This window comes from Melanaphis sacchari, unplaced genomic scaffold (genome assembly GCF_002803265.2).
Source record: "Melanaphis sacchari strain LSU unplaced genomic scaffold, SCAv2.0 Contig0_pilon_pilon, whole genome shotgun sequence".
Classification (NCBI taxonomy): Eukaryota; Metazoa; Arthropoda; class Insecta; order Hemiptera; family Aphididae; genus Melanaphis; species Melanaphis sacchari.
The window spans coordinates 13,252,641-13,324,729 of NW_020270366.1; the positions used below are offsets into that span (position 1 = coordinate 13,252,641).

The following is a 72,089-nucleotide window of genomic DNA, read 5'->3' on the forward strand; positions in this document are numbered from 1 at the left end:
TATAAAATAGAGTCTACTAGTACCTACATGGTTACACTATAATCTACAATTTTATAAAATATAAATTTTATGGAAGTTAAATGTAATACATTCTTTTTAATTATTAGTTTATTACCTCAAACTCTACTTACATTAAATTATCCGTTTAATTTTTGACAAACCTAATAAATGATATGTCAAGTAAAATCTATAAAACAGTTGAACATTTTTCAAAATCGTACACTTCTGATGAATTAAACGATGTTATAACCACGCGAACGTATCACGCACGTGTTGTGAACTCTCGAGGTCTTTATATAAAAAAAATTAGAAAATCTAAATTGTATTCTTATTATCAATGAACACGAACAGCTATTGAGTGCAGTTCATAGTTTAGGTATATATAGGGCTTTTGAAATACTGAAAGATTTCTATAGATGGCGCTGCCGTTATTATTTTATGATAAATACATATAATTATTAAGAAAAAAAAATGTTAAGCGAAGACTACAATTTAGTTATCTAATATAACAATCCAGAAATATGATCTAAATAGTAAAAAACTGTTTATTTCTGTGTTTTTAAATGTAATAATCATTTAAAAATGATTTTCTGGTATAAGATTATTAGTTGGTGGTAAGTCAAATGATAACTTCCTTAAAGTGATCATCGTTCTTTTTTTTTACATAATACATATTATAAAATTGTTGATGGTTAAGTTTTATTTAACATGTACCTACATACCATTAAAATCTGTTTAAAGCCTTTAAAGCAGAATTTTATCACAAAAATTATTTTGGTATTTTAATGAGAGTAAATGTATACATAACTGAATGAGCAACGTTATGCTCTAATCTATTCAAGTAAACTCATAACGTTATTGTATTGCAGTTAATTCATCAATCGTGTAGCTATGTGTCCAAATTTGGTTGAAATGCCTGTATGCCAATATTTACCTAATTGTCAATGAACCATAATCCTATTTATAAACAAATCAAATGAAAATTGTGAATACAAAAAAAATGTATTACAAATACATTTTGTGTTTAAATTGTATTATTAATTTTTAATCAATGGAAAATATTAAGAACAATGATAATTTGAACTATTTAAAATGATATGCAGTCCACAATAAGTACTGTAAAATATTAATTGTAATGCAATTTATCTTATCCGTAGAACAATGGAAATATGTACAACGAAGTATGGACTTTTTCCAAGTTTTGCCAAATAACATTCCGTTGGGTTTGTTTCCATCTCTATGTCAGTATACTGACTATTGGAGTGCTCAGATTTATTTAGTAAGGTAACTTGGACTTTTTAAAATATTAAACTTATCAATACTGTTAAAACTCCACACCGATATGTCTGTTAAACAACATAATAATTTTATTCTTCAATAAACTGAATAAAAACACACTTATATAATTTACCATAAAATCATTATTATTAGATTATTCTGCTTTAGGTTTTGCTAAATCCATAACTCTATTTTAGATTTATTATTTAGTGGTTTGTTCTGTAAGTTTAATATGGATCTAAATAACTGGGTATTTCTCATAATTTTATATTTTTAACTATACAATAATTATGACATTATAATTAATAATAAACAAAATCATTTAGTTGTAAGTATCACAGTTTTTAATTCATCATTAATAATTTACACATAATATTCATTATAATATTCAAAAATCATACGTAAAATATAATAAAGCCTAAATCTAATATATTTTCTCTTCTTAATTTTTTTATAATTAAAAACATATCACATTTTGAACGCAACACACCGTACATTTGTTAGGCGAATGACATAAATTGGTACATAGTAAACGTGTTAAAATAGTTCTACATGTACACTGTGTAAATAGCGGAAGGTCATACGACTTTTGAGACCATACATAATATAATATATAATTAGTCGAAAAAGACAGGTAACTGAACGACAAGTTTGAGAAAAGATAATAATAAAACATAATAATATGTTTAAATGATGAATGTGAACAATAATAATAAATAGAGCACGTTGAATAAAAGCATCAATAATAATAATTAAAAAAAAAAAAAAATAATAAAATAAAATAATTATATAAAAATTACATTGAGCGATTCTTTAAAAATCTTTATTATTATTTTTTGGTTGGAATGAATATGATGTGATTAACAATAAAAATTGTACGACGGATATTGAATAATTGAATATAATATTGAGTATAATATAATATTTATTTTATAAAACAAATAATTTAGGTGTCTTTTACCATATTCTAATTAAACATTATTTTATTATTATCGTTATTTTTATTATTATTATTATATTATTAATATTCAGTAAAAAATATTAAGCTTATTGTAATCGAATATATAATATACTCTCGTATATACATATAAATGTATGTATGTATTACACACGCATAACAGAATGACTCAAGTCTACGTTTGTACGTTCTATTAAAAATATATAAGTGTAAACATGTATTTATACACATTGTACATATATATATGTGTGTGTGTAGTAAACCCGACGAGTATGACGTATAATATGTAAGAAGAGGTCGTTTTTATTGAATTCGCTTTTGTTTTTCATACGTTTTATTTGATTTGAATTGACGTAGATGACCGGTAGAAGGAAATATAGTCGACGTTATCGTAACGATGACGCACTGTAATGTGTTTTTTATACTTTTTAAACTTGGAAGAAGCGAATATAAACGGTACGCGGTCCGTTGCCGCGGGGTTGTCGTCGACGGGCAATGGGTTGGACGAAACCGAGTGACCAACTCGCGTTGGCCACGTAGCTATCATTAACTGCCGTCGCGTTTTACTGGCGACCGTATGACGCTGGGCCTGGACGATGATGATGGGGTAGCAACTACTGACGATCGTTTCTGCAACGGCGGCGATGATTCCACGTCCACCGGTATTAATGATGGATCGTCGTCTTCCTTGTAGTGAGGACCTTCGGATAGTGTCTCTTCAATGATCACGTATATCTTATCTTTGTCCGACTGCGAGTGAAAAAAAACCGATTAATTGTTTTGCATTGTCTAATGATTTTATAACAATCCACCATCTATATCAGATCTGCAATGGCGCAAAACAGGAAAAACGAGAAAATATGATGTCTAGTCGAAAACATTGTTTACTGCAGTATACGCCACTTACAAGGATAAATATTTTATGCTACCTAGAAGCTAGGGTTACTTTAACTTTTAGGTTAGATTAGATTAAAAAGTAAAGAGTGTGTTGTTGTGATAAAATAATAATCCTATACATAGATACTCAAAATTTGTGAGAACAATTCTCAAAACAAAACATACTTTAAGTATAATGTATGCGGTATAAAAAATATATAAGTCAGTCTCCCGTAAATATGAATGACAAGACTTATAGATGAATCAAATAACTTGTACGAATCTCTTATCGATGAGATTGTAATACATAACTATATAACTATATGAAATGAAAAGGAATTTATGAAAATTATTTTAGTAATAATAGTTAAGTGGTATACACACAACTTGAACATTTAAAGTTAGCGTGGTATATATATTCAATTTTTTCCTGAAAAGGTTTGGCAAAAAAAAATAAATCTGTTTGTTTATCATTCTTTATTTCTTAACGAATTATCATCGTTGATCTCATGCTTGAATTAAACTCACTTCGTTGATGAAGCCGAAGTGCACTAACTCTTGGGAGAGAGACAACGCAGTGTCCGCCTCTGTTATGGAACACGTTAATTGACGATTCATTTTGTCGTCCATCCGAAGTAGAATTGTCATCTGTTTGGAATAAAAATTGTATTATTAACACGTTATACGGTTCGTTCTTCATTTTGAGATAAATTTTATAAAGTATCTTATTATACAGAATATATTAAAAAATTATATGATATATATTACAATCGATTTACATAACTAATAACACGAAACACGTAATTCGTAAATGTATAAACCGACATTGTTAAAAATGTCTAGCGACAAGGGATCTCTATATAGCCATAATTTTTTTCAGATTATACATTATAGTTAATAATATACCGACCATAAAGTCGTTTTGAGCATCGTCTCGTGGTTTGATGTTGCACATCGTGTTAACGATACGTCTGACTTCGACGTCGATCGGCCCACAACTGCTCCTATCCGATGGAATGGATTGATCCATGGAACCGGTCGGACTCTGAGGCTGGTACGTAGTAAGTCGCACAGGTCCGGCTTCCAGGGCGTAAGCAGTCAATGGGTAAATGCCAAACCTTCATTTACGATAAGAAAAAACAGAGACGAATGTTATTCGAGTAAGTATACAAAATTATTCAAACTGCACACAATTTTCACGAAAAAAGGAACAATAATAAGCTAGGTAAACATTATGTGTGTATGTGTGTGTGTGTGGGTGGAAGGGGAATCACAAGTAGGAAGTATTGTCCTATATAGTTATAATAATATGTCTGTAGGTAGGAAATATTAATAAGTGGCTTTAGTTAACAATTGAATACAATTTTAAACGATGTTCATAATTTACACACATATAATATATGTCAAGTGTTAAATCGGCTTCATCTTTATGCCGTCTTTAAAATGACAATTGTGTTATTTAATATACGAGATGAAAAATTTATTTTTGAAATATAACTCCTAATGACTTAAATTAAGTTTAATATAAAAATAGGAACAGTCACTTGATTTAAATTAATAATATCGATCACCTACTGTGAATGAGTGATAAATTATGTTGGTTAACTGCTTACCTAGTTGAAATATTTTATTACCTACTAAATATAGTAAATAATATTTTCAACGTTATAATTTAATGCAAATATAAGTTGTCAAAACTAAGAATTATGCACAGAAAAATCAGTGAAATGTGCCAAGTTAAATTACGTTTTTAACGTTATCGACTTTTTGTTATATTCTACGAAGTGGATTTTATATATTAGTCAATAATTCTATCATATAAATCAGAATAGTGTAAAAAAAAATACGCAAAAATGGCAAATTCTTTAAATTTTTAGTCTTAAATTAATAATAATGATTAATGGATTCAGTTATATATATATATATATATATCAACATAGAATTTAGATAATAACGGTAGGTATACCACATACCTGACGTCTTCAACGAATTTTTCGAGCTTGTTGCTCTCTGGGACATCGGACATTTTGAATTGGACCGATCGAGTATCGTCGTCGACATGCACAATTTCAGCAATTACTTTTTCTTGAGAGTATAACTCATCAGACAGTCTGTCGGCAAAATGTTCTTGAAAACAGAATAAATAAATAAGATTAACATGAGTTTTAAGAAAGGAATGCGCTTATTTATGACAAATAATAATAGAAAAAAAAATCTTAATTTGGTCATAAGATTATTATGTATACTATTATATAAATATTAAATATTTTTTTGCTGATATAAATTATTGTACTTGGAACGCATAAACTCATAAAATATATTATAAAGAGAGTAGTAAATTAACATTTTTCGAGGTATATTTCTCCACAATCTAAAATCTCAGTATCTAAATTTAAATACTTATAGGTTATAATTAATTTAGTATTCTCTGGGAATTTAATTGTCAAATACGAAAGTTTTAATTTCTAAAACTATTCAAATTCAAAATATTTTATTTTTAATTCAAATATGTGGTAAAATATTTTTATTTTTTTTTTCAATAATCATGCTATAGAAACATGACATTTAAAATATTAACAATAACAATTAGTTAAATATTTGTTTTTTTTTTTCAAAATGTTATTTTTAACAAACTTAAAATTATATAAAAACAATAAAATTAATAGTTTTTGAAATATTGAGTGTTTATTGATATAATTCTTCATTTTATATATTATATATTTACATTAACAGTAACTAGAAGCCAGAAGGTTATTAGGAAAACTATTAAACAATATTTTCTATCCAAATTTAACTAACGCAACCTTTTATTTCTAAGTCTTTTGCTCAAACCTCAAATATGTCACAGGCTCTAGAAACCACAAAGTACTTACCAGTCTTGACCAAAGCGTGTGCCGCGAGTAATTTCAACGCGTGCACCTCAAACAGTATGGGGTGGAAGAGTAACGTTCGTGCCGACGGACGTTTCTCAAAATCGGCCGTCAGACACTGGTAGATCAGGTCCTTTTGTAGTGGATCGTCTAGCGACTCAATCGTGTGATTAATGTGGTCCTGCGTGACGAGCGTGCCACTGTCGCCATTACCCTGTATCTCTAGTGTGGCCATTTCCAATGCGCACATGCCAAACGCGTAAATGTCAATGGCGGGTGTCACAAAATCTGAAATCGAACGGTGGTTTTCTTTTAATAAAAAAATAACCCCATACAAGTAAAGAGAGACGTAGTGGTGAACGAAACTCATAGGTTAGGCACACGTTCAATAGAACGTATTTATTGTATTTAACATACATTGTATTGGGGTGAATTTTTCACATTTTATCGGTCGATATAGTACTTTCTTTTTAAGTATTCCTATACTCTTATTATAATACTATTTAAATATATTTTTACAAAAAAAAAAACAAATTCTGCAAATTTTAGAAAAAAAATATTTTGATATAAATCTCTAAAAATAAACATGTTTTTATTTATAAGTTATAACTTATAACCATTTGTAAATAACAGTAATATTATAAATATAATCAATGCATGTAATAATTTAATTTTAATTGAAACTTTTAGAGCATATCATCATGTTTTTATGGGAATTGATAAAATTGCTAATAAGTACGTTTTAAATGTCTTAATTGCTACAGCTATATGTACAAAGTACAACATTATATTATATTATATAAATACATAAAAAATAAATCATCGCGTAATATCAGAGTACCTCTCTATATAAATATGATATCGAAATAAATTAACTTACTTCCGCATTCTGGCGCAATAAAATGCATGTTTTTCATGTTTTCCCGGCAAGTCTTGATGTGCACGTGAATGGTGTCCGGAGCAACTATAGTTTTTATTTTTTTTTTTTTAAGAAAAGAATTACTATTAGTATCGTCGTAATCACAGTCGTGCGTCAGCTCGATCCGATCGCATGTACATTTGACCCGATCCTGCCCAGTCCTGGACAACCCACGCGGTCCTTAACGCCGAAACAATGTATACACCGCGAACGCGTTTACAATCCTACACAGAAACATGGGGTGGCCCTAGAATCGTCATTGCCTAGGACTGTCGGCCGGCGACAAAGTACATTGCGAAACGTTTCGGAGCTTAAGCACTGAAAACAAGATTTTTCCGTATTGTTTTTAAACCATGCTTAGTATCATAACAATTATCATCACCTTCCATAATAATTGCATACTGCCTTATATATATTATTATAGGTATGTTATAATTTCTAATGTTTTTTTTTTATATATATATATAAATTTTTTGGTAATGTTCCCTTACATGGCATGTTTCGCTCGTGCGGTACTTTACCTGATCCTATTTTCACGAGTCCATTGTGTTGGATAAATATCGTGTCACAGGTCAGATTCCCATGGATGATGGGCGGTGAACATGAATGCAAGTAACTGAAAAACAAACGACAACTTTTGTTTTTGTTTTTTTTTGTTTTTTTTTTGCTTTTGGGCAGCGGTGGTCTTTTTCACAGACACACACACTACACGGCTGGATAGCACAATTTTTTGACCCGTATTTTTGGACGTTCATTATTCTACACAGAAAAAAAAACACCAGCTATTGGCGATTGTCCGGTCGGACCGGCGAAGCTCGGGACGACTATATAAATTATTCGTTTTCATAATATTAAATAAAATATTATAATCATAAATAGCTGCTAGTGCACAATACAATATATGTATATATATATATATATATATATTTGTTTTAATATACACAATATACATACATAGTATATACGTATGTACACGTAACATAATAAAATGTACAATAAAAAATAATAAAATTTTTTTTCATATATATTATAGGTAATATTTTATAATTGAGCGCCAAAACTGCAACAAACGAACGAGGCGAGATTTTTGTCAAAGTAGCCCGAATTATTGTCGCCTACACTTGCGACGAGAGAAGCAAAACCACAACGACTATAACATTCTCCGACAACACGCACGGCCCGCGATGATATATTACGACTGTACAAATAATATAGCTAGTAGGCTATATTAATTAATTAGGCTTATTAATAGTAGTAGTAGTAGTAGTAGTAGTAGTAGTAGTAGTAGTAGTAATAGTATTATTTATACAGGTCGTGTGGTGTTGGCGACATCGGTGGCAGTATCGATTTGGCGAATCATTTTTCTTTATTGATTATAATTTCAGTTTGTTTTTGTCTTATCATTTTTCGATATAAATCCTTCTGAAAAAATACAATTATACACTCACACACACACACAAATAATAATTGGGCGTGCGCGTATGACAGGAGATTATTGCCATCAGTTGCGATCTCGCTGTCCCAATGGCGGTCTTCCACATCTTCTCCTGAGTAGAGTGAGTACAAGTTCTGCAATCAACGGCGGCTACGGCGACAACGACTTTTCCAGTTGTACCAGTCTGATATGTTATTATTACATTATTTCACGTTTATCGAGTATTTACTATACCGTTTTATTATTATATTTTATACAATATACTCACATATCTATTATTGTTATATACATAAAATACCTAGCTATACACACACATATATATAATATTGTTTTGTTGTTTGTATAGACAAAATATATTATTAGATATAAGTACACGTAATATTTTATGTTGTTACACGCTATTCTATAAAACGTAATATATACGCTTTGCGCTGATAACGGAAAAGTGCAACGGTAACGTGAAGATTAAAAAAAAAGTAGAATGATCCTAATACCAACAGGATCGGAGTGACCAGTGCTAGCACATACCTTAGGGCCGATAGGATTTGCGTGCACCATCGTTTCCACGCTGTCAGTGAAATCTTCTTCACGTTGCGTTTGGTACGTTTTAGGAACTGTTTCAACGAGCCAGAAGACATGTATTCTGTAATGAATATGACCTGCGAAAACACACAATAGACGCATACATCGAGGTTAACGGACGTCATTTATAATCAATATTGGATAATATATTATACACGAGGTGATTTTTTTGTAGGCACCAGTTTTTTCCATGATAAAGTAACATGGTATGATGGTATTTATGTGATATACAGTCGTGACGTAGGCATCATGTTGTTTTGTGGAGTGATCATAGCTTTATACAATATTATACATATTGTATTGACCAGTCAGATGATGCGCAATTCATGTGCAGTCCATCAAATACGGCAAAAAATGTCATCTAACCATGTTACTTTTATGACAGTTTTTTCTTTCATTTTTTAAATAAAATGCCTATGCCCTATAGTGTATCAAATTTCTGATAAATAGCGTACAAATAATGAAATATCGAACCAACAATCAATTATTTATATTATTTACATAAATATTTAACGTATCAGCAATTTATACGATGATCTGTCTTCCAGTATTTGTTTCTATCCTTGAAATTATAAGGAATAACTTTAAGGATTAACATCAGAAGAAAAAAAAATTTCATATTATGGAAATAACATTTACCGACAAATTATACGTCAACAAAATTACCCTGTGAGCATATACGTGAAATTATTAAGTATAATACGTTAGAAGTTCTAATCATTATTATCATTATTATAATGTAATATAATATACAATAGAAATTACTTGATGCAACTTCAAAGAAATCACATAGCTTGATAGCATTGACTGATAGTAGGTTGTATAGGTACAAAACGATAGACAAAAAACATAGGAATTTTAGCTAGGTTAGATTATCACTTAAGATTTTGTACGTATAACAGTTAATACGATAAGATTAATACGAGACGTGTTAACCGATAATGTACTTAACTATTTTTTACTGTATATCATATAGTTTTTTTAAGCTGGTGGGAGGGGCAGGGGTTTTTTCGATTATATAGTAATTACGCGTGGTTTGTCGTTGTGCGTGTCCGTCCAATACCGATGGAAGTTCACGATGTTGGGATGCTGGAGTTGAGTGAGGCTTTCAAACACTTGCCGGATCTTGTCTTCTTGGGCCTTGTAGTTTTTGCGCTCCGAGAACTGCACCTCGTTCCACACCACCTCCACCCCCTCTTCAGTGTCCATGGCCAAGTACGCGCAATCGATTCCAGGAACATCTCGTTGCTCCACCTACGAGAAAACAAAACAGAAAGTATCCGTGTTAATTATTATACACTGTCATGATTTTACCAATAAAGACACGTATCTATTAAAATATATGTTTTATATTTATTAAACACTTCCTATGTAATTATATCGTTCATTAAACAATAATCAATGACATTATTATAAATCGGTATCAAACATAACAAAAATCAGTAATTATTGAAATGTAAATATATACTTGTATCGTATCTATCAAGTGCGAATTTATGGTATGTGGTCTACGATAAAATGCATCCTGGTACGAGTTAAGAGCCAAGTGTGAAAAAGGAAATCGATGTTGATAAAATTATTAACTGCAGTGCTGCAATGCTGTGGAGTATTATACCACCTAGACCTAATATATATCTTATGCATGACGCAATAACCCTCGATTCATCCTTGTAATGACTTTCAACGATCTGCATAAACCGCAAAATCTAACGGCAATAATACAGCAACGGTATATTGACGTTCCGCCAATTGTTACACGGCGTGTTCTGACACAATTAATGATGTAAATGGAAAATCGGAATTAACGCGTTTAAAAAACGTCCGTCGTTATTACACACGCACACATATATATTGTATTATGTTTATCCGTGCTCTATCCCAAGAGATATTTTTCTGTTATTATAGAAGGGTGACAAACTCCGTATTTGTGTCTTACGTGAACGTTTATATTTGATGTTATTGATAGATGTTTTTGAAATACTTAGCCGATTGTAGTGTCTTGTATAAAAGAACTTTAAAACAAAACAAACGCCGTAGAGCAACACGACGAGAGAAAAAAAATACACGTATCTATGTTGTGTGGTTTTACATTTGTAACTGCAAAAACGTAGAATTAGTTTTTGGGAACGATCAATACACTACAATAATATGTATTATATATTACAAGATGGAGTCGTAAAACTACATCGAAAACTCGCAGCAGCATAACTGGAGCACCAAAAATTACAAAATTAGATTCTGTGAAACTATAGTATATTTATGTTTTTACAATTTATAAATAATATGACACACTACCGATAAATTACAAAGAGTATTTACAGTACACTTAAGATAATTTATGCATCTTAAAAACCAATTCGCTTAAAATTTAAATTTCATAAAAAAGGATAATCAAAAGGACGAATTCGATAAATAATTGTCTATATCAGTGATTCCTAATCTTTTTTGTTCGGCGTGCCACTTGAGTAAACAATCATTTTCGAGTGGGCCACCAAATACAAAAGTTCGAATAGTCCCAATCTTAATCTAATAAAATAATTTTATTGAACATAATCGAACCAGATTTTTCATTATTAGTAAAGCAAACTCAAGTTAATATTTTACATAAACATTTTTTTTAAATTTTATTATTATCATTACTTTTATAAAATAAATAAATATAATTTTATATTTTTTAGATTATTTTGTTTTATACAAAAATTTGTAGCGGGTTGAGCACGGCACCACTGATCTATGTTATAAACTTTATAATATAAAGTATCCAAGTACACGCTAAGTAGGTATATTTATTCTTTAGAAAGACGCTACATCTATACATTTTATAAACTTATTAAAAATAAAATGCATGGCAAATTTTCGTTCAGCAAAACCAATTATGTGTGTTAGATTAAACATTTTAAGAGTACCAATATTAATTAGAGTGAATTGAATTTACTTATTATTAAATTTAAAGGTAAATACATGATATATATTTGCACGGTGATTTATTTTTAAGATAATTATCTAACTATAACAAATATTTTAATTTAAAAATGTTAATAATTCACTATATAATATAATATGTATATACTACATAGTAAAAAATAACACTAATATTAAGGTTAATAACACTATTGGTTTTTGCTATTAAATTAAAAATACAATGTCCATTAAGAAAATTATTTGGATAAAAACCTAAATTGTTTTCATAAATACTAAAATAAAATTGTAATGAAATTATTCTAAAAGTAGTGTTCTTATACTGTATTATTAATTATTTTATTCATAATATTATTATATACGACCGCAATTACGAAATTGTTCTCTAAAACGTAGGAGCCACGACACGTGCAGCGTCTTGCACAATGACAATATTTACATGTATGTTATACTATTATACAACAGAGAAAAAACTCGCTCACTGCTATTGAGTTTAACATAAGCCGATATATTGTAATGTGATGAGTGATGACTAACGACTGCAACAGTAAACACCTTTGGGATACGGATAGAATAAATTCATTAGTCATAAATTTAATTAAATAACCTCTACGAGCACGTTATGTTTAAAGTGTAAATTATCGAATTGTCAGTAGAAAAACTAAAAACTAACGAGGAAACTGCGTTTTACGATGTTATGGCATAATAATAGTGAAAACGACGATATAAATAAAAACAACAAATGCAATAATCGATTAGTTATTTTTTCAAATGTCTGCACGAAAAAAATAAAATAAAATGAAAACCGAATAATAACGATGACGAAAATAAATTACAATGTTCCGAGATACTAATGTATGAAACACATGATATTATTAGTAGAGCACAATTTAGTATTTACATATCATCGTTATATATCCCCTGTATAGGTATATCCGTATTCTATATGAATAAACGATCGATACCAAAACAAACAATATGGCGAAGGCAATGTTGGTAACATATATAGAGTAATATACTAAGAGTGTTGTCGTATAATCGTAAAATAATTTCTAATGTTCTTTATAATTAATACATTTTTATAAAGGTTTTTTATAATTTAACACAATTAAGCAGTATTTTTACAACAATCACTAGTTCAGCCTCGATTATAAATATATATAATAATACTGTAATGGACGTTTGAGAATAACATACATTAGACTAGGACTAATAATAAAAGACTACACTGTAATAGGTACAAATACTAAGTGGAGATTAAGCCTTAGTCCTCGATTATATATAGGTACGTAGTTTTATAGGTGAATGGGCAGAGTCTAAACTTATACAATTAAGCGAGTCCCATGAAATATGTATATACTATTGTATTGTTAATATAGGAGTATAAGGCTTCTAATACAAAGGACAAACATTTTATTAATCTAATAGTCTAAATAGATAATATCTTAAAAAATAGTTTAAATTTAAATTTATATTTACGCTAGGTACTAATGTTATGTTACATTATTGACATTTGCTTGATTAGGTGACATATTCGAAAAATATGGTTAAATGGCAGTAGGTAGTGGCGTAGAGTTTTATCGTGTAGTTAAATTATCATTGCAATAAGAATAATATAATATAGTGTAGTTTGGACTCGTTTTAATAATAACATATATAATACCTATATAAACCGAAATGTATAACGGATACGAAAATCATACTCGTACATTTAAATCCTAGTTACCATTACGCGTCCTTATTATTATATAGCCGGAAATAAGATGTCGAGGAAGATTTGCGTCATATAACGGAAACGCGACGCCAATAATCACTATCAATGAGTGTTATTAATTATTTTTTGACACGTTTCATAGCTATAAGTTTCTCGGCGTCATATCACATATCTAAATTTGACTTGGGACAAGTTTAGACAAGTTTTCTATAAAATGCATACTTAACGGTAATAAAAACTACTGAGTACATATAAATCAAACTGTTTATAGCTATATCGAATATAAAAAAAAAGGAATCAATATTCGAGTACATTAATTGGTTTTGAAATGTAAAAAAATATGTATACGATGAATAAAGATAAAAATTGTTTTAACTGGTTTCGAGATTAGAGACACATTGATACTTTCCTTCAATTCCTCAAAGAAATAGAATTATTCCAAAAATTCTAACATATCTTTTGATCATACGCATATAAAATAAAATTGACACTATAATATTATATTTTAATCTAACATCAAATAAAATTAATTTGAATATTTTACAATGCCTTTATTGCTTTTATAATTTATCCGACTTCAGTTGTAGTTGTGCAGGTATAATAACTGTAAGGAAAGAATAAATAAGTTAAGATTCTTGCTGTTGATCAAACCAATTATGTTAAATTTTCGCAATGTTTCGCAAACGTCCACTTTCGACAAAACAACAACTTCTGACGATAATCGTATTTTAAAAAACACAGTCATTAAAAACGAACATAGGTATGATAACATTGTTGTCGACACTACGTCATTTTGAACAATAATATTATTATATTTTAACGCAGAAAATTGTAAACAAAAATATGCATATAATACGACTGGTATCGACAGCAACTAAATATGAGTGAATTTATAATTGTATATAACTGTAAAAAGGATCAAGAACTGGCAATGCGATATTCTGCAATCTATAATAATCTCCTACGCCGCATCTGTAGTACGTATGTTTAATCTTCACTAAATTATCAAAATTCTGTTGAAATAGGCGAATAAAAGGAACATTTCTAATATTTAGTAAATACTATTTACCCAAATTATTTTTATGGAATAGACGCGACAAATTAATTAAATACCTAATATGCATGAATAGTATTCTATTATAACTATATATGAAAAATATATTGATAATTTATTTTTAATGGATATGAGATATCATCAATATTTTTCTATCGTTAAAATTACACAATTAAATCAATGTTAAAAACTATATAATTTCTTTTGTGTGTTTTTTTTCGATAATATTTTGTTTACGCCAATCCCGAAATCTGACCTTACGTACGTTGTGTTGTTTTGTTGTTTTTACTTTGATCTCCTCTACCCTTTATAACATTTATAAATATGTATATTTTGTACATACACGGTCCACCGGAGTCAGCCTCATCACGACGATAATAATATACGAAGACGCCGTTTAATTCGAAAATAGACGTGCACGCAATTTATTTTTTGCATAAAGCGCAATCGGCCAAAAATTTTTTTCCTCTTGTATAAAATCATATGGCTTATTATATATATACATATTGTATCTAACAGCACGCGATATAACGATCGCGTCGTGATGGTGGCCTTAAGGCACATCCATTGCTTTACGTCGTAGTCGTTACTATTATAATCCTATGGTATATAAAATAAAATACAAACGAACTGCACGCGGATTTCAATGACGAGGACACAACAAGTAGCAAAGGTATTTTTTGACAGAAAAATTTTTTTGTTCGTTTAATCGAGCGCACGAGTTTATCTTAAATACACGTGACGACGACACACCTCATCATATTATATTATATATAGTACAAGCAAATCGAAATACTTGCCAAATAGCTGTACTAATAAACGACGTTCGCAACTACTGAACTCAGAATCACTTTTGACTCGAGAAAACGGTAAAAATATAATATATACTGTAGATATATTGTAGAGATTAATCGCCGTCGTGTGACGAATGAATCTTAAAAAGAAAAACGATTTTTCACAGGTCGTTTAATGTGTTTACTCTTGGTAGGTACTCGAATTGGATTTTTCAAAAATTAACACACGTACGAGTATACGCGTTTATCCTCAACCCTGAAATCTTGAGGCTAGAAGCCCACGGACGATTAATAACATTTGCCAAAAATAATTTCGGACAACGGATGTACTTAAATAACGCAGTTATCTGAATGAATAATAAAATGTAAAAAAAAGGAAACGCGTGATTGACGAAACTTGACGATGGTTAAGTTAGGAGAACTTTATTCTCGGTAAAACATTTTCATTTATAATAATATCATTATTACGCGCCATACATCCCATCGTTAAAATAATAAATAATATATTTAACACAATACAATTTTCTAGCCTACGTATTTCAAATGTCGAGTTCTCGTCAGGAAAATTAAAATTATTGCTCCCGGTATTAGCAACACAGAGACACACCGTTGCAGAGTTTTACTGCTGAGGAGCTATTTCGAAGAAGCTATAACATGTCTCTGTAGTATATCGTTTTGAACATATATTCACACATTATATAATAAACCGTTGTTTTTCGCAGAACAAAAATAAATTAAATTTCGGTGTAAATATAGCGTTCTTGGATATTATAATCATAAATGCGAGTCTTCTCATTCGTATCTTCATAACAGCAGAAGTGGCGATATATTATAACACGACGTGCACACGAATAATTTATTTAAAAAATATTTTAATAAACGGACAGATTATAATGCGTTTGATCTCTACAACCTTCCCGCATATGTGTATATAGCCTACACCCGTTGTAACCATAAAAACTGATATTCGTTTGTTCGGTGCGGAATATTGTATCGATAAACGCGTTAAAATACAAAAATATAAAATGTTTGTCATTATTACGTGTATATTTTATTTTAACAGTATGGACTTAAAATTATATGACATCGAGTTTGACTCAAAAATTGAACCATTCAAGTAGAAACACAGGAAAATCTCAGAATATTTTCCTGGTCGATAAACCGTCACCTTTACGTATCGCGCTTAACATATTCCAACGTCTCGCGTTACAAATTAAGCGAGTACATTTTAATAATATTTCGTTTTATCGTATACAGTAAAGCGCCACCACTCGAAATGTACGTATTTATGTTGTACCAGGTCATTTACAGCAATATAGAAAAACCTCGTATGTACGCCGTACGGGTTGTTTTCTATAAAATAATAGTGAAACTGAGAACACGCTACTCTCGCATAAATTACACGCCACAATAGTATATTCCAATGCCTGTGAACTATAGTATACTAAATATTAACGGATCCATATTTGATAATTAATTTAAAATAATAAACGCGCCGAAGGCTTTCCGCAGAGGCGTTGAAAAGTTCAAGCGTGGGATGCAAAAAAGGAGCAAAAGAAACATGACACTGTTGGTGAAAAAAAAAACAACTGGTAAAGAGTACGTAAAATGACTAATATTTTCCATTCTCGGTCGTTTCTTTTTCATTTCTGCCTCACAATATTACACACACACACCCGCGCGCGTAAATACCAGCAATACAACACCTCGTTGTATAATATCATATATTCAGCTAAAGTCGTAAATAATGCAGGAGCAGGGTGGGTACACCTTATAAATAGTATGTACCTAATACACTGCAACAGTTTTGTCAATACACTATGCCGCCGCGTCACCACCACAATAACAAATAGCAACATTAGTATATATTATTGTGTTATGTACGACTGCGATAAAATCTTGGTAGTTATGTTTACCCACCAAAAGGGGGCGAAAAACTCTTCATTATTATGTCGAGTCAGGTCTATACTCTATAATATGACGCTTTATAATCAAAATGTAGTAAAAAAAACTTCCTAATCGATAAGGTAGAAGAGCTATTATTATTATTTATTATACATATTATTGTCATCAGCTCAATTTCATTTACAACAAACACGTGTTTCATTATCATATATTGTAAACCGTAGAATATAATAGAATTAAATTAATATAACATTTTTATTTTTTATAATGATTTTAATTAAATTTTAGTTTATGAATGTTTATGAATATTTTTATGTATTTAATAGTATATAATATATTATTATACATAGTATAAATATAATATATATTTAAAAAAAGCATCTACGACTTTTAAATTGTTTTATTTTTATTTTTTAATGCAATATTGCTATCGATTTGCCGTATTTGTCAGTGCGATAACTTTTCTGCCCTATAAAATATTATAATACCTAACTAAACCATATGCGATACACATCAAAATAAATTATCATTAAATATTATTAAACGTGTACAATGTTCAAAAGCTCATAACTTTCAATGACATATTGAGAATCTTGTAGATAAATCACAGACCATTTAAATAATAACATAAAATATTATACAATGAAAATAATACAGTTTCTCCCTTTTTCCGACGTTTGACAGAGTATCACAAATAGAAAAAAATAAAAGATAATCGATATACGGTGCATGTATAAATACACTAGACAATAATTTAAAAAAAAATTATACAACGCAACAACGTTTAACGGAACAGATTGCTTGTGTAAGGATCGTGTGCTCAATTGACGGTTATTAACAATTTATGATCTCGTTTGTTATATTTATAAATTATAATTATTTAAGAGCGGGACACAGGACGATGGCAGAAACCAATATGTAAAGATTTAGAAAAATATTAATATATAATATACATAACAGATTAATCTACAGCTATCAACTACAACTTAGACGTTTTCTTGCCAATCAAATAATAATATAATATTAATAGATATAATATGCGTTTTACAATGATTTCATTTTTTCTTTAGATACCTACTACAACATAATATATTCAAAAATCGAAGAAATTATATAGCCATAATTCTACGTTGTTTATTATTTTTGGTATTCTATTATACATAATATATTATGTAAAATGAATAAAAATCTGTCATTATTTGAGAACGGAGAAAACGTAGTAAAATCCTACTTGTAGTATAGCATTAAATTTTGCCTACGTTTCCGTTGATTCATCGTTTTAAGGGAGACAGTCAAGTCGATGATGACAACGTCTATTTGAACGAAAATGATTCACATTTCACGTGGTACACGGCATCGTACGTAAGTTTAGTGCGGGCACGACAGATGCAAATGAAGTCATAGTATCGTTAGTCAGAGGAAGACGATTTATAAATGAAACAAGGGGAAGAACGTTATCTCAAATTACACAAAACGCCACACTGAGTAAAGCGTATATTTTTATAATAAAATACACGCTAGCTGACAAAATAATTTATATAAAAATTTATAATATATTAAATTGAAATACTATGTGTATTGTACACATTTATACCTATATTTATCGTCACGAATAACAGACTAGGTTGCAGGTTGTGGTCGTGACACGCACTTATTGGCGCCAACAGTTATTATTAGGGCTCGGAAGTTGTAGGGATTGCATATTGTTCTGTATGCTCTCAATTTATAGCAAATCAAGTTAGGAATCTCAACTGTACAATGGAGAGTTAAATAAGTGCATATTTCAATTCATATTGATAATAAAACTCAAAATAACAAAGGTATTTATCGTAATTGCAAAAATACTGAAAAAATATATTTAATTATATTTTTAGCTCAATAAAATATCGAAACGTCAACTATTTATACATTTTTTTTTTCAATTATAAATAGTTTTTATTTATATAATTATTTTATTAATTTATTACTAATATCTGATGTAATTTTTTTTTTTTTTGGAATTCAGAATAATTTTTTAGCATATTTAATATCATTTTAATACATATTTTGTAATTTTTTTGTACATATTTTGCCTTTTTTAGATCCTACAACTTCCGAGCCCTAGTTATTATAATATTATTATCAATAATTTATAACATATGCCATACAAAATGTCTAAATATAGATACCTCGCATTTATATCATTGATTATGCTTATCGAAGAATCGACAGTTAACAAACGTCATAACAACGTTTAAGAACACATGTTTTACGACTTTTAAATCGTCTACGTATAAATATTAAATACATTTAATTGGATTTTCCATTATGAATCAATGAGATAAATACAGTTGAATCAATTATAGCCCGATGGATTTTGATCGACTATAAACATACATATTACAAATACGTGCTTGTGGTACATTAACTAGTAAAATGTACTCTAGTCTCAAAATCTTATGAATTTACAAATAAAAGTGAATAAAAAAATCGTATGTCTCATCTTAACTTCAGAAAGTCAAAAAATATATTTATGTATGTATATACGTATCTAACATAAGTTATATAATTTTATATATATTTAGGCAGTTTATAATATAATATAGTAGGTATATATAATAATAATGGTTAAACAATGTAGTCAGATTATAAAAAAAAAAAATGTTTAATATTTGACAATTGTAAACTAAAATCATAAGTATCGTTAACATACAAATTCACCAATTGATCAAATAATATTAAAATTAATTAATATTCATATATTTAATATACAGAGTGATTTACCAAACAAGCTAGCTCCTTTTTCTTAGACAGTGCAGTTATTCAAATAATTTTGAATTTTTAAATAGGTAAACTAAAAACTATATTTTTATTTAAAGACTTTTCTTTTCTAATTTAAATTATTATAATTATTTTTAATATTTAGCAAATAATTTTTCTGAAAATGTTGACGTATAAATATCAAAATCCGAATAATTACTTATTGAGTTCTTTAATTTTATAAAACCATTTTTATCTATAAATATAAAATTCTTAGTATAAACATTATAATAATCAAGAATAAATACTCGTACAAATTTTGAATTAGGTACATCAAAGTTATTAAAAAAATAGCAATAAAATTATTCACAGTAAGATGCGGGGTTTTAATTTGTAAAAACACAAAAACTGACTGATATTTTAATTACTTTTTTTTTTTTTTTGGAAAAATGAATTAAGAAAATTACCCATTTAAAATGATTAAAAATAAAATAAGAATTTTAGGTAAAACAGTCACTCTATAATCTACACATATAAAGGGCGATTAAAAAATTAGGTTGCAACCATTTTATTATATAAATATTCAAAATGATACATACATCCTATATTTTTTTTTTTTATAATATCTTGAGGAGGATTGGGAATCAGCTTTAAAAATTCAAATGGCAATTTATACACCAAAAACATAGTGATTAAATAACATTAATTAATACAAAACTCTAAACTTTAGAAGGACTGAAAGTTTAAAAAAATTATATTTTGATCACGCGCCACCAAGTATTTAATGACGTCATCTACTACACGTGTGATAAAAATGCAAATTTTTTAAATATTTGTGCAATTTAAGTTAATATTTCTCTCTAAAATATTGATAAAAATATAAAATTTACAAATAATTTTAAATATTTTTAAATGGAAAAGCTGTAACATAAATTTTGAATCACTGTGTATTGTACATAAATATGACTCAACTAACGTTTTTAAAAATAAATAATAATTACGTACATATAATATATACATACATGACTCACATCACCATCTATAATAGTAACAATAATACTAGGCGTATATTATAGTTTTGATATTACTACAACGGAAATAATAAGTACTGCGACACTAACAATACAAGTTACTGTATTTAACTTCTCAACATACAACATATATCTAATGCGCGTGAGTCCGCGTAACGTAGTAGTACACTAACTCACGCACACCATCAGCAATATACTATTTTAATTAATAAATAAAAAGAAAAAGAAGGAGGGAAGTAAGGTACCGGCTTAGCCATATGTTGAATATTGAAATCATTACATATGAATAACAATTCACGGTGTGTCAGTTTATATTAGTAAGTATATTTATACAGAAATAATTGAAGTAGTTTATTTTACTATTAGTAATACGGTAGCTTTAATTGTTGTCGAAAATATTGTATTTAAAAATGTCATTATGTGTTTAAAATATTATAGTTAAGTTAAACGTTTCAAGCACATACGAATAATATTATTGATTTATATCAAAATGAGTGAAATTGTTATTTTTCCTGTTTATCTTTAATATATGAATAATTTTTATTTTTTAGTTTATTTTAAAAAGTACAAAGCATGTTTTATTTTTAAATCCCAAAAGTGCCAGTTATAAGATTTAATTTTCTACCAGAAACTTTTTTTAATGTTAGGAATTAAAGTATTTGTTTTGTCCCTAAAGGGGAATAACAAAGACAAATATAAAACCATATTCAAAAAAAAAGGAAATGAAAAAAAGTGAAAAAAACACACATTATTGTATGGTTAATATGTTCGTCGCTTCACAAATAATCTAAAATCATCAATTAAGTAATAGGAAGCCTACGATTATTTTATTGTTGATTAAAAAAATAAATATTTTATTCAATTTTATGCGACCCTCAACGATATTTGGTATATAAACGATGTATAAAAAGCGTGAGCCATATCTATAACAAACGTCTTCCGCACTTCTATCGACCGAACGTTGGGTCACCAACACCACTACAACCACATATTTACGCAACACGTCACATGATGACGATTTTTATTTTAGCGTTCACTTTTAAACGCATGGACAATAACAAAATCAATTCATAATATGATTGATATTCTTCGGTGGATCGTAAAGTCATGTGGAAAGTCACATTCCTTTGGTCATATTATATTTATTTTTTCATTGTAAAATATGAAACGTTGAATAAAATCTAAAATAAGAGTTTTATTAATTATCGTGTTTTGAACTTTGCACAATATAATATATAGTATAAACTAGAAAATATGACTTGAAATCATTATGAGTGGCTTCAAATACGAACGGTTTCTCACACTTTCGTAGAATCGACACAATATTGCGCAATATTGTTTAGAAAACGATCATTAATAAAATATTTCAAGAGAGTATTTTTTATAACACCTATAATGATGATTATACTTCATAATTAATCGCGTATTAAAACTATATATTGTTAAGTATTTACGAGCGTTAAGGGAAAACACTAATAGAAACATAATATACTACAATTTTTTGCGTTGAGGTATCTGTAACCGAGTAGACTTTACTAGTAATAGTTACTGTTGAGCGTAGTGAAATGATATTCGATCATAAAATATATTTATTTATTTTAATTATGAAAGCATTTGCATCTTTCAAATGAACGTGGATAATACATAATTTTAATTTGAGTCATATAACGTATATCATACTCATTTAATAAAAATACAGTTTTCAGATGTGGCGAAGATCTAATGATAATATTTTATCGTAATTAATTACCACAAAAGGACAATGACAAATGATAATGAACACTTGTCCGTGGTTAAGTAAAACAAATGTGAAAACAAAATAATTAAAAAATAATCTCAAATTCAAATTGAATTATAATAAATAAATGATTCCACATAATTTCTATGACAAATCGAAAATTCTAAATTACTATAAAATAAAATATACTGGGCAATAATACATTACCACTGAGGTCGAAAAAGAACGTGGGATACAATGGCAATTAAACAACCACACATTTGTATTGCATTCGATGATGAACCGATCCAAAGTAATACACGATAAACGACTATGAAACCATAAACCATTAACGATAAATAAGTACGCCGCGAACAATTCCATTGAAAAATATTGTATACGCAGGGGTCATAACACTAGTGTCTCAAATCTAAAAATCATTGCAAGGAAGGTAATTTTACTCTATTGGAATTAACATGCGTATTTGGTGTAGTATCAGATCATTAAAAGTGTATATTATTGTTTTTATTTGTCTTCGAAAAAACAAAAAAATGTTTCAGCAAAAATAAAAAAATATATAAAATATTATTTACACGTACGAATATATACAATATACATATTTTCATTTTTATTTTTTGAATTGTGATAAATTATGTACAATAACAAACGTGACGTAGGTTCATGCGTTCGGCATAGGTATGTATTTGTTTCTCGGCGTTTTTCACTACACACCTATTTTATTTATTATTGCCGTCTATTGTTTTTGTTTTTTTAAATTAGTGAAACCATTCAAAAACCTTAAAACAAACAGCAGCTTTATTACTATTAACGATAATATTATCACATGATCATAGAAGCTGTCATAAAAACGCTATACAAATCATAAATTATGTATGGTCTGAGTATGTAGGTATTATTTTCATTTTTAAAATGATTATTGTGAGTATTAAAGAAAGTATACGAAATATTTAATCAAATGTTTACGCCAGCATGATATATAATCATTTAATAAAAATACGATTTAAAAAAATCATTCTAAATTCATGGGAACAAGGACAAACGTAACAAACAATTCATATCGAATATAGAAAATTAAAATTCTAGAGCCTTATCAATATTACCTGTAAATAAATCCAATACATTAAATATGTTTGATTGGATACATTTTTAGATTAATATTAATATTTGTAATTAATGTTTCTATGTTATATCTTCATTGTAATCCTGTTTTCCTATAATCTTGTAATTTTAACAAAAAGTTAAAAATAAATTGTGTGCTTTTATAGTATAAAATAATGCTTAATACACTATTGAAAGTTTATACTCTTGAAGTAAGCTTCAAGATTTAAAACATAACTGATTTTTTGTTCTAAATAAAGTTAAAATAGTTTTTATTAATGATAAACCGGTTGTATGTAAATTATATGGTAAACAGTCTCATAAGTTATAGAACAGTATTGCGGTCAGTATACATAATATTTTGATAACGATATGAAATTGTTAGACTTGATACTCACAACTATTATGTTTTATAGAACTGAGATCAACTACTGTTTTTTAGGGTAACATTGAATTGAGTCTTGCAAATACTTTTGGGTTATCGGAGTTGAGTTCCTTTTTTTAATTGTAACAATAGGTATAAAGAGTCAATTAAGTAAAAATATAAAAAATAAAAATAAATAAAGGTACTTTTTACATGGAGAATAATTTTTTATCGACAGTTATAGAAAAATACTAAAAAAAATTGAAAATTTGTTATATATACCTATACAAATTTCAAAAAAATTAACATTTGTTGAACATTCTATCATAATATAGGTATTGAAAATAATTATTTGGAAATTTCAAGTACATACTTATATTAATATTTTTGGAAATATAACAAAATATTAAAAATTCCTGACTGGTTATGTAGGTAGTTATGACATTTTATCTTTACAGACTCAATTCAAAGATATTAAGATAGTAAGCTGAACTCAATTCAATATTACCGGCTTTTTATACTATTTTTTCCTAGTAGGGAAGAGAATAATGTGATATGTAGGTATTTTGTGAATAAAAAAAACTAACACATCAAATAACCGAGAAAAAAGAAAATAATAGTGCGGTAACAATGTGTAAGTAAAAATATAGTAATAATAAAACATTACATAACACAGTATTATTGAACGATTCGTAAGTCATTATACAATGTTTTTTCTATTTTAAAAACAGAACATTTTAAAGTAAATAATATAAAAGTGTTTTAAATACAATTTTGAATTATATACACCTAAAAAATAAAAGCTAGTAGCTGATTAATGAAAGTTTAATTACAGAATGTATATTAAACAACTGAACTATAATATAATTAACACCGATGAAAAGGACAATTTAATCTTTGAGTGAAACAAAAAAAAATTATTTATTTAATATTTTATGTAATTTCAATGAATAGGTACATAACGCAGTTCATACTCAGTAACTACTAATAGAGGCATTATTTTTTAAGTGATACGCAATAATTCTCGGCATTTAAATTTATCGGCCAGGCTCTAATCTAACCTAGCTGCTTAGGCTAAATCGATGTGTGTTTAAAATTTTGTATCAATTAAATCAACGTAATTTTGCCGATATATTCAGCTTCACCTGAAAATAATTATAGTAGCAATATTAAAATAATAACCTGAAGTGCTATCAAAGATCAAATATTATATTTAATAATATTATTATATCATAAATTATGAAACTTTTAACCCCAGCAATGAATCTAAAAATGAAATTTTTACCAGTCATATTATCATCAATTTTTTGCGTACGAGACGGGAAAAATAAACACTGATTTCTCGATTAAATTCAGAATCCTAGGTAATAATCCAACTCAAATGCGAAGACTGGATCTTAAGTGAAAATCGTATGATTGACATGACGTATAGTAGTCCATAATATATTACACGACGTCTAATAAATGCCGAAGAGAAAATTTTAAATTTAATGTCCTTTTAAACTTTCTCCCGAGAAGTGACGGAGACACGGGTCAATGTCATAAAATCGAAAGAGTACAATTCGCGGAAAATAATACGCATAACGTCATTTTTTACACTACACCTCTCTAAACACCGTGGTACGCCAACGCCTCTTCAGACACGACTCCGACCTAGGACAAGCCTTGATCGCGTTCAACAACAATTTTTATGATATACATGTTGTATATTAACCTATACGTACCTACTACCTACCTACCGACAGTGCAAAATAAGGGGTGAGACATTAGACGGGTGTTATCGACCAGGCGGCGATGGCGACGGCGACGGCTGCAGACCGGCCGCGGCAGCCAGACGTCAGGCGCCCCCAACCACAACATTATGCGTGTGATTTTGTCTGGCACTCCCAATTCCCCCCCTCCGTCTGTCTGCCTCACCCCTCCATTCAATCCGCCCAAAGCACACGCAGACGAAGGGGTTATATCTTAGTAGTGGGAGCAGTGGTGGCGACGAGAGTAACGGTTTTGGCTAGCGAATACACACGCACACAAATAATATATATATATATATGTGTGTGTGTGTATAATACACACCGATGTATGTGCCGCAGACGACGCGTAACAATTGGCACGAGGAGGATAGGTGGCAACAACGGTGATGATGACGACAATGATGCATAGAGAAATAACTGATCGTCGTGTATTATAAAATTATATACGTGTTTGTGTAACGTTAAATTCCAGAAATATTTTTTAGTATTGCACCCCGACGAAAATTTACCAAAAAATAAAAAAAAATATTCAGTGTAACTGCGTTCGGTCAATAGGATTTGCTACTCTTCTGTTTTGTTTCACTGGACAACATTATATACTTGACGAATGCAAATATATCACGAATATACTGCACCAATTGTAGACATGTTACATACACATATTTTTATAAAATAGAAACTCTTCTCAATACGATACAAGATTATTGGGTATCCATCGCTCAATGATAAACGTTTCAAATTGATCTAAGAAGTACTATCATAAATTGTATTATTAACAGCTGTAAAAATAACTACTAGCGTCATATGTCAACATTTAAAATTACATTTATTCTATTTAATACCTACCTATATGACAATATACCCTTAGATTATTTATACCAACCAAATACATATCGTAGGTTTACTGTTTATTTATGGTTGATTATACTATATCAACGTTTAGATTATTACAGATTATTTTTTGCTAGTCGTTTTATTAGTCATCTTATCTGACGTCGATGAGTAATCAATGTAATATCTTTAATCGCAGTTCTCAAATACAAATTTGGATTATATCTATTTATAGGTATAAAAATGTAGATGTGATCATGCAGGACTTAATTTCAGGTAGAGATTTTTATTTCAGTGATGAAAAATCTAAATCAAGAAACGGTGTTTATTCGTGATAAAAAAATAAAAATGAAGCTTCTTCGAACAAATCTAAAAGTTTTATAGCTTATATCCCATAATGTACGTTTATATGTAATATATTAGTAACATTTAATAGGTGCTTCTGAATAATAATAATAATAATAATATTAATATGATATACAATGCTCTATAAAATACAATTAATATTACAATAATATCGTATATCCACGATTATAATATAAATTTTATGACAACAAAAGAATTTTATATAATGATACTTCTTTAGTGTATACGTATTTTATCAAAATCGTGGCCAATGATCGTATTACAATAACTATGCTACGACACGAATTCTTTCAATATTTTTTCACATTTTCTACCTCTTATATAAATTATAATATTATAATGAACACATTTATGGTTTGATATTATAACTATTGAATTGATAGATGTAACAACTATGTTATCATTTAATGATGGTTAAGTATGTTAAGACACAAGTAAATTGTTATAATATTCTTTATCATACTGAACTATTAAGTATGTTGATGATTAAGTCTGCTATACTTTGTTTACTTAATTTAAAAAATACTATGTACCTACAGTATACACAATATACACATACATTAAAATAATATTTAAAATTCATCATGTTTTTTTTTTTAACTAAAGGGAATTTATTAGGCGTGGGTTATGTAATCAAAATGTTGACACATAAAAAAAAGTGTATTGAGGTACCCACTATTTAACATATTATGTATACATTATTTTAAATTAAACAACAAATCGTACAAATTTTTAATAAGCAGTGACAAATATTTCAATTTGTTAATTGTAAAAGTGTATTTTATTTTGATGACTTAGCTTTAAGTATTTTAAAATAAAAAATTAAAAAAATGTCAGTACTTAATAAAGATTATTTATTCATAATATTACATGATATCATTTTTTAGTAAAGAAGATTTTATTATTTTTATAATACTTATTGAATTGCATATTTAAAGTGTTTAAATTTATTTTATTAAATGTATAATTGTGTTTAAATTTTAATTCTCAATTTGAGTTTGAATGTATCAATTATTAATTCTAAAATGTACACTTAACACTCTTGCCATAGTGCCATGATTATAATTCTAATAATATCAGTAATAAATAAAGTATTTAAAAAACCTTTTGTTACTATGCAAAAATATTTTGGGACCTAAATGATTGGATACAAAACGTTCCATGAAATTAAAATTACGGTTAATTGACACCAATCAATATATTACTCGTTATGTTGTTTCATGTTTCAACTAAAAAACACAAAACCATTTCATTATTATTTATAAGATTATCGTAGTATCATTAGTTGCATATAATTAATTAATAAACACAAAATATGATGAGCTGGTCAAAATATTTTTTAAGGTAGTCCATCTTGCCCCAATTAAACCTAGTACTTGTTGATCGAGTCTCAACTCTAACAACCGACTATAAATACCGCTATATAGAAGTCGTTCAGATGAACCGGTTTCATTCTTAGTTAGCGATTAGAAATTATTGAGAATTTCCCTAGAATCAAGCAAAGTACCCATTAAGTATTTAAAATATATACAATATTCGAGTCTTAATTTTTATTCGCGAAAATAGTTATCTGTCGGAATATTGGATAATTATAAGTTATAACGAAAAAAAAATATACTATTATAGTCATCGACAGGTGCGATATTGGAATATGTTAATGTCGAATTTGGATAATAGTGATATTAAGTACATACAACAAGCCGAAGAACTGAAGAGCTTCAAATTAAGTTTACAAAAAATTATCACGCATATAGCAACTTTACATAGACATTGACGGAATAGAAAAATAAAAAAGCATGCATAAACAGTGAAACGACATGCAATTATTAATGCATTTCGATTTTTTTTTCTACTTGTTGTCTTGTACACAATATCGATATTCAGAAATTAAAACAACTATTATTATAATAGAATAAAATACTCATATTGTTGATTGGAAATAAAACTACCAGATTTTATTTAAAAATCTTGTTTATGTAAATTATAAAATACAAATTAAATTAATATATATTGAAAAAGCACAATTGCACGTGGAAAACATAATTATTAATTAGGATTAATAAGCTGAGGAGCTGAGAAAAACTAAGCTATCTAAACTATACAATGCATGCCTAAATTAAACAAAATACATCGTAAATAATTATCTAGAATTACTTAAAGCTACATCATACTATAATTTTATAATAAATTTGGAGGTAGATAGATACTATGAAGTATACTTATAGGTACCAACAAAAATCTTTCATCAGCAGTCCATTTACAATCCAGTCGACGCATTAATTGTTAATCTCAATACAAATTATATAACTATAATTATAATCAAAACCAAACGCGTTGATACCAAAGTAAAAATTTAACGACAAAAACAAATGTTTTAATAAATGTAAAAATTAAAAACTGTATACTTAATTGTGTTATTTCAATGCCTACTATAATGTAATACATTAGCATTATTTTTATATTTATTCTATTCTTATAATGTCGAAGGTCCATTACAATAAATCAAATTATACTATCATTATATTATTCATAAAAAGTATAGTTTGAAAATAAAAATGTTTATAATATTGATAGTTCACAAAATACATAAAGTCAATTTGGGATATTATACTAATTGTCTTTTTGTTCTGAAAATATTTATGATTATATGACACTTGTTACTTATAAATTATTTAGGTAATATGAACACGGTGTTCAGAACACCTATAATAGAACATTTTCTTTGTTTAAAATTAATAATGAATGAATTAATTAAAATGTACATAATATTATAGCAAATTGATATAAATAAACCCCGAGCCTTAATTATAACCGGGTCAGATTAAATTTACTGCATAAACCTAATCTGACAGTGATATGAGCTTTTCAAATAATTTTAATTACATTTTATGTAACTATATGCAGGTATCTTCCAATCCGTTATCACAAATGGCCTAAGTGCAACTACTATTTTTCTATTTATTAATATTTTGATAACTTCATTTCATATATATAATTTTCTGGGTTTTTTATTGCACCAAATCTATATCTTTCATTTCTAGCTAATGTTGTTTTATTATTATGCCAAAGCCAAAAAATAGTAAGCTGTATTATACAAGCATAAGATATTGATTCTTATCATACAATACACTTAACAATAATTAACGTATAGAAAAAATACTTCCAATTTACTTGGAATTATATTGAAAATTTTCATTTAGTTCAATTCAAGTAATTGTGAAAAATAGCTTTAAGTTAAAAAAAAAAAAACAATACAGATGAACAAGCCATTTTTTTATTTTAATTTTTAAGTAAAATTAAAATATTTAATAAATATATAGATAAAAAATAGAAACATAACTAGGTATCAACGATTTGAAAGAATTATTACACTAATTTATATTAGCTATAGCCTATAGATAATGCTAGATAATGTTGTTTCCTTGGAAATATTATTTTAAAAATTGTGAAAGATTTCATACTTAAAAAAAAATAGTTTTTTAAAAAAAAACCCGAAGGTATATTATTTTTATTTAGGTAATAAATAAAAAAAAATTGAAATAATGAAGAATGTATAACAAGAGCATGCGTTAACCTATATCGAAATAGGTTACAATTACAGATGTATAGTTAAATTATTCTAATATTAAAATCTCAGTGGTAATTTTTAACTATATTAATTATACATTTATACGATATGATGTTATCCAGATACATTACAATAACCAATCATGGTACCTATAATAAAATGTAATTTACTAGAATCAATTTCCAAATTTATAACTAATAAGGCATTGCTGGGAAGAACTTTTTAATAATAATATACGAAATACTTACTATAAATTAGAATTCCTTTACCTATATGAAAAATGTATTTTAACCTTTCACAAGCATTTTTATAATTATTACTTTTGTTAGTTTAAAACTATTCGATTGTTAACAGAAACTTGTATGGTAATTTTGTAATTTATAAATATATTACTTTTTATTAGTATCACGTTTAACCTTAATTCACACACACACACACACACACACACACAAACATTATAGCGGGCTTAATGACTCCAACATAATACATTAAAAGACAAAGATAAATTCCACTTTTTAATATCTGTCTATTATAAATAAACACGTTTATTTAATAGTCAACATGACATAAAAAAAACTATTAAGTAAAAAAAAAGTGCAATGTATACTATAATAATAATGTATTTCTACTCTACTTGGTATTGATCTAGAGAAATTACGATATTAAAATAACAAAATAATAAGGCAATTCAAAAAATGGTAATAGGTACTTATGTCTATACTCTATTATACTATTGTAATAGGTATTACACTATTACGAGACAACAGTGACATTGAAATAAGATTAAATTCCATACATTTCAAATGAAAATATTTAATTGACAAGTGATTTTGATTAAAACGAAATTGATCTTCACATTAAATACAGAGTTGTATTACTTGTACCGAACTAAAGAAATAAATCTCATTTCGAGAGGTACAATTTTGGGGAACCAACGCTGTACTTAGGTAGGTATACGTTTTTATCTTTGTTTTTACATTAATTTTATAGTATTTTACATTGCACTTAGAATAAAATTACCATCAAATATTATTTTTAAACTTAATCAACAATTTTTAATTTGATAAGAACATTTAGAATGTGTACATACGTATTACACGCATACAAGTAAATCATAAACTGCGTTTTTAATAAAAATATAATTTGAATAGTTACTTGATTTAATATATAATTGCAACCAAGAAAATATATGTTTATTAAATACTTTTATCATTTAAAGACGAAAGCATTTTAGAGTAAAAATCAATTGTTAAAATTTAAATGCAATTGGTTATCAGTTATCACTTATCAGAATTATTATACTGTAAAGTGTATTTCTCCTAGAAAAAGAGATTGAGGGAAATTGAGTTCAGATTAATAAATAATAAATTTATATAAAATATAATTAATTATAAACCTTTATTTTTGATGTCCAATTGAAGGGTATTTTATGGTATATAATAAATAAAATATACATGTACTATAATAATATTACGTACATATTGTTTTTCGTCGAAATGTGTATAATAGAAAGTTCAATATTGGGAAAATGTATATCTTTATAAGCATATTAATTTATTTAATAATACTTTGATTGATAATGATTTATAAACATTTAAAGAACCATTTAAAATAATAAAATAAAAATGATGTATCATTGTTAAAGAAGGCGAAAGACTAACGCGCAGCTGTTTCTATTATAAACGTCTGTGCCTGTCAATATAACTATTTAAAACTTTTAAATATTAGTCTGGTTTTGTTTAATCATCACTAAGCATTTGTTTTGTTTTTTTTTCGAATATTCTTCATTTAATTCTGATATTGTGTTTAATATGTGTTATATATTTTTAACATAATTCTAAAAACATATAAAATATTAAACATTATTCATAAAAACGTGTTCAGACGAGAGAAATTTTACGACCTTAAATTATCTTTGATATTTCCTAATGGTTTTCCTGACGACCTCGTGACATAATATTATCTACAATTTCTGAATTAATAAATTATTAAAAATGTTTTAAAAATTAAGGTTGTCTGTTTTAAATATTAATATAACGTACTAAATTATAGAAACCTATAATTATGAAAATTATTACTTTCATGACAAAAATTGAATACTAACGAAATATTTAAATATAATAAATGTGTTTAAAATATTTTAAATTATTACTTGTTACGTCAATCATTAAGTTAGATATTTACTCTCAGTTCCATCACATGTGCCGTGTGAATAAATCACTAATCAATTTTCAATGTCTACCAGTTACAGTTCTGATGAACAACGAGTATGCATTGAAAACAAAATTGAACAATAGAATAAACCGTTATTATAGACATGATGCGTTTTAGGCGTAGTTGCAACAACCCTATATTACAGCATATAACAAAAGCAATTTATTTAAATAAAAAATATAAATCACGTAAGCATTTCACAATAAAAAAATTGATCCAAACAAAAATGTATCACTAGCTCATTTTTAAACACCTAAAGTACAATAGGTACACATAAGTATATTATAGTGAAGAAGTAGTTAATGTTTGTTTAATAGATAATGGTTAATTACCATGCTTAGGTATAAAATTACTTTTTAGTTTTTTCTTAAAAAAAATATAATCTCGATTTAAATATATTAATTTTAATACCTGTCAATATAAAATGATTAAACAAAAAATTGAACAATATAGTTGTATTACTCATGAGTCATTCGTTTAAAATAGTAAATAAATTGAAAATATTTAAAAATATTAGTATTTTACAATCATTTAACCAAGAAGATCTTAAACACTCACCCAATTTTATTTTATTCAATCAACCACTTAGTATGAGTAAATAATACGTAGTTTATGTAATTTTTAAAATTATTATTGTATACCACCCGTATAATATCATAAAATTACATTATTGATTATTGGAATTTTTAAATAACGACTTCAATTTTTTAGAGGAGTTAAGAGTAGCGTATTCATCCGGTTCACTTGAATACTCATAACACGATTGTCATCAAAATTTAAAGAACTCGATAGGGGTGGCGTCCATTGACCCCGCCGTCGCGTCGCCAGCCATTTCCCAATGATCGGAAACAGCTGGCACCACATAAACAGACATAACATAACTCGTGCGCGCGCGCGCACACACAATTACACGCGCGCGCGCGTATCCGATTTACACTCACGATTTATGTAAAAATGAAAATATTTTAATTTTTTGATTTAGGTTGTATGAGATATAATAATATATAATATGTTTATACAAATTAATAACTTAAAGTCGATTTAAGTAAGACTGCACTATTTAACGATAACCATTGCACGTTTCATAATGAAAGATGAAATCATATAAAAATGTAAAATATTAGACTAAAGAAAGAATTTATTTTATGCAAAGCATTACTATACACTAAAAACTTCTAACAGCTAAATTATAATGATTAATTAAATCTATATTAATTCTAGAGTATACATATGTAATTAGAATACGATAAAGATGATAATTTTGTGTTCATTAGAAATGAAAATTTTACATAATGATTAGCTATGTTAAAATAGTTAGTTGGCATAGCATTTATGATGGCAAATTTCCAAAATTTAATCAACAGGTTTCTTAGCATATCCTTAAAGGTATAATTCCATATCTTTTTTTTCTATAAATCTTATTTAGGTCATTTCATACAATTTTATCGGTAGTTATAGTTATATAATATTAAAACTGCATCCGAATCTAAAAATATTAATTGTTTAAATCAGCTGTCTTTAAATTTGCAATTGAACATCAATTGAACTTTAAAAGTTTTTTATAAATTTAAAAACCACAGTTGGAAATGGACAAAACTCAGATAAATTTAATGGTGAATATTTACACACAAATATATTTTTATATTGGTCGACATTTAAGTTAAGAAACATAATATAAACTGCAGTAAATGTTGTATGTAATTTTAAATGTTTTAATCAATTTGTAGACGGTTAATAGTTATAAATTCATTGAGCATAAATGCGATATCAAAATTTATAGTGTTAAATAAATTTATAATTACATTAAGTACGCATTAAAAAAATAAAAATATATTAGTTAAAAAGCATACCTACTATATACGTGATATATTCTTTCTTATAATACTCTAAAAAAATATATAACTATAAATTTAAAGGGCTGTAAATGTACAAAGTTTCTTTAAAGTTTTATAGTTGAGTTATATCCAAAAACAAAACTTTTTGGTTCACATAAAAAAGTTAAAACTAATTGTAATAATTTCGATAATTAACATTATAATAATGATGTAAAATATCCATAAATATATCACGTGTAGTTATCTATAGATAACATTGTTTGAAACTGTATTCAGTGATTAGAATTTACAACTTAACAAAACACTAAAGTTTAAAAACTTGAATTGCCAGTACCTACTACCTAATTGTTGTACAACAGATGCATTTATAATTTCAAATTTTAGTCTTAATTTATCATATGTGGTAATCTCATGAAAAAATTGTTTTTTTACACGCAAAGTATATTTTTTTGCAAATACGTATGTATTTAAATATTTTTTCATTAAATACACTTACGATCGCTTCATTAAATTATATATAATAATATAATATATACTTTATTATATTACAAACACCCGTGCCTATGCAAACAATGAAACAAACCTAATTGGTTTGTAAATTTTGTAATATAATTGTTATGTTATATTAAAATACTTTTATTGACTATATCATATAATCATAATTATCATCGTGTCTTGTATCTTTTACAAGATATAAATCTCGTAACTTGCAAAATATAACGGTAATAGCTATATTTTCGAACATTCGTTTTCTACAATGATGTCGATAATAACCAATAATTAAATGGATAATATTATAATGATTATAATGTTAATAAGCTTTACATGGCTTACAGTTTGTGATGGTTTACTATCATTATTGTTGTATTAAGCCATATTATAACCGTATTGGACATGAGTACTTGGCTTTATGTTCTACATTATATACCAATAGGCAGTCTCGCACCTCTCACGCTGCTATAGTCACAATATGTAGGTTCACGCGTTATTTTAACATGCAATGGACCCAAAATATCAAATATATACAACGTAGTTTTTTTTTTCATCCAATTTTACGATAAAGTAAGGAAAATAAAAATTTTTAACGAACTAAAACACCAATGAAAACGCAAAACAATTCCCAGTTACTATAGATGACCCAAAGCACAGACGTTATTACTTCGGTGTATTTTTATACACAGACATTCATACATAACTGTTACGTATAATTTAGAGAATAAAATTAGAAAACAGTAGCCGGACCGAAACATTTCAGACGGTAAACTGAGTATAGATTCAAATGTGTTCAAATACAAAGAATTTATTAGTGCAAACAAAGAATCGTTTATTTAATAAATACGGTTGCAGCTATCAATAATTGTACCATAAAAGACTAAGTTTAAAACAATAATATAAATTCCAAATTAGTTAGCGATTTTAATGATTATATACATATTAATACACTTTAAATGATGAATGATGATAATATGATATATTTGATATTATATAAATTACTTGTAGGTACTATTATGATAAATTATAATAAAACATAATTTTGCTGATTCTTAAAATACGTTTCAACAGTAATACTATTTATAGTTAACTAGTACACGAAGTTTGTTACGTACCATTAAAAGTCATAAGTAATAACTAATAACTATGTTCATTCATTAAATAATTTTTTATATTGTAATATAATATAATACGTTTATAGTATAAAATTTATCATAAATAATAATATACAATGTATTTACAAATAAAAAAAAAAAATTTAAAAATACTATAATAAATAGTAATTGTATTAATTATATTATATAGGTACGTGGTAACTGTTTAATGGTAACTAATCATTTAAATTAACACGTCAAACACATCTATCTTTACATCAAATTTTCCACAAATTTTATCCATCGCTTAACAAAATTATACTTATAATTGTTTAATGATTTTTTGATAGTTATAACTTATAACTTAATTTTTAATTTTAAAAGAAAATTATACCTGATAAATAATAATATGAGATTTAAAATAACTCACAGTTAAATTATAACGAAAAATACAAAAATATTTGATTTAAACTCCAAATTGAGACATGTTAGTTTAGATTTTATTGGGATATTACAATACCTATTACGTTTTTGTGAGATTCATCAAGTGTTAAAAGTTAAAAGTAATTACTAAATTAATTAGAATAAAGGGAAAATGTTATACATAAATATTTAAAAAAAATAATGAATATACATATTATTATTATAATTTATAACAATAAACTTGAGACAAGCTAAATAATACAAAATAATATAATAATATGAAGTATGTTATATCACAACATAATATTATATAGTATGAAGAATTAAATGAAACAAAATTTTTTCGTGTAATAGGCATTTATTTATCATATCATTGACCTTTTGACTTTAATATAAGTATATAAGTAATAACTCATAACACAATGGTAATATAAACACGATAAAATTTGTACAGATAGCAATATATAATATGAATGTTATCTATACCTAAGGAAAAGGCTAAGCCAACTAGACAATTAGTCTTAAAATTGTAAAAAATAAATTACTTATTATGACTAAATTAATTTATGAAACAACAAAATTATTATGGCATATTATAGGCATGACCAAACTGTACACAGGCCGTATAAATTATCTGGTTTTAAGGATATAAAATGAATGTGGTATTATGTTGGACGTATATGGACATACATTCATACGATATGGCAATTGTCACGTTTATAATTTTTATAAAATATATTGGCAAAGCTCAAATGACCACATACATAATCTTTTTTTTTTTAATTATTAAACTGTAGATGATTTTTTTTTTTTTTTTTTGTCAATTCTTAAAAATTGTTTCTATAACTATATAATACGGATTTTAAGAATAATTTTACTTTGTTCATCTGACCAAGCTAAATTCCAACTTAAAATCAGGCTTATTAAATTTAAAATAATATATCATTCATTTAAAAACATATACAAATAAAAAGCTAACGGTAAATCGACCAGTTACAGATTATATTGGATGATAATATGTATCTCTAATATTTAAAATTTTTAAACGTTATTAAGTACCATAAATATTTCAGTACATTGGCAAGGATACAATAAAATACTATTTGTATTGATTTATTTTGGTGGTTAAAGGAATTTTTCAAATCCATAAAAACATAATATTTATAAATAGGTACATGGAAGCCAAAATCTTTAAAATATAAAGAATCATCAAACGTTTAAGATTAAGAAAAACAAAATATATTTCACTCTAATACTACTATATTTACAAGTTACTAGTTACTCCAATGTTATTTTTTAGTATTAGAATCAAATGAATGAATAGTTATATAAATATATTCGAAGAAAAATACGTAATACTAGAAATTATGATTAAAAGCAAAATATTGATAGGTGTGACGCTAAGAATTATTTATTATATTATACTTAAACGATATTATCTGAATCTTTTGATAATTTAAAAACAATAATTTGATTTTAATTTTATTATTTTTTAGATGTATTTTTATTTACACTATAATTTTATTATTTAGTTAAATAAATTCGAAACAAATATTCACAACACATACTTGCCGGTTTTTTTTATAAAAATACAAAACTGGTTAACATTGGATGAGTCACGTAGACGTCGAGAATGTATCTAAGGATAATCCACATAACTTACTGCCTACTTACAACGATTATCCTTAGGCCCACACGTTTATTGTACAACAACAAGTTGTATAATTCTTTTGTCTAAAAATAGACACTACATAAAGTTTTAAAGTACACATTATTTTCTAAAAAATAAAAATGTTTACGTCTATCAATATGCCAATTCACATCCTTGCAGAAGACAACGGAAATTTTATTGTATGCAATAAACTCAATCTTAATATCGCTGTTCGAAATAAATAACATTCTAGTTTAACATTATGTTAAACATTAAATAATTTTCTCATTGATATTGGACACATTAATTGTTAGCTAAAAATAATTAATGGACAATAGTAATAAATAATTAGAAGAATGTTAAAAAATATATATTTAATTTATGTATAAACATAGATAATAGATAATTATATAAAAAGAATAACGACAAAATTCTTCCGATTAAATTTATATAATTTAATAATTTATAACTCATAAAAAATAAATTGTTGTATTAAAAGTAATTAATGCTTTCGTGTTTTATGTTTCCACATAAAACTTTAAAAAAAAAGCATACAAGATGTCCCAGATAAAATTATTATATTTAAACAGAGAGTATAATTCTAATATTAGAGCTAATAACACAAAATTGTTAAAATTTACTTTTGTAAAACGGACTCAACACATGCGGGCATTGTATCTTATAAGAAGACGATCAATTTGAATATTACCATAATAAATAATTAAACCAGTAATTATTTACTATAGTAAATATTAGGTTAGTTAAACTAAAAATCATATCTAGTAATGTGTATTTTTGATTTAATTTGTAATCATAAAACAATTGATAATTTTCTAGTTTAATCTATATTGCATTAATTTAATAACTGCAGATCAGTTTAAAGTTTAAACAACAAATAATATAAATGGCGTTGAATCAAATAAATGTATAATTTACTTATTTAAGTTGGTTTCAAGTCACATTTAACCGTATTAGTTTTAGTGTTTATGAATGAAATTATACAAAATAATACCTTTTGTTCAAGGTCAAATCTCAATGCGTATATCCGTTAACTCGATTGGGTGCGTCAAATCACTATACAATATACTACATTATAATAACAAAATTTAACATCTGCATTTGATCCGTATGCATAATATCAGATCATCATATTATAGTGTGAAAAATTGTTTGGCCTATAGGACCAAGAGAATTCAACTGAATAAAATTTATATTTTATAGCATAAATGACACAAAGTACAAAATATGTCATAATTTCCAATATAAAATACTTCATGCTCAGTAAAGTTATTTTTGAGTAGATTATATGTTTGGTTTTCATAATATAAATTATGATGTATAAACCAGAGATCTCTACCTTTTTTACGGTGTGTATAATCTGAAATATTTCAAAATCGGAGTCCAAAATTGTTTATTTAGAAAAGAATGTAATAATATTGAAAATATAGATATTTAAATAAATATTAATTATAATTTTACAAAAATAAAAATAATTTAAATTCAATTATTTTCTTTGTATTATCAACTCGGATATATAATAATATTATATTATATTATATAACTAAGATATTGAAGTTCAATATTTAAACATTAAAACATAAATTAAATTGATGGGCGAGATCAAAAACATAGAAACAGCCACAATCTTAAAAATTAATAAGATTAACAATTCACTGACTTTTCAGAGTTTTTCTGGCCATTATTTTTTAAATTTCATACATATTTAAAAAAAAAATATAAATATCTCTACAAGTACAGATACATTTTAAAATAAATTTTCAACCTGACTAAACGGCTGTCAAATTTATTAATAAAATATTAAACAAATAGGTAATTATCATTTAAATTTCAACAGATACTCAATAAGAATAAATAAATTACATTTTTTCTATTAAATCATATTTACGATAAATACATAATAGTTAACAATAATATGTTAATTTTTGAAGTACACTGATTCTAAAAACTATAAATTAGTAATTAGTAACCATTTTTTTTTTTTTAGTTTCAAAAAAAAAAACTTTTTTAAGTCAGATCAAATTTATACGAATTCCTAGACAATTATAATATTCACTGCATTATCTAGGTTTTCCATAATTTTTAGATGTTGTGGCAATTATAAATTATAAAGCAGCTGAATAACTCTAATTAACAACTACATAAGCTGAACAAAGTATACTAGCTCTCAGTCCAGTGAACAAATACGCCGATTCTGAACGCACCCCAAACGACCACCTACCATCAAGATGGATTTTACTATGAATACAGAATGTCACGTAGGGATGATGAGCAAAAGAGTCGATTTTCATCGGTCCGCAGCGTATACTCTCGCTAGACAGTTTAAACAACAATAAATTTATTCATAAGTTATATCAGTTACATATCGATTTATATTATTATGATATTCTTAAAATACCAAGATATATTTACTTCTATTTTAAATTGAAATTGAATGTATACATAAGAATTTTTAACTGAACCGTGTAAACGCATACTCAATTATAAAAGTAGCATAATTAACTAACATATTATAATAAATGTAGTTTAGTGTATATGCACACAACGCCTATAAGGTATTTTCAACCCTATTCAATATTTTAGTGTCATCAAACATAAAAACGTTAAATTATAACGATGGATTTAATGTTTGATAGAGTAACTATCTACTTAATGTTGTTTAATTAAATGCTAAATGCAATGTTTTTTATAGAAATTTAATTTATTTATTAAACAAAAATACTATCAGTATTAACATAATAGTCCTTTGTTCTAGGTTGATTGGTTTCCTCGGCGTCCTTGAACACCGGCATTAACTTTAAAAATTCACCAGACCTACTTTTTCGATGTCAGTTTTGTGATAATTATGAAATAATAGGTATACATATACAAACAGGATTTCACATTATAAAATTATTATTTTTATTTATCCATAAGAAACATATTAATTAACCATAATAATACAAAATACTTTTTTTAATCGTTTATAAATAAGTACAAATTATAATAAAAGTTACCCATCAACTTTAAGGTAATAAAGAAAGTATGCATGAATTCACAATTCATCAAATCTCTAGTACGCACTATGTGAATACTATATTATTGTAAATATGTATAATGTATATAATATAATAATCAACAAGTAATAACTAACAACTACCTAGTAAAATATGACTAAAAATTACTTAATTATATTAAATCGGATGGTCAAATTTAGTTCAGGATATAAAGTTCTATCAAAACCAGTGTATAAGACTAAGACACTACGACTATGTCTATTAAAATAAAAAAGTTTACTTATAAAGTTATGAATAATAAATTTCAAGTTAAAATAAAAAAATAACAATAAAGGCGTGTCCTTGATATAATCGCATTAGAACTTCATTAATTAAAGTAAGAACAAATGGGCGAAAATGCGCTAACTATAAATTAAATTGATACGAGGGTTCATATATCATATTCTTATCTATATATCTCAAGCCTATTTTATAAACACATAAATACTTAAATATTTTATTAGTTTAATTCTAGTTTGCGGTATTATATTTGTAATAAGCAAATTTGAAAATTTGAAAATGGTAAAATTTATAGATTAATTAAATCGCATACGTGCTAAAAGAAAAAAAACTAAGGTAAAGAAAAAATATAATATAAGAAATGTAGACAGTAATGTGATACTAAGAATAACAAGAAGCTTTGGAAATACGTACTACCACCAGAAGGATATCAATATGGTTTAAGTAATCAATTTTTCCACTACACAATCCGGAGGTTATAAGTTATAACTCATAACTGGTGGTGCCTACGTACATTGCAGTCTTCGTTAATATAACGTAACCATATTATACATTTAATATGATAAACAAGGTTATGATTGTTATACCAAAGCAGTTTTATCACATTCTGACGAAATTTGATGAGCCCATACTCCAGGAAGCCAATGTCAAAATAATTTGTGATTCAAATTACGTCCCATGATTAGGCTAAGGGCATTTCAATTCATCCGTTTATGGTATTAATGAGTTTAACAGCTCTACTATGTCAATTGCTTAAATTTTAGAAGGTCAATCCAAAATATTTTATTTAAAACTTTTGGGTTGTCAAGAGTCGATTTTACTTCATTAAATTTCAATTTTTTTTTTTTTTTTTACTGAAATTCAATGATATTAAGCATGGATAATTTTACTTAGTACACACGAGCATTCTCGTTGACCGCTCAAAATATAATGCGTTCAAATTTTATTGTTAGTTGGCTATTTTAACATAAAAACATCTTACAAAAAAATATTTTAATAGATCTAATTATACATTTATTATAAATAAATTATACATTTTTGATTAGTATCTACCTCTGTTATAGTGCTAAAATTACTTATTGAGAAGTATTTAGATGTTTAGTCCTATACTTAGTATTTTTTTAAAGTAATTCATTAAAATAAAATTACTAATTTCATAGTAAAAATATTATTAGCTGATATATCTGATCAAAACACTAAAAAACTTTAAGTAAATCAATGTGGTAAAAGCATGGAAACTATGATGGATTTTGCAATATAAAAAATATATCAAACGACACACAATTATATAAGTATTATTATATAAACTAGTACCAACACCAACACGATAGTAATAAAATACTAGATTAACTAAATATTTGATAATATTAAGTTACGAATTAAGTTCATTAGTCTAATAACGTGATAACCATTGTTTTTTTTATGACTCAGCATCCACTTTGAAAAGGTGGTAACTTTATAAGTAGATATATTAATCTTTCAATATTGATAATGATTAGTGGTAAAGTAACTCAAAATGATAGAATTTTAATTTTTTTTTTTTTGGTAATAGTTGCAAGATTATAGTGACTGAACACCGTTTGTTATTTTTAAAAGTGTTTACTAAAAAGTTTTTAAAGTGAAAAAAATCGGACTCGATATTTATTAAGCTGAATCATGAAAGAAAATTACAATTTATAAACTGTTTTCGGCATTTAATTAACTATAGTTGTAAACCTGTTATGATATTTAAACACGCTTCAAAAAAATATTCATAATAATTTCTCATTTTGTAGAATTTGAATAAGTAAAATTAATTAAATTTTACAATTCCGGTACCAAAAAGCAAATGGTACCACATATAAAACCAAGGTCAAATATATAAAATATGTAATCCAATGAGGTATTATTAATAATAGACATGTTATGTAAAGCGATGTCCACCAATTTCGTGAAAATTAAAACTTCTAACAAACATACAATTAGTAATTACACCGTTCGTAATAATATAACGTTATTAATATAATTGATATTAAAATATTTGATGTTTAATTTTGGAAAGTATATTGTACAAAATAGAAAACAGTTTTAAAATAAAATAAAATTATTCATCACTTGTAAATGTACTGAGGATATTTATACATTATTTTATTTATTATACTAATTACTGATTTACGAAATATAAATTCCATGTTAGTTAAAATGCTGGTAAAAACATTTTAATTATCTATGTAATGTCTTACAAATAATAACTTACAAATATGTGTTTAAACTTTAAAGTAGATATAGGAGTAATTAATACATGTACTTAACTATTTAGAAGTATATTTTTCATAAATATATCTTATTTTGTATTCATATTAAATACAGTGTATTATATTTTGTAATAATTACGAGTATTACTGTACATTTTTATAATAAGTTTACTTAATAGTTTAATATTTTAATGAACTATAGTTATAAAAATACAATAATTCAAGAACCTGATTATTTATTAATCAAATAATTGATTAATTTATTTCCACTTCATAAGATTCAACTTAAATAAATATATTTAATAATACTCATTTAACCTTAATATTAACGGGTCATTTATTGGAAAAAAAAAATATATTGATTAAAGATTTAAAATATGTAATGTATCATTTTAATATATATTATTTACATATTTTTTTACAGTATTTATCGAAAATTTTTGTGTACTTTAGAATTAAACTGACGTCCGTTAAAGAAAACAAAATTAATATTATTAAGATAAAATTCCGGATAAATATGTGAACCATTGCCAATTTTAATTTAGTTTGAATTATATTAACTAGCCACTGGTATATTAAAACAAAATAAACCTTTTTCGAAATAAATATAAGCATGACAATTGTAGCTTCTGATTTCTACTAATCTAAAATTATAATAGTATTATGTTTTTCATACATATAATAAAATTTCAAATATATATATATATATATATATCGATAGATAAATTATAATACATTTTAACTTTCAAGTAAATTTTACTGCATATATATGTAAAAGAGGGTAAAAACATTAAGTTATAACGAAAAGAAGTTTGTTGGGGTAAATTTAGTTAATTCCTATTCAATACGATTTAAACAGCTATGTACTCCCCAATTTATAACAGGACGTAAAAAAGAAATACTTAGGCATATTTGATATTTATTTGTTTTGAACTATATACCTTAATAGCTTGATCGGTCAACAGTATCGTCTAGTTAATCTTGAATTCCTGAATTCCAAATGCCGGACATTAAAAATAGTTGTTTTCGTCTAAATTAATGGATTGTAATAGGGAATGTAATGCCCGAACGCCAACTAGAGTAATGATAGGGAAGGGATAGAGGGTTGGCCATCAACCAAAAATATTTTATAAAATATAAGCTACAAATGAATTTTTTGTTAGTATATTCACAAGTTCTATAACATTTTTAGTAATATATAGAAATATTAGTATTTAGTATAAGTTAACCAGTTCTTGTAATAAACTTAATTTTTAAATGTGATATCGTAGGTAGACAAAATATTTTATAAACACAGAATTTAAATTTTAAAAGAAAGAGAACCAATACGTTACATTTTTAACCATCAATATTTGTAAAAGTGAGTTGTTAACACGCACAGTGTATATATACTGACAAACACAATATAATTGGCCCTATCCAGAGTCTATCATCTATCAACAACAACGGTTTAATGATTATTGTACCTACCTATAATAATATGCGCAAGTACACAAAGAAAATTACTTTTAGAAGATCCGTCAAGATATTAGAGAAATTACATTTAATTTTTAAATACTTACCTACACAGAAATTTGTGCAAGGAAAAATACATTAAATAAAAAACCAGTAAAATGCATCAATAAGGAGTGCTTTACGACACGGGTAACGCGCGATCTATGTGTATAATTTAAAGTAATACAGTATGTATTGCATATAATAATTCTATTCCTATAATTTTAACATAGAATCTAAATATTTCGAGAATTTACTTACCTAAAATACAAATTGAATCTAATTGATATTTATTGAGGTAATTGTTTTTCTTTTGGATAAAAACAATTTTAACATAGTAGTATCTATAAGTAATGAGTTATATAATTTCTGAGAATACTTGAAAGCTGCGATGTATTGATTTTATACAAGTATCTTATTTAACTGAATATGTATAATGTATAAGAACTTAAAAAAATTTAGGAAGGAATTGATACAAATTTTGTATTGTTCTTAATGTTATAAGTAAATGTGCTATGTGCTATTACTTCAGTGTATTCTTCAACATTTCTATTTAAGACAACGACTGATACTTTAAATGTTATGTTTTTGGATATTTTTTTATCTAAATAGTAAAAAAAAGCATCTATGTACCTTACTTAACTTTACATAGATCACTTACTATAAGGAAAAGAAATTAAGAAATAAAATAATATTAATGCATGGAAATCGATTTCAAATTTTTGATTAATACTAATAATATACATTTTTAATATTTTGTATACCTCAGTCTTGTAAGTTGTAAGCTCGGCTGTAAGTCAAGGACATAATACCTAATATATTACTGATAACTAATAATGTACCGATAATTACCTACCTAAATTAGTTTAATCTTAGGACAAAGTTCACTTTGCAAACAATCAGATTTCAGACTCTAAAATTAAACATTAATATCAATAAATGAATTAATTCCTTGAGGTAGACCTTATAACAGATAATTATTATACCTAAAATAATATACATAAATTATAATTTATATTTAAAATGAACAAATAGGAAATTATTTGAAATCACACATGCATAAAATTAATGCATATCAATATCAAATGTATTAAGCTGTAGCAACCGAAATGCATTTAAAATAAATTTGAACGATATTATTTATGTTCAACCTATTTTAATCTCTTACAACGGGTAAGTCGAGAGGTAAGTGAATAAGGTCTCTAAAAGTTCATTCTTTGGACCTACTTACAAAAGTTGATCTGAATATGTCATGGTTAAAGTTTAATGACAAATATGTATGATTTCATAATATGTTGATTCTAATTACAAATTAAGTACCTATGATAAATTCAACATTTACCCGTTTTTTCGTTACATCAACACATAAATTTAAACAGAGAATGACTTTTAATTAATTAATATTTTTTTTTTATAGTTGAAGTTATTATACTAAACTAGGTACATACAGCACATCTTAAAACAAATGTTCATTTTCAAAAATTCATGTTGACTCATTATGTTCAAATAACTAATTAATTAGATAAAATACTTTTCAAAACATCTTTATACGTGTCTTATTACCGTATATGAGTTTGACTAAGGTAAGTATCAAAAATATCGTAAAATAAAAAAATAATATTCTAGCGATTATACATGAATAATAATTAATATCATCCTCACAGGATGCAGTATGAACACATTTTAAATTTCTAAAATACAAATTTATAACTATTTTAGTATTAGAGATACCTAAACTATCGTTTTTATATTGAGATAGTATTAGATAAGTGATTTAAGTTTATTAGGTTTAGGTATTTATCACACGTGTTTAAAATTAACACACAATAAATTAGACAATCGTGTACATAATGAGTTTTAGTTTTTACATAAATCGTTATCTAAATAATAGGCAAATAGTATTTTTTTCATATTATAGTAAACTCGAATTATTGATTTTAGGTACCTACATAGCTACAGTTTAAATAATCTACTGTTCCCCATGGTTCTAACATGCACGATATTGTACCTCTTGGTCGTAACATCGATTCAAATATTCCTTAATTAACTGTTAATTGTTAAAATTGATAGTTGATACAGTATTTAGTCAGCAGTCACAATAACAAAACGATAGTTTGTCGGACTGGGAATCAAAAAATATTATGAACTGTCGTACCGATCACACAGAGCAAGCTAACCAACGATTTGGAATCGACCGAGACAATAGTTGACAATCATTACTGTTGGGTCAATGGTCAATAAAATAAATTATAATATACATATTATATTATTAATAATTATTGTAAAGGTACGGTTTATTATTATATTTAAACGAAAATAATAACACAATGTGCCGGCAATTATAAAATAGTGAGTAATGAGTAATGACAATATAATTTAGTCGTGTGCGGACGTTGCCGTCTACTAGTGGCAGTCAATGGTGGTGGTAGTGGCGGCAGTGGCAGTTGGATACGGTTTGATTTAGAACGCATGCTTAAAAAAAACCGGCTTATCACGCAATCGCTTATCAGCGATTTACAACAGCGATCGACGGCGATGACTACCTACTGCTACCTATTATAGCGGCTCATTACAAATAGTGATTGTCGACGACAGTCAAGACCGTTTGGACGATGGTCATTTTAATAATCATAATAATAATAAAAAGCATCATCTAGACATCATTACGTCAACAACTCCTTTGTCACCACTAGTATAACAACTAAACGATACCGATCGCCAACAACTTTAAATTAATCGAAAACCGTTTAGAAAAATTTAAAACACTCACCACTTCACGTCTTTTCAGCCACCGTCCACAGGGGCTCTCCTCCAGGATTTCGCTTTCCTCTTCCGAATCGTCACCGCTCTCCAGCGAAGTCTTCTTGACCGCGACGGCTGTTGCTGCTGCTACCGCGGCAGCCGTCGGGTCCGGTCCACGGCCACTGGCCGGCATCGCTCAGCAAGCTTAATCTGCCGCCGCGACCGTGACTGTTGTTCTCACTCCACGCACAACCGTAACAGTTACAGCGGTCACACCCGGACGAATATAGGAGTTCGGCGGCGGCATTACCGTCGTTGTTCGGCTGACGCGCGATCGATACGTGGCCAAGTGCAGTGGACGTTCGATGGATGGGCAGCAGAACCACAACTGTATTAATTTGGCAGACTCTTACCGTATCCTAGAAGATTGTTGGGTGGATAGAGATTTTCCGAGGGATTTACCACTACTGTGGGCCACACCAATCGACCGACTGCATCGTATTTTCACTACAGAGGCGCGATTGAACCCGCTACAATGCGGCAAATCAAAACGGGGGAAGGGAGGGAAACGAAAAAAGTGAATTTTGTCGGCGCGCACTGGATAAACGCACTAGCGCATACACTCCTCGAGCGATATAAAATAATAATAGTAATAATAATAACTATAATATTATAGATAGTATACGATTTTAACGCAGTACGCGCGCGCGCAAAACGAACAAACCACCAGCAGGCGCGCACACACAGTTGGACAACAGCTTGCAGTAAAATATATGTATATCCATCAGATTTAAAACTTTAGAGCAGACGGGGGCGCGCGCGCACAAAACGCAAATGCGGTGCGGCGTGCGAATAAACTGTGACAACGGGCCGGACGCAAATGATCTACTGACGGAAGTACACGACACGTCAGGACGGCTAGCGGAAAAACGCGATAGCGAGACGACCGAGACTGACGAATACGATGCATCTGCGCCGCTGCTGAACATCGGTGTCGGCGGTGACGGCGGCAACGGCCGAACGATAGACGACCGAACACGAACCAGCCCTCGTTCCCTCCACTCACCGCACGATACGTACAACGTAATCATGCCGTCGCCGTGTGGGCGTTCTCTGTGCAGATAACGATTATCGTCATAACCGTGTAGTCGCCACGCCGAGGAGCGCCTTATCACAAAATAATTTAAATTTCGTGTTCCATAATCAGCTGTTAAGTTATCACCACCACCGACCGTTCCGCTGAGCTACCGCCTACGACCACGGTAGCTATTCTCTGGTTGTGCCTGTACTACCGCGGTTTCATTGCGAATTACATCAAAGACATTTACGTATAGACAATTCAAGTCACCGCACAGAGATGGCGCTAAACATTCCTCCTGGACTGGTATAATATTGTATTTTTATAATACTACTGCGGATTATGTATCATAATATTTCGATTTTAACTCTTAAGAGTTTAGATTATGTGCAAGGTATATCATATTATCATAGAAACCCAAAGATTTATTATTAATCATTACTCGGATCTTAGATTGTACGTTCTCAATAAAATGTATTTGATATAACACCCTAACATAATTTTTTGCAGCTCATCAGCTGTAACCACTTCTTGGGTAAGTCTACATTTACTTTGAAATTATAATCTAAAAAAAATAAACTATTTAATTAACAAATAACGTCAAATAATTATATACATAAATATAATGCATAGGTATATAATTTTATAGATTTCTACAGAAGAAAAGAGCAGTAATAATGTATAGGCAATATTTTTATCAAAATATTTAAACAACAAAATAATATATCACATAAAATAAGTATTTGTATTTATGTTTCCAATTGGTTTTCAACAAAATATAATTTATTTGTTGACAATTATAATTTGAAAAAACAGTCGTGGGAACTTGAATTTTTCATTAAGACTATTCTTCTTATTAGCATTTTAAAATAAATAGTGTTAGGTACATAATTTTCAAAATATTTTGAATTTTCTATGATATTATATATTATACATTTATATTTATATTTTATTTTTTTACTTAAAAATTTAAAATAAAGTAGTAGGTATAAGGTTAGGTAATGAAATTTATTGCAGTGATTAATTTATAAAATATTTGTCCTTTATATTTAAGAGTTAAAAATATAATTAAGTGAGTCTAAATTATTCTTATCTATAATCTATTGTAATTTGATATATAATATAACTAGCTGTTCCTATGTAATGTTGCCCAAAACAAATTAAATGCTTACGGATTTACTTCTTCTTAAACTCCAATAAACTCAAACTGCATAGACTCGTATTTATATTTAAGATGTATTGATTAAATACAAAATACAGATAAAATTTAATTTAATTCTCATGACTATTTTATTTTTTGTAACTAATGACTACAATATATAAATAAATAAAATAATAGATTTTCGTGAGTCGACTATATTATTCATCATATTTATGAATATTGATAAGTAAAAAGTAATACAATATAGATAATATTAATTTAATTTATAAATATATTATATGAATTTATTAACAATAATTTTTTTTAAATCAGTCGAAAACTGTGAATTTTCATAGGGGTTGTCCGTTTAAGGCCTTTGATTTAACATAGTAGATTTACCCTATCTTAAAATCAGTTAAATTTAAAATACACTTAATTTTAATATATTCATTTAGATTGTTTTAAGAAAATTTAAAATACAGATCAAGTTACATCTAAATATCCAATCATAATAATGATTTTATTTCGCTAATCATTTGCAATTCTGTACAAACCAAAATATTTTATTTCTGTTACCGAAACATTATATCTGTTTGAGTTAATCTTTAAAATGCTAATTTTTTTTTTAATCCCTTTTTACTGCATATCTGGAGCATTAGAGAAACCATTTTTCTATTTAAAGTTAATATGTTTTATCTTTTTTGAGAAGTAATAATCAGTTAAATATTTGACTTTTATTTAGGAGCATACATTTATTAAAATATTTAACAAAATATAATTGTATACATTTGTATTCACCCGTTCGTTATTTATAACCCTTTGTCTTGACTATTTTTTTATAATTTAGTTATGATCTTCTATGATGAAGATTGGTTATATAAGTAAATTGTAATTTGTAACTAATGAAATGATTTTTAAAACTATCATAAATGCGCACCCGTATAATTTGCTCAGATTGTGACATGATGGTTTAATAAACATAATATACAATATATACCTAAAAAAATGTATATAATAACGACATATATATTAGTCATATTATATTATATTATGATAATATTACGTTATATTATAAACTATAATAGTATTTTATAAAAAAAGTATAAAAATATAATATTAAATCTACTTACCAAAATATTACTAATAACTCAGCTGACTTACCTTTGACATCATACATTTATTGTTTATGTTGTAAGTTTTTGAGTTGTGATTGTATTACTTGAAAAAAAAGCGAATCATTAATTTATACAAATTTTATATTTGTGTACACGACAATAACAATAATGCATCGCAAGTAAGGACAACAAATAAAAGTTACTGAATAAATAAATAGCTTAATGCCTTTAATTTCGTCTTTTAATTACCAGAGGAGTTTTTTAAAAACTAAAATAGGAAAATTAAATTACTTTAACCAATTACGAGTATAATAACTATTATTTGATCATATTATTTTAGACTTAAAGTTTTTATTTACTTACTTGAAGTTTTGATTAGCTTTCGAAAAAATATATACCTCTATAAATACTTGTTAAGTTTTAAACTAGAACTATTTATTTTATAGTTATGAAAACGGAACTGCAACTCTTTTAAGTTGTTTTTATTGATGAAAAATTAAGATCACGTAGCAAAAGTAAGTATTCTCTTAGTGGAAAAATATCATAACTTTTTTTTTTTTTTAACAGGAAACGTTATTCAGAATAATACGTGGTTTTTATTTATTCCCTTACAATTGCCATTTAACAAATGCTATTTTTCACTAACAAAACGTACCTGTATAGTGTATAAAAAGAGTACACATAATTTGACGTTTTTCTTTCACATGCATTAAAATAATAAAATATAAATGTTTTATATTATATTTAAAGTATGAATACTAAAAATATTGACAACATTTTTTATAACAATTCTTTTTGGCAAAAAGATAAAACGTCTAGGACAAGTGCTTTCTTAATAATATAATCATATAATTTTATATGATTTCATATAAGTACCTTTATAGTAAAATTTATTGAATTTTTTTTTTATATAATGCAAAATAATTTTAAATTTTAATATTTATATAGTTATAAAATAATAAAGGTTAATCTAGTTTTTTATAACTATATAAATAGAATTATAAATAGAATATAATGTAGAAAATTACACATGAACTTATATATATGTAGTTATAATTTGTATGTTATACAGATAACAAAAAATATGAAGTCAAAACAATAATTCTAACAATACGCAATCCAGCAATATTTCAGTTTGATCTGAACTTTTTTTCTTTTATTAAATTGTGTTCTTATAGGTATTGAAAACTACATTCACATTTAAAAATCAAAGTATTTTTACTTTTTCTGAAAAAAAAAAACCAAGTCATTATAAAATCAATAAATTTAGTGCTCCGCTCAAAATCTAAAAAGTAGGTTCTTATTTAAAAAGAAAAAGCTAATATTATCTTAAAACCACTATTTGAATTAATTAAATTTTTAATAAATGCATTATTAATTGATAATGAAAAAGTTAAACATAATTGAGGATTCGTCTTATATGTATAGTATAGTTTAAATCAAATTTTTATGGTAGTACATTCTTCATTTATAGTAGCTATACAAAATCTGTCAAAAGTTACTGAATACCTATATATCGAACTAAACTGTTATCAAAACCGATATTTACATCACTATGTAGGGGATTACAATAAATTGATTCAATTAAGATGTCATTTGTATTTACTTTAATAAAATTGTTACTATCAGTATGCTTAATGGGTTCAACATTCCGTTAAAATATTTATTTTGATAGTCATTTAAAATCACTTTTACATTTATGCTAGTGAAGTTAGAACAAATAATACTTTGTTTTAATATGTCATGATAAATTAAATTATAGTACTTTAACAACTACCATTTTTAAAAACAACTTCACTTCAATGTAAAAATAATAACTTTAACCTTTAAACTATTTATAGTTATTACTTTTTATTTTATTAAAAATTTTTATTTTCTTATTTGTTGATTATAAAAACTAAGATTAACTATTTAAATTTTAAATAGAATCTCTAATTCAATGGATTCTGCGCAGAAAACAAAACAATTAATACTCCAAAGACAATGATGTGTATCATTAGTTTTATAGTATAATAATATGTTATAATATATTATAAACAATAAAATTGTTCTGATTATAACGTTATATACTAAGAAAATTTACTTTATCTTCTGAATAATACTAACATAATAATTGATTAAAGATTAAATCAATCAGTATAATAATAATTTTTTTTAAGGACGAAGGTTATTATTTATTATGTTATTTTAAATTTAGGTAAATATTGTGGTATAACATAATTTTAACCTAAAATTTTTTTACAAAGTATTATAAGTACATAATTTTTGTCTAATAGTTGGGATTTAATATTATATTTAAATTATATAACCTATTATTTTATTTTTTTATTAGTGTTCAAAATATTATAGTCAGTATCTATTATCTAAAATTTAATATTTTATTGTATATTGGTTGTGTTATGACAAAGTTTTCGATTTATGTAAATTCACTGTTAATTTAATGTCCCTAAAATAATGTAATAATACTATTATGATTTATAATAATATTATTAATATTATACGAATTTAAAAATTGTTTACTCATATTAACAAGCATGTAGGAGATGTATGAAACCTGTACTATATTTGTTCAGGCGCACATAGACATTGCAACTTGTTAAGATTTATAATTATAATTTATAATAGTAATAATAAAAACAACATAATCTTGTTCATTCAAATATTTGCAACGCAAAAGTTCTAGAATTCACACATAAAACCGTTTGCTACTATATCTATATTATTTTTATTAAAAAACACTTTTTTTAAATTTTAAATAGTGTTTTATGAATATTTACGAGTACAACCTATGTTATATTGCTATAGGTACAACAAGTAAATTAGAGGGAGAATTAACAGTGATAGGGCGGTGAAGGAGGAAACTCTCAGTAGAACAGCCTGTATAAGAGTTTAGAAAAAGAAAAAAGAAAAACGGTTATAGAATTTTAAGGAGATCTCTTGACCAACTCCGGTTGAGTTGTTTGGTTAGATTACCTGGAAATTGATTTTGAGTGCGGCTGGAAAATTAGTTAGTTTTAGTGACCTTATATTCTCAAGTGAAGTCGTTGGTAGAAAGTAACTGTAGTCGGGTGGAGGTCTTTATTTAGAGCAACATAATATATAATGATCCACAAGGCTTTAGTGATTAGGTGGAGACAAATGAATTGAAACACTTGAATTGTTCTAAGATTTGTGGATTTGACAGTGCCTCAGAAAGCAATGCCATATTATTAGATTGGTTGGAAGAGACTTTTGTATAAAATAGACGGGAAGAAATGTTAATGTTTGATTTGAAGAGTGGTCTGATTAGATGTAGATGGAAATTATGTTGCTCACAATATTATATTTTATGTAATGTATTTAAATTAATGGTTGACTTATAATAGTGATAATATTGATTATATATATTTAATCAATTGTAACAACAAATAGCTAATAAAAAAAAATAATAACATAATTAATACAGTGATTAACTCAATAGCGAAGTATAGGTACACTTGACAGTAGAGCAGATCGCGTTCCACGTTTTTATTTCAAAGTAACGATTCAAACACACGACGCACATGATTGACAAATTTGTAATTTAACAACTTGTTAGTTAGTTTTTTTATAACAGATATTTTGTTTTAAATTTATCACTATTTGGCTTAAATATTGATAATAGACAAGATAGATTACTCATCACTCGTGATAATAAGTTAATATAATATCCGCAGTACATTGAAAAGAGCACTTTTAGAATAATATTAGTAATATATGAATATACCCGGTATCCGTCACGTCGTCAGTCGGCACGATTAGAAATTACTGAATAATTATAAATATAACTAACCGCAAAACATTGTATTTATTTTTATTTAATGTACTTATATAAAAACTAAAAATAACATCTTAAACTATAAAAGAAATATAATAATTTAATTTTTTTTTGTGAAATTGGAGGGAGCATTGTTCTTATAGCTCCCTCTTTTGTATCCACGCCTGGGTATTATTATTTTGCTAAAATTTCAATTGTATTTATGTATCTAAAAATTATTGATTTTTGTTAGATACGAGTTGCCTAATAAACTGTTTAATGATGATGTAATATAAACAATTTTAGTTCAAAGTAAATAAATACTTAATTTAATATAGTATGACTTTTTAATCAACCATTGCTCATACGACCACGGAGGGAGTACAGGATATGATATGTGTAAAAAAAACTTACCAGGATTTGAGATGCAATTTTAGTGCACTTGTGTAAATATTTATATTTTTTATATAATCTATGTAACTAGATTTAATTTTTTCTGGTTCTTAAATACTAAATAATATTAAAATAATTATTTTAGTTTTAATAGTTGGCTCTGGAATGTTGTCGATTGCGTTAGATAATTCTTAAACTTGAATACTGACGAAATTAAAATTAATTAATGAACTTTGGGTCTGAATTCTGAATTCAAAACTAACGTAAACTGTAATTATAATATTTAAGGTTTGAAAAATAATTAATTAATTATATATATATATATATATATATATATTTATTTATATATTTTTTTAATTTAAATAAACCTGCAGAAACAGTGGCCATTGGACATATGTGATGTTGACAATATTAAATTTAATACACATATATAATTACTATATAACGTAAAAGTATATAACAATGCACAAATGATAATAATAAAACTACTTAAATATTAGGTAATGTGTTAGAGGAGAGTTATATCTTCTTGAGTAGGTTGGAGGCAATAATAAATTTTATTAAGACGAAAATATAGTTATTAACTATACTAAAAAATATGAAAAAAACGATTTAATGGTTTGTATTAGAGAAATGAATGAAAATACACGTGTGTAAATATCATAGTACTATAATGTTTCATAAATACATTATTATTATTTTGAATATTTACTAAGGATAATGTTATAACATTATTATGCTGCAACGACAGCATACTATAACAATATAATATTGTACTGTATATTATTATTATTAATATGTTTTTATGGCTTTAATGAATTTTGAAATGTAGATTTGTAGACATCGGTCCAACACGTTCAACATATTTTTCGGTAATTTGTATAACTTAATTTTCACTAAGGGGCCAATTTGAATCATTTCATTGCTAAGTCCAAGCTGGTAGTGCAAGACAGTGCAACTGTTTGTAATAATAACACAATGTTGTAACTTGTAAGTTGTTAAACAATGGCCAACACATTAAAAAGAACATATTTTATTACAAGAAAATATCTCAACAATCAGTTACATAAATATTATAACTGGTACAAATAGTATGTGTTGACAAGACTCATCTAAACTCTAGACGTGAGCAAAATCTTAAATAATAATAATCGTGTACGCATTATATTTATATTGGTACGCGTGCTACACTGTTGTTGCTTGGATCTTTTCAATGGATTTTGAAACATTAATATGAAGGACATTGCTTAAACATTTGCTGGAGTACGAAATTAGTATAATATTTTAATAACAATAAAAAATAATGATATGCATACATATATTATATTATGTATAATGTATGTGTAAAAAGTGAGTTCGATAAAATTGGACTTTATTGCAAGGTCTCATTTTTAAATGTGGTATTAGAGAAGACAGGATATTATAGAGTTTAAATTGTTCATGATATTTTTTCGTAGAAATGTGGATTAAGTTGTTACCTAAATTCTTGAATACGAAAATTTTTATAATATTTAGTTATTATTATTCAAAGTCCTACAAATTGTAATAATTTATAGTCACAGCCTTGAGGTGTTGCTTCAATGTTTTAATGATATTATAACATATAAGAAATTAATAAAACTATTTAATACGTTATAATTTATATAATACGAGTAGGAGGTGTCTAGTGATATATATTTTAAGTGTAGGTGAAATAACAATGTCCTTATTTGTTTTTGATCACGAAAAATGAACGTATTATGGTTTATTTTTATTATTATTATTTTTTTTTTATACCTATTGCTTTATAAATTATAAGTATAAAAAAATTTGGCCCACACACATGTAGAAATTAATTTACTATATCAGTGGCAAAAAATAAGTAAATAATAGTGAATAGATCATTTAATTATAATTATTTCATTGTACAGTTAGATAATATTTTTATCATATAATGATCAACACCCAATAACTTACGTATAATAATAATTTTTTTAAATACGGTAGAATGATTTGTTGTAAGTAGTTATTACATATATTATAAAATTTAATTTAGATAGTATTATTAATTGTTTAAAAAAGTTGACTAGAATTCAGTAAATTATTGTTAGATCGAATAACTAAATGTATATATGTTAATGTATAAAGTTTATGTGAGATAACAAAAAATAATAAATAAATCAGCAGATCAGGAAGCGTTTGAAAGTAATTTTAAGAAGATAGTTATTTTAATACTCGCCATCTGAATTTGATAACTATAATTTTAATAATTTTAATAAATAGCTTTATTTTATTATTTAAAAGATAGGTGTGTGTGTGTAAGTTTATTCCACTAATGTATATTATTTTATGTTTGGTATAATTATATGAGTAGATGTATCTAAATTAATTTACCTCGTTCTCATTAAAATGTATCATTAATATGTAAACGTAGAGTATTTGAGGAGATGTCTTTACTTTACGGGGTTTAGTTTGATCCTAAGCTTAATTTCGATGTATGTTTATACTACACAATTTATTTTATATATTTACTTGATAAACTAATTACGTATTGAGAAACACTTCTCTACTGTGTTCATTTTATATAACTGAAATTATTTGACCATTGTTTATGTTACTTAGCTTATATGATTTTTATCATAAATCACCTTGAATTCTGAATTTGTGACTGACATGCGTTATTTTCAGATAATAATTGTCAACTGAATGTAATTCAAGTTATTAGATACTAATACTAAAGGCACCCGAAAATTGGTTACAATTAATTTTTTTTCAAAAAGGTAAATTATTATTGGTCCACTATTAAATTTTAAAATTCAGAAAAATAAAATTTAATATAATAAGTCATGATAAATTGCTACAATATCTCACATTAGACACACACTCACATTGCAGTGCACATGAAACTTTACTTGAAGTGACCGCGTACCTTAACAAAAAGTAGCCCGATATTAAACGATATAGAATTTGTAAGGGTTGCCATCAAATTAAATGGATAAAAATAGCCAAAAGTGTAATTTCTAAAGATTATAAAATATCTTTATCATTTAGTTAATTGCAACTATGGTGATCTACATTTAATATATGTGGTTCGATAATATACGAATATAGTGAACATTATATAATTAACTATTAACATTATATTTTTTAATGTCGGAGAGAGGAAAAACAATTATTAACTTTTAATAACAAGAGTCTTTTGCTCACAAGAATCAATGTAGCAAAACTTGTTGGCGATGTGCCTAGAAAACATGTCTAAAAAAAATTTATACAATTTCAACTATGTATTTTACAAGCCGTTATGTACATCAAAACTATTGATTTCTGTTATAAAGTTGTCACTATTTTTTAATTAACAGATGAATCAAACTTAAAACATAATCATGATGAAGAAACAAAACAAATTGTGCGTCAAGTTACAAAGATTACCACGAAAAAAAAAGATTATCACAAATTGTTATATTATAAATTAAGAACTCCACATTAGTAGATACTGGTTTACTTTTATTAAATGATAAAAACCAATAAAATTACTCGATAATGTATATTGATCTCGCTGAAAAATTATAACTAAATTGCCAAAAAATATTAATGAAGTATATGGTTGTTTAAAAACAATTGATTTAATTATTAATACAAAAAATAGGAAAATTTTTTATTAATAAATAATAGAATTGACCATATTATTATTTTTTTCACTATTACAAATTTAAATTTCCCATGTTCGTTAGAATCTATTTATATTGATGGAACTTTTGAATACTGTGCAAAGCATTTTTACCAATTATTTACTATTCATGGTTATAAAGATAATTCATATGTTTCTTTAGTATTTTGTATACTTAAATACAAACAAAAACATTCTCATACAAAAAAATTAAAGCCAACTATTATTATTCTTTATTGTTCTGATCATAGTTTACTCTATAGGTCAACATAAGTCATTGTAGATTTTGAACAAGGAATTAAACATACATGAGCTGATATGAAAAATTGTAGGATTATGTTGATTTCACCTTGCGCAATCGTTGTGGCAAAAAATTCAGGCATCAGGCTTAGACTTAAGTAAAGAATATATAATAGATGAAACTTTTGAAATAGATAAATGGCTAGGAAATATATTTGGAATGCCGTTTTTAAATTCAAAATAAATGGGTAATTGCTTTGTAATGGATTTTATAAGTGAGATACTACAACAGAATAATAATTCAATAACATTTTCTAATTATATTTTTAAAACTTATATTTGCAACAATGCTATTTTTCCTTCTTTTATGGTTCTTAATCTATAAATCGATCTACAAATGTCGTCATGTCTTTTGATTCGCATTTCAAAAATAATTTCTAATGTCATACCCAAATATTCATAATTTTTTAAATATTTTGTTGAGGGTTCAATCGGAAGCTTATAATAAAATTATTAAAAGCGTAAGAATATTAAAGATTAATAATTATTATTTGACTAATTTTATAGATCTTGTTCTATATTAAATCTGTGAAATTTGTATGACATTATTTAAAATAATAATTTAATTTTTATGTATTAGAAAAAAAATAATAAGTAAATAACTTAATGTATTTTTTTATTAGTGTGTTTTACCTTATACATTTATAGTTCAATTTTCAGGTACACTTAAAAAATATAAATTTAATTTGTAGCCCAGTCTCTGGGAAGTAAAAGATAAACAAATATTTTATACGAAGTATAAATATACCTTTATACTATAGATAAAATATGGCCCAATTAAAGACTCTAATTATATGACAAATATTTGTAAATTAATATTATTAACTTTTAAAAAATCCTGCACTTGTCATTTGTAACTTGTGGCATTGTTTCCAGAAAATCGAATACAACTAACTTTGGTCCCATTCCCATAATAATTAGCTATGCTGTGTTTTTTTTTTTTTTTTTAATATAATTTGGAAATATCTTGTGATACAAGTTCATACCTAACCGCATATAACAGTATAAAGAATTTTACAATTAGATGTTCTGATAAATTATTTTTCAAATTTAATAATATGCATGTGTAATAGTATAGTTCTTACATTTAACAAAGTCGTTACTAAAAATAGTATTCAAACATGATTAATTTGCGTAAACATAACCACAGATGGAGTAAATGAAAGTATTAAAACTACCGGATATATTTAAAATAGATAATAAAATATTTAATAATTCTTCTATTATCTATGATGTTTACCTTTGCTAAATATTTTATTTAATTAAACTTGACCACTAATCACATATTTTTAATGTATTTTATATATACTGTTATACTAACAATGGTGATTATTTTATATTGAAAATCATGCGTAAATAAATCATTGTTACCTTCTAACCAATTATTTAGTAGAAATAACTTTTAATACTATTATATCGATACTAAATTATTAAATTAAACTTCTATTATAAAATGATAAATTAAGTATTTTTTATATGGATTTACGATTGTAAATGAAACGTATAAGACTAAATGGATAGTAAAAATAAATTAGTCAATAAAAATTATAATTAGCAAACATAAACGATAATAAAATTACAGAAACTACAGAGATTAGAATATATTGTTCACAAATTTTAGACAAAGTATACTGTGTCTACTAGACACTGTCTAGAAATAATTTGAAAATTTTGAGAAAATTTATTGGAAATAACGGAGTTGTTAATCAACGATAATTTTTAGATTTCTCAAAATGTTTTCGCATTACCTCAATACCTGGATTTTCTTCTTTGCTTTTAACATAACACTACTCTAATAAATAAAATATTATATACACAATATCATAAGTTCTGTTCAATTTGTGTCAGTGCCATTTGGTTAAGTGTCGTGCTACTTACAACAAAATTCGAAATGGGCAAATAGGTAGTGACTTAAACCGTTTGTGCTATCTTTCTCTCCAATATTTCGCAGTGTCCGGATTTGTGTATAATACATAATACTTAACGCTCGATTTTGTGTATCGCTTTTGTTTGTTCGCAAAAAAACCAAAAAATTAGTTAGGTATATATGTAACCTACCAGGCATTGCACTATTGCACACAGATTTGTAATTTATTGAGTTATCCCTACTAGTAAGTGCGCGTGCGTTATAGTGTGGGTACATGACGTGTCAAGGCAATAATTTTTGATAGCAGTGTCGTATTATAAGTACGCTGGAGTCCTTAAGACGAATACAATGTATAATGTGTATAATAGATACACAATGTTATAGGTATAATATTATATTATATTACTTATATTATGTATAATACATGTGATAATCTAAGAGGCGTCATGCGTATTTTGACGTCAATGAAATTCGAATCGCGTATACATATTTTATACTCGATGAAAGTTAACTAATGACATAATGTATTAAATAGCTATTAAATTGGAAAACATTATTTATCAAAACTGTTCATTAGCGATTGCGAAGAATATACTATGACAAAGTTATTATGGTCATTACTTATTATAATTATTTATATAAACTCATGGGACTGAATTTTAAGAATTTAAAATCATCTATGTTCGTATAAAAACGTTGTGCGTACTTTATTCGACACAAATGTATGATTCTATTAATCGGACTAAATGTAGTTAAAATTAAATTCGATAAAAGTACGCCTGGAAAGTGCCAGGCCGTTCTATGGATTAGATACTGTGCGATAGGTTTCTTAGTGTGCATTACGCACATTCGTAACATAAATTCGGTAATCAAGTTGAGGGAATTATTTAATAAAGGAAATTTGTTGTTATCCTCTTTAAAGATTTTGAGTTATTATAGTTGAAGTTAAAATTTGAGGTTTTTTATTGAACACTTTTCAAAAAAAAAAAAAAATAAATTAAATTTTAATGTGGTACTTTTTAAGACTGTAGAAAATGAAACACAGATAAAAACTTATTATTGGTTTATGGGTGTTTTTAAGGGCCAACAATTTAGCACTTGCCAATGGATTAATATTATGTAGTTGTCTATAGGTATATATAAATAATGGTGGCTATATAGCTATAGAAAACATACAGCAACATTCGTTCGGCAATTGAAACACGAAATTTAATCATTTGTAAAAATCTAAAAGGTATTGAATAATAATTTATTGTGTTATAATGTGAACTTCATTGTGTATACCATATATATGTATATCTTACACAAAGACCAAAATACAGTGGGAATCACAATATGAAAAATATTTATGTTTAATTCATAAAAAGTATGTCGATTGTGTAAAAACGATTATAATATAAATAGTAATTTTTTCTTTGTAGCTTTTGAACACACAATAATATTCTCAACATTGAACATATGCATGCATACTCATCGTATGCTGTAGTGAAATAAATTGTTATTAATTATATTTTTAAATTATGGTAAAAAAAAGATTTTTAACCTTTGTATAATATAATTGCATATTGTTATAAATAACAAGTATTTGTCAATCGAGAAAAATATTTTCCTTCGTTGTAAATCGTGACAATTATAGGCAAAGGATTCAAACGTTTCATTTTTGTTTTTTCAGACCAATAGGTAGGTACGCGTTTCGATAAGTTCTTATTAAATAATATACAACTACTAATATTGTTTTATATATTATACGATATAATAATAATGTACAATTATATAAACACAATACGTCTTGTTGCAATCACGTGACCACATATGGTCTCGTGTACAATTCATATAACGCGTGAATGTATATTATTACATTATAATGTAGGTATTAGGTACTTTATATGTTTAATGCGTACAAAATTACGCACGCAAGCACATTACAAAAATTAATGAATACAAATGATGTAGAGATGCACATTAATTCCGGTATTATAGTAACTTACCTATAATAAACTATGCTTAACTGCTTGTGGTTTATTTTATATCAATTTATAGAAATATATATATATATATATATATATATATACATGATATTTATAGACGCGTATTGACTATAAATTATAGAACGATTAAAAACACACATTTATACGTATTTGTACAAAGGGTTTTAGAATTCATACAGTACCCCTTAAAAAAGATAAAGAAAAATGCTATGTCAATTAGGATTTAATTTTTTTATAGGTTTTAGGGTTGCTGTGAATACTTTGAAAATTGTTATCAAAATACAATTTATATTTATTTATTATAATTTCCAAATTAATGGCTGATTTTTATTGAACATTTGGATGCTGTAAGTTTATGACATATTATGTTTTAAATACTATATTTTATTTTTGATAGAATTTATTTTTCAGTTCTCTATCACCATCTGGAACACATCAGAACACATACATATATTATATATATTTAATAGCATTTGTATATATATATATATATAAAAAAAAAAAAAACAATAAAAATGGTGTTGCTCAATTGCAATTATAGGGTTGGTCATCTTTTATAATATTGTTATATACTGACAAATGTTATTTGATTGCATATTATTTAATATGATAATTTAATTTAGCAAATTAAGTTTTTATCCTAATTGTCTTCATTTGGAAAATATAGTATTTATTTTATACATACTTGTGCTATTTCCTATTATAATACTATCTTTCTATTAATATTTAATTACTACATGATTGGTATTCTATCAATAATATAAAAATATCTAAAAATATGCAGTTCTAATAGTCACTTAATAATTTATGACTCGTACAAAACATACCTAATTACAATAAAAACTTGTATAAAATGACTTTAATAAATTAAATCCAATAATTCCTATTCCCTATCTGTATTCATATATTTTACCTAATAGTAGCTCAAATACGTAGCTTATCTATTCCTATGGTTCTATAGGTAATTAATATTTATTATTTTATCATTATAGTTTGACTCAAATAGTCAAACAATTTATAATTATAATTGTATTTTCAAGTGCGTAAATAGTATATGTATAATATACATTTACATTGTTATATTAACAATATTTTGTTTTGCTCATGTTCGCAGTGTATAGAAATTATTCAAATTCATAGGCAGCAGCTCTTTTTAGGCAGAATAAGAATACTGTAAGATGGCTTTAATTGCAAGTATCTATTAATAAAACTAATTAAATATATTTTATTTTAAATATAATATTGTAATAATAGGCAATTACAGGGCATTTTAATTATTATCGAGATGGTTGGTTATGATCCGTAATTAATCTATTTATAATTATTTGTGATTTTATTTATTACAATTTACAGTATTTTTATATATCAATATATACCAAAAATACAATTATTGCCATTCTTAATAGATCACAAGAGTAGGTACATACAATGAATTACATAAACACGGCATATGTTTTGCATATACGAATACATTTTATTGGTACCCTTACACATACATTTTGATATTCACCTTAGTAACTTATTAGTATTAGCCTAGCAATCTCAAATACTACTACTGATTAAGTTGCTTTAAGTTTAAACCTATTAAACTAAATACATTGTAATTATAGGATAAATAATAAATTTAGTTCAGTTCTGGACATTAAAATATACTCTGTCTCATAAAACTATATTAGAGTAACCTTAAGGGTTAGGCGAAGGGCTTCTGCGCACGGCGGTTGCAATAATATTGGTTTTATATAAAGCAGAGTGTTTATTAATTTATTATAATAATATTAATATTATTATTGTCTTTAAGTATATCAGAATATCGAGTCAAATTAGTGACCTAAAAAGAACAAAGTGATATTGTTTTGCAAGTTAAACATTTGGATTTGGGAAATAAAATTGCTGTAAATCTTAAAAAATAAAAGTCTAATAGATTATTAAGTGTACAATTCTATAAAATATATGTTTAAGCATCTGATGAATATTTTAGTTTTGTTTGCTAATCGGAAATATTATTGTGTAATTTATATTTAAGTTTAATTAATTAATTTTAATTACGGTCGTACATGGAACGTGTTTTAAATTTAGACGGGCATAAACATAATACATTGAACAACGTGTGCATAGTGCATACAGAGATGCTATGCGTTTAACTAAATTTTTATATCTATAATTAATAAATTAATATACATCATACAATATAGTTATAAAGGCAAATATGGATTTTTTTTTATACCTTTAACTATCGCCGTGATGGAATTACATTATTCGATTGACTGCGTGTTAAAGTTAAATATTCGAAGCGTATAGACTTCATATAACGTACACGACATGTCGTATTATGTATTTAATATGCGTACAAAGTGTGATTTCAAGTATAATATCATGAAAATATAACATTATTAGCCAGCTATGAATATAACGACAAATTATAAAATCATTATAATATTTTATTATATCCCTGAGAGCAGTAACAAATCTATTTATTTTTTTTATTTTTCACAGTTATCAAATTCTGATATCTTGTAATACACAATTATCTAAGATTCTAGAAGATTCTATATGGCTAGAAATTGAAATAATTGATCAACATTTTCTACTATTGTTGTTCAATATATAATTGGAGGTGGAAGAAAAAAGAAGAACTATAAATATATTATATACCTATTATATTGTACATAGTACCTACAAGTTACAACATAATTGGTAGCATGACTAAATATTAATTTAGTGAATTTGGTCTAAAATAGTTCTTGTATATTACTATTATGTAATTTTTTTACTGTGTTCTGATCTTTTAGCCATTTTTCAATTAATTTATATTAAAATAAATAATAAAATTATATTTCATAACTAACAATTGTTTTATAAGTTTTTAACCTGTGTTAAATTTCCAATAATTTAAGGTACTAAAATGTTCTATACGGTATAATACTGGTATAATACAGTATTATACAAAACAACGAAATAAAAAAAAAAAAATGCCATATTTTAACATCACTACATAGGCATAGGCGTAACTAAAATATTTTAAATTAAGATTTAAGACTTTATATTTTTTAACTCAAAAAAAAAAAAAAAAAAATAGTAAATGAGGAAAATTATTTTCACATTTTGAAAATAATAAATATTGTTTGTGTTATTTAATATATTTATGTTTAAACAATTTCACTCAAAATAAATTTGAAAAAACTTCAAATAATAGCTTAAAAAGTGACGAATATAGCTTATGTATATAAACTTTGCATTTAAAACTACTGCTATGGTATGGTTTATTCTTTATTACTAATATACTAATATATTATTATTGTTCCTCATTATTTTTATATTTTTGTACCTATATTATTTAATATTTTCAATGCGTAAATGCATAATATCTAAACTCGCACGCAACATTGACTGAATTATCGATTGTAATATAAACTAAAATAATAATACAATATGCTTCTTCTTTGATATGATAAATATATTTTATTGTTAATTATTTTCGAAAATTCATTAAAACATTTTTCATCATAGAATTTTTTTATGTACAGTTGATTCAATAAATATTCTTTTTTACAAAATATTTTTTTATACATTATTGAACGACATGTACACATATTTTGACGTTTTTATTTAAAAACAAACAATTCAAAATTTACACATTTGACATTACTATTATAGATTTATAGTTTAATAGTCAAAGATATATAGAAACACACATTATACTTTATATTATAGTATATGCATGCTATTTCATCAAAATTTTACTAATTATGAAACATTTTAATTAAAAAAAAAATTAATTATATTTCATATTATATTGTATTAATATATATAATATAGTGTACGTAGTATGAAGTAACTGACTGAGAAAATTTAGTCTTTAGTTCTCCGATACAATATTGATCGCATAACTAATTCTACTTCATATACGTATAGACTAGGAACTAATTTTCACAATTAGCTATTTTATTCTACTATATAGACATATAGTGTACATTATTTTAGATTATTTCATTATGTGGAAAATTTTTGAGAAAAGAATATTTTGATAAGGGACGTATAACATAGCTCTCTTTGAAGAAAAACAACGCAAATAATTTATTTGGGTCACTGTTTTTTTTATTATCCATTTTAAAGAAATGCACCGTGCACATTGCATAATTTAAAAATTCCACCCCCAACAAATAAAAAAAAAAATAGGATAGCTGCTTGTTAATATTTTACATAAATGTTGTTACAAATCGTATACCTAATTTATTAAATGGTTGTATTTCCCAATTGTTTATCTACGCTTAATTATAATTAAAAATAAATATATTGAAAAATATTGTGAGTAAAGTTAATCTATTTAACTATATAAACATATAATATCTGTTGTTACATATACATGTTTCCATCGATCGTTTCGGACTTCCCGAGTACTGACAAAATTAATATTGGCTTACCATTGTAATTTTTGTTGTACACGTTGTATACTTATTATAAACTACGAGCTTGTAAAACGTGTAAACCAGGATCAGGTTGGCCAGATATCCAGATGTTCTAGTATGCTTTTATAGAGCGTTGAGCGGCGAGAAAGTTTAATATACCTAAGCTAATTGTGCGGGGACCGTTGAATATTAGACTCTTTTCTACCAAAAATCCTGTTCCTTGATTTATGCATTACTCTTTTTTGCCAAAAAAACCGAAAAAAATACGATTCACATTTCCAATAAATATTATTTGGAAACCATGTATGGACGTAATATGCAGGTTATGTGTGCACAATAAGATAATAAAATGTTCTAATTATTCTATGATTGCATATCATATATTATCCGTTAAGCTAAAATATTTTAAAATTGTATAAGAAATAATTACAAAGCATAATAATAAATAGGTAAGTCAAATAATATAATTAAGTTATAACTTTTAAAAAATCATAGTCTATAAAAGCTTAATAGTTGAATCTCACTTAATATTATTTTTTTATGTATTTAATAAACATATATTATATTGGGTTATTTGCCATACATTTGCATACCATGACAATGTATGCGTGTGAAATGTGGGCTACTACAAAAGGAGAAAAGAAAAAACTTTTGAGTTTTGAGAGGAACATTTTGAGGGAAATGTATAGGTTAATGTATAATTGATAATTGATTTTGAAGAAGGAAGAATGAAGAGTTACAAGTCTCGATAATAAATCAAATATCTACCAGGTAATTCATTTATAGTAAGAAATTTGAATAGGTAGTTCATATGTGGCCTCATAAAGAAGTTTATGATGGAGAACCTAATCGGAAAGAGATCCTTAGAGAGACCGTGTCAAAGGTAGGTTGATTTAGTGAAGAGAGACCTGTCTATAATAGATCACATTTTTAGTATCGATATGAAAACGGGTATAGATCAGTGGAAAGATATAATAAAAGTAGCAAATGACTTTAATGGTATTTTTTAACAAGCCAGAAGAAGAAGTATTTGGCAATTATTTCAATGGAGTTTATACTTCCGTTATTGATGATCATTGCTGTATACTATTGTACGGTTTTCGAAATAATTAGCAAAATATTTCAAAGTTTCATTAAATTTAACATGTTACATTACTATTTACCATATTATAGGGACAATAATATTATAAACAACTGCATTACTATTAAAGATTAAAATAATTGATTTCAAAACGGAAATGGTAACCGTAAATAATTTTTAATTTTTGATAAAAATGATAGAAAGTGGCAGAAACTATTAACATTCGACAATATTATTATTAGATTTATTTAAAATGGCTACCAAACAGTTTTAATTTATATCTATTGAACTAATAACGATGAAGAAGTTCATAATAGAACCGTACAGTTTATGATATATACAGTCGTCACTCGTTAATTCGAACCACGATAATTCGAAAAACTCCATAAATCGAACTAAACGCTAAGTCCCCTGAGAAAACCTTTATAATTAGAAGAAAATGCATGTATTCCGGTCCCCTCGATAATTCGAAATGTCTGACGGTGGGACACATTCTACAATTTGAATTTTTATTCCATAAACCTCTATAATTCGAATTTCCTTAAACGCGATTATAGGTAAGTTCATATGCATGTACAATGTACATACATATGAAGATAACGTACAATATATTTGACATAATCGTAATGAAACTTACAAGTTATAACATTGGTGGTTTAATATTATCGTAGTTGATAAACGTTATCGTACCTTACCTACCTAATCTAAACTTTTGTCAGGATTACGTTGATTTTTTGAGTAATCTGAAATGAACGAAAAAAGATGCGATACAATTTTCAATGCTATCAATAAGTTAGACAACGCTATGAACCAAATTGTGGCCACTGGCCTGCAATTTATCACAAAAAAAAATAACAGATTTCTTTAATATGTAAAATATAATAAATAAATATAAATTAATAATTATAAAATATAATAATATGTATGTATGTATGTATATTTTGTATAATAAATAGATGTCAAAATAAATGTAATATGTACATACATACAATAATTTTTCACCTCTCTTTAATTCGAAAACCTCTATAAATCAAATTTTTAACTTGGTCCCCTGAATTTCGAATTATCCAGTGACTACTGTATATATATATATATATATATATATATATAGTAGTTAGTAAGTAATAAGTTTGTATATGTATCATAAATTAATTAACTATATATCCACCATCTAAGTTTTAATTAAGTTGTAATAAATGCAAAGTATTATGTCACTATAGAAATATCTGAGAAAAACTTCTATTGTGCTCTAATAAATTCAGCAACTTTTATTTTATACTAGATAACATAATAATAACACATTAAGAAATGTCGATAATTATTATTATTCAATGAATTTTGTTGTAAAATTATGAACATTTTTATGATATATATATATATTTATGGCATGCTGTAAAATATGTGCATTTGCTAAATATAGTTCAAAATCAAAATAAATTATAAACCCTTGAAAAACTATTTAAAACTTTGAAAACAATATTGTTTAATTAAAAAATAAAGTTTTAGCATTACTTATAATAATATACATAATATAATATTAAGCAAATTAAAAAAAAAAAAATTTATCTTTATTATATCTCCTGCAAATGATGCAATTAATTAAAATGACTTTAAAATATTTTTTTTTTTACTCTAGATGTGTACTGTAGTTGGCGTCCAATAGATACTAAAGAATATTACCTTAATCCACATGGTTTTTAAGATGTATACATAGCCTATATATTATATATACTTCATATATTTTATTTACCGTCTGATAGTAACTAAAATGTCTTATGATTAAAAGTTGAAACAAATTGTTAATTTATATGAACTCAATTTTAAATGATTAAATATAATTAAAAACATAACACCATGTTGTTTTAAAAATATGAAAATAATTAGTACCGAAGGACGAAGTGATAGGTAGGTTAAGTAAGTACGTAACAATCAGAAGGTCAGAAATATACTATAATTAACCTTAAATTGAAAAAAGTTATGGTATAACATAATATTATAAGATAATTAAAATAGGAAATAATTATTATAATAGTTTACTCATTATAAATCAAAAAAGAATCTTAATTAAGAATCTTAATTTAATTTAACGGTAAGAATAAATAAATAAATTTAGTTATAGTTTATGTTTTAGTATTATGACCATTGATTTTATATTATAAATATTATAGGTGATATAAAATCTATGATATGGCCTGCAAATGCTTTAATAGTACAAAGGTAATTATTTTCCTACCTGCGTCACAATAGTATAGCTATATTATAGGTACTACATGGTATAAAGTATATAATAAATATATATTATTACATTTCAAACTTGGGGTAAATTATATAGATAGTCCATTAGTATTTTTTAATTTTTAACCTGTACTAATTTAATAAAATATGACACTATACATAGTATAAACTATTAAGTTGAATTAAAAAATAAAATAATATATTAAATAATCTAGTTAAATCATTAACGGTTAAATGAAAAAGACATTAGAAAAAACTATTTTCTACTTTAGATACAACTCATATAGCAGTGAAATAAATATAACAGAATATATTGTGTAGGTATAATAATTTAATGTACAAACGATTCCGTAATTCGAAATCTATTATAAATTACAATAAACTCAATAGTTTTTTGAATAGACATTATGACATCAAAATAATATGCTGTTTTCATGTAAACATTAAATATTTAAATATGATTAATCACTTATATGTCAATTATTAGTATTTGTATTTAAGAGGTTATAAAGAAAAAGTTTTGAATGCTATTATCAATAATTTTATTCTTTGTAATTCCATTTCAATAAATATCATGACAATAGTAAAAATATACTGGGTGATTTTCATATTTAATATTTAATAGTTCGACAGCAAACTTCACTTTTATCTCGTATTTTATTTACACATAACATTATACTACATACATAAAAATATAAATAAACTTTCGAAAATATAACTATATCGAGAGATAATATGCTTATTGGTATAACAAATTATTGCTTTCATTTTTTATTATCATGAACATATTATTATTATTATT

At 26.1% G+C, this 72,089-nt stretch overlaps 1 protein-coding gene across 1 annotated transcript; it reads right to left on the reverse strand.

Moving 5' to 3' along the window:
- Positions 1 to 2,505: 2,505 nt before the first annotated feature.
- LOC112593233 (nuclear receptor-binding protein homolog) lies at positions 2,506 to 49,231 on the reverse strand. The gene is made up of 10 exons (XM_025337626.1): positions 48,291 to 49,231; positions 9,948 to 10,172; positions 8,865 to 8,995; positions 7,423 to 7,517; positions 6,863 to 6,946; positions 5,986 to 6,270; positions 5,086 to 5,239; positions 4,023 to 4,230; positions 3,641 to 3,760; positions 2,506 to 2,986 (listed from the first exon to the last, which is right to left on the reverse strand). Exons 1-10 carry the CDS (start codon positions 48,453 to 48,455, stop codon positions 2,783 to 2,785), a joined length of 1,671 nt encoding a protein of 556 aa, XP_025193411.1. The 5' UTR covers positions 48,456 to 49,231; the 3' UTR covers positions 2,506 to 2,782.
- Between the last annotated feature and the right edge of the window lie 22,858 nt (positions 49,232 to 72,089).

What these genes read in the sequence shown, in the direction of transcription:
- LOC112593233 (XM_025337626.1), bottom strand. Translation starts at nt 48,455, where the DNA reads ATGCCGGCCAGTGGCCGTGGACCGGACCCGACGGCTGCCGCGGTAGCA. An exon ending in GGCTGAAAAGACGTGAAGTG is followed by an intron (nt 10,173 to 48,290) that starts GTGAGTGTTTTA and finishes GTTTTCTCGTAG; the next exon opens with GTGGAGCAACGAGATGTTCC. An exon ending in ACTCGTGAAAATAGGATCAG is followed by an intron (nt 6,947 to 7,422) that starts GTAAAGTACCGC and finishes TAAAAACTATAG; the next exon opens with TTGCTCCGGACACCATTCAC.